The sequence below is a fragment of the Chenopodium quinoa genome, unplaced genomic scaffold (genome assembly GCF_001683475.1).
Source record: "Chenopodium quinoa cultivar QQ74 unplaced genomic scaffold, ASM168347v1, whole genome shotgun sequence".
In the NCBI taxonomy this organism is placed as follows: Eukaryota; Viridiplantae; Streptophyta; class Magnoliopsida; order Caryophyllales; family Amaranthaceae; genus Chenopodium; species Chenopodium quinoa.
Window position 1 is genome coordinate 1,066,213 of NW_018743066.1, and position 57,518 is coordinate 1,123,730.

The 57,518-nt window shown below is 37.2% G+C and overlaps 6 protein-coding genes, 1 long non-coding RNA gene and 1 pseudogene across 7 annotated transcripts; 1 reads left to right on the plus strand and 7 right to left on the minus strand.

Annotated features, from left to right (window-relative positions):
- Positions 1–11,191: 11,191 nt before the first annotated feature.
- Positions 11,192–13,816, minus strand: LOC110731142 (annotated as a pseudogene).
- A 1,431-nt stretch (positions 13,817–15,247) lies between these two features.
- Positions 15,248–18,057, minus strand: LOC110731274 (putative receptor protein kinase ZmPK1). The gene has a single exon (XM_021911117.1). It carries the CDS (start codon positions 17,945–17,947, stop codon positions 15,539–15,541), a length of 2,409 nt encoding a protein of 802 aa, XP_021766809.1. The 5' UTR covers positions 17,948–18,057; the 3' UTR covers positions 15,248–15,538.
- A 2,921-nt stretch (positions 18,058–20,978) lies between these two features.
- Positions 20,979–23,093, minus strand: LOC110731144 (zinc finger MYM-type protein 1-like). The gene has a single exon (XM_021910976.1). It carries the CDS (start codon positions 23,091–23,093, stop codon positions 20,979–20,981), a length of 2,115 nt encoding a protein of 704 aa, XP_021766668.1.
- Positions 23,094–30,292: 7,199 nt separating this feature from the next.
- LOC110731275 (G-type lectin S-receptor-like serine/threonine-protein kinase At2g19130) lies at positions 30,293–33,130 on the plus strand. Its single transcript, XM_021911118.1, has one exon. It carries the CDS (start codon positions 30,633–30,635, stop codon positions 33,027–33,029), a length of 2,397 nt encoding a protein of 798 aa, XP_021766810.1. The 5' UTR covers positions 30,293–30,632; the 3' UTR covers positions 33,030–33,130.
- A 172-nt stretch (positions 33,131–33,302) lies between these two features.
- LOC110731276 (EH domain-containing protein 1-like) lies at positions 33,303–39,210 on the minus strand. Its single transcript, XM_021911119.1, has 16 exons — positions 38,903–39,210; positions 38,695–38,774; positions 37,826–37,894; positions 37,631–37,688; positions 36,588–36,640; positions 36,461–36,506; positions 36,322–36,380; positions 35,742–35,855; positions 35,539–35,641; positions 35,391–35,440; positions 35,153–35,281; positions 34,807–35,058; positions 34,616–34,695; positions 34,112–34,238; positions 33,880–34,023; positions 33,303–33,753 (listed from the first exon to the last, which is right to left on the minus strand). The coding sequence occupies exons 1-16, from the start codon at positions 38,985–38,987 to the stop codon at positions 33,568–33,570; spliced, it is 1,635 nt and encodes a 544-aa protein (XP_021766811.1). The 5' UTR covers positions 38,988–39,210; the 3' UTR covers positions 33,303–33,567.
- Positions 39,211–39,863: 653 nt separating this feature from the next.
- On the minus strand, positions 39,864–43,052 carry LOC110731279. Its single transcript, XR_002513274.1, has 2 exons — positions 42,856–43,052; positions 39,864–40,648 (listed from the first exon to the last, which is right to left on the minus strand). It is a non-coding gene; the product is annotated as an uncharacterized LOC110731279 (long non-coding RNA).
- A 684-nt stretch (positions 43,053–43,736) lies between these two features.
- Positions 43,737–47,720, minus strand: LOC110731278 (mitochondrial pyruvate carrier 1-like). Its single transcript, XM_021911120.1, has 5 exons — positions 47,551–47,720; positions 45,483–45,585; positions 45,341–45,395; positions 45,119–45,254; positions 43,737–44,061 (listed from the first exon to the last, which is right to left on the minus strand). The coding sequence occupies exons 2-5, from the start codon at positions 45,576–45,578 to the stop codon at positions 44,019–44,021; spliced, it is 330 nt and encodes a 109-aa protein (XP_021766812.1). The 5' UTR covers positions 45,579–45,585; positions 47,551–47,720; the 3' UTR covers positions 43,737–44,018.
- Positions 47,721–50,529: 2,809 nt separating this feature from the next.
- On the minus strand, positions 50,530–54,937 carry LOC110731280. Its single transcript, XM_021911121.1, has 4 exons — positions 54,311–54,937; positions 51,887–52,339; positions 51,304–51,610; positions 50,530–51,085 (listed from the first exon to the last, which is right to left on the minus strand). The coding sequence occupies exons 1-4, from the start codon at positions 54,752–54,754 to the stop codon at positions 50,949–50,951; spliced, it is 1,341 nt and encodes a 446-aa protein (XP_021766813.1). The 5' UTR covers positions 54,755–54,937; the 3' UTR covers positions 50,530–50,948.
- Between the last annotated feature and the right edge of the window lie 2,581 nt (positions 54,938–57,518).

Below are 57,518 nucleotides of genomic sequence, written 5' to 3' on the forward strand. Positions count from 1 at the left end.
CCTCACTTATTCACCAACACAAACCCAGAATTCTTCGAGAGAGAAACCAAGAACCCGCATCAAAACTTCGCAAATTCCCCCGAGCATTGAGCTTAGAAACTGAGACTTGCCACTACGAACTCGTAAATCGGCAACTTTCGCTTCAGATTAAGGTAAATTCCTTTGATTTCAGTTTATTTTTCTTCGAATTCGAACTCCTTCCCCTTTTCTTTCGACTTTCTCTTCGAAATAATCCATGGCAAGAGGAGTTAGAGGTAGAGCCCGTGCTCCAAGAAGAGCAAGGCCGATTCCCGATCCTAGGAATAGGATTGGGACCTGGAATGGTCAAAGGCCGGAGTCTGACCCTGCTGAAGGGATTAGGGCGACTCCCCTTTCCTCGGCTCCTCCTCAAAGAACGGATGAGCCGAGTGCTTCTGGACGGGACGATGAAATTCCCGCTGTCCTTTGGGATATCCTCCCTGGGTTTTCAGAGTGGGAGAATGCCGAAGTCGCTTCGGCCATGATAAAGAACCGCCCCTACTCATGGTGGGTAGAGAACGCCGATCAATATCGATTTGCTGAGCAAATTGAGTTGCACTACGGCATTTTTGAAGCTGATGGATATTGGTGCCGAATGCCCTCAGCATCCGATAGAATCCATCGTCCACCCCCGGGGTATGTGGGGGTGTACACGAGACAGCTTCAGTATGGGCTGAGGTTCCCTTTGGACGTTTTCGTCCGAGACTTGCTGATCCATTACAACATTTCCCTATGTCAGCTAACCCCCACCAGCATCCGAAGGGTGATGACATACTTATGGGTCTGCAAGTTCTTCAAATACGTGCCGAACCTGCACTGCTTCAGAAAGCTCCATCGGCTAGTGCCAAATATTCAGAGTGGGCACGGAAGCCATGGTTCTGGGTGGTATCGGATTGAGTCCCGGCCCCAATACTTGACCATGTGGCCAAATGACTCTTCAGACAAGGACTGGAGAGGTCAATGGATTTGGGTTAGGGCACCCATAGATCCGGGCCACCCTTGCGTCTTCAGCGCTCCCCGGTACTTAGCTGAGCCTGATCCCGAAATGGGAAGTCTAGGTCCCCCCGCAGATAACGGGGCGGATCCGAACCTGGATCAGCAACATATCTTCGGCAAGCTGCCGAACCCGGGGGGGAGTGGTCGAATGCAGCATATCCCGGAGACTTGGCTCCCCGATACGCATTACGTTTTCCAAGAGAATATGCTAGCAGCTGTTGGCCTCAGCCGAAAGTTTAAGGATGGTAAGCTTCTTCGGCTGGGGCCGAGGCTTTTAACTACCTCTTTTTCTTCTCTCGCTTTGCTTTTTTATGCTGTGCCAACATATCTGAGCTAAACTTTTTCCCTTTCCCTTTTTTCAGAGCGGGACGAGACCAACGTTGGTATTAACTACGCTCGTCTTGGTGTTAACCGAGAGCGAGTTGTAACTGAACGGGCCCCGTCTATCACTGAGCCGAGGCATAGGGAAGTTCATCTGGATTCTTCCCACTTCCAAATTGAGGCTGTTGCTCTGTATCAGAGGCAGAAGCCTTGGTGGAAGAAGAGAGACCCTTGGTTTCAGCTGCTGAACGAAGAAGCTGAAGCTGCCCGCACAGCCGAAGAGGTTGCACGGGTACTTGAGGCTTGTGAAGGAGGAGAAGGGTCCTCCAGAGCTGCTGAAGCCGAAGCTGCAGCTAGAGCAGCTGAAGAAGACGAGGCTTTGCTGAAAACCTCGGTGAGTTTTCAGACAACTTTTTTTTTTTTTTTTTTTTTTTTTTTTTTTTTTTTACTCACACTCTTCTTCCCCCCTGTCTGTTACAGTCTGAAGAGAGTAACAGACACAGAGAAGGCAAAGCTCCTGTTCGTCCCGAAGATCAAATACAAGAGTCTTCAGACTCAGATATGGACGAGCAGCCCCTTCTGAAAAGGCGCCGAAGGATGGCCATCATCGGCCCTCATGATTTTCAGCAGAGGCCGATGACCATCGGCGTCGCAATAAGGGAACCTGAGGAAGGCAATGGATCGCCGAGGGTTCCCCAGCCAACACCCCAATCTCCTCAAAAGACCCCTCCGCCACCTCCTGAGATGGAGGTGGATCAGAGAACTCCCGAACCTAAGGGAGGGGTCCAAGAAGAAATCAAGGAGAGTGCTGCTGAGCACGAAAATAAAGATGCCGTGATGTCAAGTGCTGAAGGCTTCACGGCAGATATCGCAAGAGAGGTTGAGGCTTTCGTCCTCACCCCTGAAGAAGAGGAGGTCATAGTACTTGACTCCTCTGAGAAGGACGATGCTGAGACAACCAAGGCTAATCAAGCTCCATCGTCGTCCTTCCCTTCTTTCCAGACTCTGCATTCTGGAGAAATGGGTTTCTCGGCCCCCCGAATTCCAATCCCAGATCACATCTGGGACCTCATATGGGGTCAAAACCGAGAAGGAGCTGCAGCCTACTTCGGCAATTTTGCTGGCATGTCCGAAGTAGACAGGGCAAGGATCTGGTCGCTGAAGGCCACTGCTGGGATGGGCGAATCCAGTAGATCAGTTCCTGACCCAGCCAGGTCTAACCAACTGCTGATGATGCAGGTAATTTTCCTTCATTTCCTCCGAAATTCAGCTCTATTTTTTTCTTATTACTTATTTTTTTTTTTTGTCTTCCTGTTTTCAGTTCGTGCACAATCAGACTCTCACTGTAGAGCTGATTGATACCCTACAAGATAGGGTAGACGCTGCTGTGCACGAAAGGAAGGTGGCTGAAGAGGAAGTTAAGCTTGCTAAGCTGAAGCAAGCAGCAGCTGAAGAGAAGCAGCAGGAGGTTGAGGAGTACGGTAAAAAAGCTGCCGAAGCTCTGAAAACCTTCTGCGATGCTATGGAGATGGAGGTTTTTCCCCCACTGATGGAAGGGGAAAAATTCCTCCAGGAGCATATGGGAGTGGACGTCTCCAAATTCAAGGCTGCCGTTGAGAGCCGAATTCAAGAAGGAACTGCTGCACAAGCTGAAGTGCAGCAGCGTCTAGAGGCTCTTGAAGCCAGCCGAATGGCTGCTGAAGAGTTGCTCCTGGCCAAAGACGTCCAACTCTCAGAGGCTGCTGCTGCTGCTGAAGCCCAAAGAGCTAAATTCCAAGAGGCTGAGGATCAACTGCTGATCCAGAAAGTTGAAGTGGCCCAAGCTCAGACAAAGGCTTTCCAAATTCAGCAAGAGCTGAATGAGCTGAAGGGTTCCTCCTCCAAAGTCGCTGATGAGCTGAAGAAATCCAAGGAAGACTTGGAGGAGACCCAGAAGAAGCTGGCTGATGCTGAGGCTTTACTCAAGGTCCGTGTTTATACCCAAGAGGAATATGAGATGGGTTTCAGAAACGGATTCCGAGTATGCCGAAGAGTCTGCCTTCATGCTGAGCCGAAACTGGACTGGTCTAAATGTGCTGAGTGGGTCCAGAATCCCGAAGACCCTCACATGAAGTATGCAACTCCAGCCGAAGCTGAAATTCTTAAGGCTGAGGAAGCCGAAGAGGAAGCTGAAAGACTGGAGTTGGAAGCTGAGCAGAGGGAAAGGGAGGCTCGGCAAAGTGCAAAGCCCGCTTCTTCTGCTGCTGGGGCTGAGGCCACCATGGGGCTCAACGCTGATCAGTCTGATCCTCCGGCTGAAGCATAGGAACTCGGGCAGTCGTCTTCAGAATCTTGCGGTTCATCATGTGCTTAACTTTAGACTTGCCGCTTTCTGAGTTTTTTGCCTTGTTTTTTGCTTCAGCTTGCCTTGTCGTACAGCAGTTTTATTTTTTTGCTTATGTACGTATTTCGGCAGCTGTTATTTTCCGCTTGTGGGCGGCTGCCGATACTGAATTATTGAACTTGTAGCTCAATTTTTTTTCTTCAGTTGCTTTATTTTTGAATGCTTTACTGTTTCTTTTCTTCAACTCTGCCGAACATAGCTGCACTGCGTGCTTCTTGCCCCCACAGAAATTGAAGTATGACTTTAGTTGAATAAGCAATTTCTGAACTTCTTCAAAATGGATATCCGAAACACAGGGCCAACTGAAGGCAATGCTTCTGGGATACAAGTCTTACTGAAGATTGACTGTCTGAAAGTTGGATATCCGAAACACAGGGCCAACTGAAGGCAATGCTTGGGATATTAGCTTTCTGGGACTAACCTCTTTAGAACAAGTCTTACTGAAATTTGACTTCAGCTGAAAGACCAGCGTTCTTAAAGAAGACGCATATCCGAAACACAGGGCCAACTTAAGGCAATGTTTCGGATAATGGCTCTCTGGGATACAAGGCTCAGTTAAGGCAATATCCCAGAATTGTCCATGGACTCATGTCTTTGGAGAACAGGTCTTACTGATGTTTGATTTCAGCTGAAAGACCAGTGTTCTTTAAAAAGACTGAGTTTTGTAAGCCATCTGAAACCCAGTTACCCGAAGGCGAAGGTTTCAGACGAGGCTGATTTAAAAAGGCTGTTATCCTTGATTTTCTGTCTATCTTTGAAAAATGGATACCCGAAACACAGGGCCAACTTAAGGCAATGTTTCGGATAATGGCTCTCTGGGATACAAGGCTTAGTTAAGGCAATATCCCAGAATTGTCCATGGACTCATGTCTTTGGAGAACAAGTCTTACTGAAGTTTGACTTCAGCTGAAAGACCAGTGTTCTTTAAAAAGACTGAGTTTTGTAAGCCATCTGAAACCCAGTTACCCGAAGGCGAAGGTTTCAGACGAGGCTGATTTAAAAATTTTCAACTGTTGCTGTTATCCTTGATTTTCTGTCTATCTTTGAAAAATGGATACCCGAAACACAGGGCCAACTTAAGGCAATGTTTCGGATAATGGCTCTCTGGGATACAAGGCTCAGTTAAGGCAATATCCCAGAATTGTCCATGGACTCATGTCTTTGGAGAACAAGTCTTACTGAAGTTTGACTTCAGCTGAAAGACCGGTGTTCTTTAAAAAGACAGGTTTTGTCAGCAATCTGAAACCCAGTTACCCGAAGGCGAAGGCTTCAGACGAGGCTGAATAAAAAACCCTCAAAGAGTAGATAGAACAAAGAAAATTTTGAAAGGATAAAAAGTTGTAAATTTTATATAAATGGCGGCTCCAAGGCCTGTCATTAGTTCAAAATGTACTTACAAAGATTGTTCTGCCCCGAAGGGTTTACACATGGTATTTTTTCAGTACATCAGCATTCCAGTGATTCTTCAACTCAGTTCCATCCAACTGCCGAAGTCGGTATGTCCCTGGCTGAAGCTCATCATAAATTTCATAAGGTCCCTCCCATGTAGCTGAGAGCTTCCCATGGATTCGGCCTTTCTGAACTGCAGCAGCATTCCGAAGGACAAGATCCCCAATTTTGAGAGGCCTTGCATGGACCCTTCGGTTATGGGAGATGAGGTCTGAACTTATCCCGGGCATATCAGCTGCCGAGAAAGCAAACACATCTCTGTTATCCCGCAGGAGCTGAATAAGTTCACAACGGGTGTTAGGATCAAGGTCCATCCCGATTGTTACACATTTCTCAGCATCTCCTTCGGCCAACTCTGCTGTTTCAGTCTGTTGGTCCATGTCCATTGCCGATGGACTGGACTCTTCAGAATCTGGTCTGCTGCCAATGTCAGCAGGTGTCCCAGTCTTTGTGTTCTTCGGCTGGCTCTCTGAGTCTTTCGGCTCAGATGAAGAGTCAACCTTTTCCCTTTCGGGACCTTTTTCTCTGGGCACTGATCCTTGGGCCGAAGCACTTAGGCCTTTCGGCTTTTTTGTGCTTGGCTCTCTTTCTTTTTCTTTCTCCTCCTCATCCTTGTCGTTATCTGGGCGACTACTGGATGGCTTGAGGTAGTTGCACCTTCGGGCGTCCTTCTGGTTGCCCTGTATCCTTTCGGGGAAGCCGGCGTCTGAGACATAAATCATCAGCTGATGATAAGTTGAGACGACCCCTTGGATCTCGTGAATTATGGGTCTCCCCAAAATCACGTTGTACACTGAAGGAGCGTCGATGACCAAAAACTCAATCATGACGTTCCGGGCTGCCTCATCGCAACCGATGGTGACAGGAAGTGTCACCTTCCCATCTGGATAAGTTGAAGCCCCATTGAACCCGGATACCGGATAGGGTACCGGCGTAAGGTGCTTGGGCTTCAGCTTAATTTGGTTGTAGGCCTTTCGGAACAGAATGTTTGCTCCGCTGCCACCGTCAACAAGGACCTTACTGACGTCGTGGTTGGCCACCGTGGCGATGATCACCAACGGATCCTCGTGAGGAAACGTAATCCCCCGGCAGTCGGCGGCTGTGAACGTCATGTTCGGCACCGGCGACTGGGGAGATTGAATGTCAGCGTTGTTCACCTGGTGAGTCAAAGCTCTAAGGTGACGCTTGTGCTCCCTCCGAGAGTATATTCCTCCCGAGATAACATTGATCGGAGGGAATTTCCCCTCCGGTTTTTTACTGTTTTTCCGAGGGAAATCAAGGTCCTGCCGAGGGTCCTTTGCTAACCTTTCGGATTCTTTTTTCTCGCGGTGATCCGCGATGTATTTTTTCAAGTATCCCTTCCGGACCATGTCTTCTATCTGGTCCTTCAGCTGGATACACTCCTCAGTGTTGTGGCCCGAAGAATCGTGGAACTCACACCACTGATTTTTATTTTTTCGCTGATACCACTCTGGGAGTGGTCTCGGCTTTCGGTAACTCTGCTCCTCCTTCGTCACACTGTAAATTTTGGCGCGTGGAAGAGAGAGCGGAGTGTAGGACTCATATCTGCCTGTGTATGAGGCAAACCTGTCCTTCTTTAGGTCGCTGGCCGAAGATGGCTCCGAGGCCTTTGATTTTCCCTTTGCCTTATGGCCTTGGCCTTCAGACAAGGGTATTTGCCTCTGTTTCCCTCCCCCGGATTGAGGTTGGGTTTTTGCTTTATTCCATTCTTCGGCTCGGATGAACTTATCCGAAGCACTAAGAGCTTTCTCCAAGGTCTGTGGGGTATGCATGACCATAAAGTCTAGGAATTTTCCTGGCTGAAGGCCATTCTGCATTGCAAAAACAGCTAGCCCCTGGTCCAGCTGGGAGACGCTTGATGACTCGTTACTGAAACGGGTCAGGTAGTCTCGGAGGCTTTCAGTTTCCCCCTGTTGCAGACCCATGAGCTCTGCGGTAGTCTTCTCTCGGCGGTTTGCCGTGGAAAACTTGCTCCTGAACTTGGAGGACAGATCATCCCAACCTGTTATGGAGCCTTGCCTTACTCCCTTGGAGATCCACGCTTGCGCGACCCCCTTGAGAGTGGTTGGGAAATATTTGCACCAAGTCGCCTCGGATCTGGGGCAAAGATGCATATGAGTCTCATACGAGGCCACGTGGTCCTTCGGATCCGTGGTCCCGTCATATGTGATATGCGACGGTATTTTAACCGTGGGTACGCGCTCTTCCAGTATCCATTGCTCGAATGGTGAACTAGCGGGAAGCATAATGGCCTTGCCCTTGTTCCTGGCCGAAGGGACCGCGCTCCGCCCTCTTAGAGAGGTAGGAGTGGTTTTCGTCCCTGGCTGGGAAGTCTGGGCCTCGGCTGCAGGGAACGAGAGGCGACTACGCACGCTCGGTTCCTGGCCGCCGAGTCGGTCAAGGACGCTTCTGCGAGCAGTCTCGGGTTCCCGGCGAGTAGATTCTGGCCGAGAAGCTGAGCTGCCGCTCTTATGCGCTGCTGGTCTTGAGGATGAGGATCCTTTAAATAATTGAGAGTTCTTCTTCCTCTGTTTTTCATTTTTCCAAGAATCCTCCTCCCACTCTTCCAGTTCCCGGAAGGAAGGAAGCTTCCCACCGTCATGGTCTAACTTCCTCCGCTGATGCCGGGTATGCGGAGGAGTTCGATCACGAGGCGGTGGCATATTCTGTGCCCTCATTGCCTCCATGAGTACTGCCAGCACTCTTGCCACCTCTTCCGAACTGGGCCCCGTCAAAGGGGTCCCCGGCCGAGTGTGGTAATGAGGCCGCGCAGCCGATGGTTGGCTTTGGGACACTGAATATGTCCTATGATCAGACTGACCCCTGCTAGACCGAGAGTGGTCCGGCCTATATTGAGAGTCATGCATTATAGGAGATAGGGAATCCTCCTTGTGTGATCCTCCCCCCGAGCCGGCACCCTTGGGAGAGTTCCGGTCCGGCGTGGGCGATGGTGTAGGGGTTTTAGGCTTTTCGCCCGCTCCTTGACGGAGGCTTTTGCTCTTGCGGTTCTTAGCCATGGCTGCTAAGATAATTGCAAGATGATCTTGGTTAGGAATTTGGCTTAAAGATTTTTGAAAGTCTTCCCCACAGACGGCGCCAAATTGTTTCGGTTGAAAACAATGGGACCTTGCCGAAGGTCCGTTGAAATGGAGAAGACTGGATTCGATCCAAGTTGTGTTGGGCCGAAGGTTTCCTGCACAGTGAACACACGTAAACTAGCCTCGGGGGTGTTTCCGAGGAAGGCCCCTCCGATGCTAAAGTCAGTATAATGTGTAAAAGGAAGACACTATGCAAGAGAGTTTGTAGCTTGAGGCTTTTGTGGAATATTTCTGAATGCAAGAATGAGCATATGAATTGGAATATGACTCTCCCCTTGAATGTGTTAATATGAGGGCTTTTATACCTCATCATACTTGGAGAGGTTGGGCTTTAGCCCAATTGGCTTACTTTGTGGGCTGACTTTTGACTTTTGAGCAATTGGAGAGTTGAACCTTGACCTTGGGCTTTTAATTGGATCATTTAGTGCTCAGGCCCAATTTTGACTAAATTGGACCCAAACATTAATTAAAACAAAGAATAGGTAGATTATGGTTTGGGTTTGCATTGAGATAGTTTATTGGATTACCGAGGATTATGTTTAAGGTATAAATATTGGGAAAAATTGCCCGTAATAATCCCACATTTTGGCCGTCCGCCCAAAATAATCCCACCTTTGGATTATTTTTAAATTATCCGACCTTTATAGCTAGTCCACTCTCAATGGTCCCAACCGGTTAAAATACCTGTTATAACAAGTCACTTGACACGCGTTGGCCTGCGATTGGTCTAAAAATAAAATATAAAATTAAGAAAAGTTTTTTTTTTCAGAAAAAAATAGAAAAAATTAATTAATTATTTTGAAAAAGCCCAAACGAGCCAGAACCACCCTCCCCGCAACCCGTTTCCACCGGCCAAGCTACCGGACTCCCCTGTCCCGCTGCGTCATGGCCGTTGACCGCCCAGAAACTCTCCCGCAGAGCCGACGATCTCCTTCCCCCTCCCCCGAACCACCAACCCTCCTCCTACCACCACGAAAATCCTAAACTAAAAGCGGTCGGAAACACCTTGCAAACCCTCGATTCCAGCCCCTTTCCCCTTCTCCGGTCCATTTTCCGTCTACCTGCCTTCCCCACGCCCGATCTCATCCCTTATCTTCTTCCCACGTCTTGATCTTGGCCCTTCTCCTCTTCGCATACGTTGATGTCGGTAATGGTTGTGGACTTATGGTGAATTGGTGGCGACGCAAGGGTAGGAAGGGTCAGAGAACAGCGCACGGGGTCTGCGGTGTGGTCGCGGTGGGGCCGGCTTCTGTGGGCCTGGTCTGGGCCGGTGGTAGGGGCGGCGAGATGGCTGTGGTGGCTGGGGTCGCTGTGGGGCGATGTGGTGGTTGGTTTATATATATTTTTATGTTTTTTTTAAATAGTTAATTAATGTTTATTATTCATAATCAATTCTTAAAAACAAAGTTAAAATTTAAATTTATTTTTTGACCAATCACGTTGTGACACGTGTAAATAAAAGTTTTTTAAAAAAAAATTTACCCACTCAACCAGTTATAAGTCACTTGGGACCATTGAATTGAGAGCGGACTAGATATAAAGGTCGGATTATTTCAAAATAATCCAAAGGTGGGATTATGTTGGGCGGACGGCTAAAAGGTGGGATTATTGCTGGCAATTTTTCCTAAATATTGTTATATCGAGTGGTTTAATTTATACGAGTAGACAAAGTTAGGAAACCTTATAAATTTGACTTTATTTTTTTGTGACAATCACGGTCCACTATTTAGAATATTTATTGGTTTCAATGACTTGTATTATTTTCCAAATTTTATTTCACATGCGGGGAAAGTATGTGGTAATAGGGTTGTTCGAGTCTATTTTTAGCCGAGGTTAAAAAATGACTAATGAAATATCGAGTGTAATATGTGCTCGGGTTATTGGGTGTTGATCACTTTTTAGGAAGTGGTATTCACACGAATCACACCTACAGATCATCTAAGTTTCAAATATTGATCATCTTTGCAAATATATAATCAATTACCGAAATCAATCACTTTTTAATTATTATTTCATTATACAGGTTGGATAGTTAGCTCGCAATAAATATTACTCCCTCCGTCCCTAAATTACATTCCTCTTTCTCTTTATTATGTGAGGGATAAATGCTAGAAAGAGGAATGTAATTTAGGGACGGAGGGAGTATCTTGTTTATGTCAACATGTAAATATAAATATGAATAACATATCAAGTCTAACCTAACTAACTATCCCAACGATTTCATACATTGTTGTACAAACATGCCTTTTTCTTGGCCGGATGATCTCTCGTATTTGAATATTCTTTTACTTTTGTGTATGGATCGATCGACCAATATGGTCTCTTAAGATGACTTACTGTTTACACACCTTAAAAACAAAAGAAAGAGTGTCATACTCATACTCCAAAAGTTTGAAAAAGAAATGAAGTGTTTGGGTTTTATTTCGTAGTTTCTATGTATGGAAGAATTCCACAGGCCACAATGCCCACAAACAACAACAACAACAAAAAAAAAAATGGACTTCAAAGACTTAAAAAATATTAGGAGTCATACATTAATACATGTTTATATAGTTGACCTTTTATTTTTCTTTCTTAGACTTTGCCTTTCCTTTCCTAAGAAAAGAAAAGTCCTATCATGTACTAATTTACGTAGTACTCTGTATTCATTAGTATAAAGCTTCAAATTTCTGCTTTAAATTAAAAATTAACTCCTATAATACAATATATCTGAGTATGTATAGGTAGGCTGGTATGATATCTTATGTATGTAATAATAAAAAGTTGTGTAAGATGAACATAAAATTAAACTATAGTTCACTTATAGCATGATAAATATTATAATTTTAGTAATTTTGTGTACTACTGAAAATGCAAGTACATTATTAGAAGTTGCATATAAATTAGATGAGTACTACAAATATAGTCACACATAACTTGGAGTATCTACTGTTGCAGTTTCATCTCGACAGTCTGCAAGAACTTGTGTAACTGCTTCCATTGTTGGTCTCTTATTCCTGTCGTCGTCCACACACGAAAGTCCTATCTCGATCAACTTAGCAGCTTGATTCTTGCTGAATTTTCCTTCCAATCTTGGATCGATCATGTCTTCCATCCATGAGTCCTCTCCGTCTTGCAATTTTGTTTTCGCCAAACTTACAAAGGTTGAAAATTCTGTAACCTCTTCTTCACCAAGGCTATCATCAACTGCACAACTCGTTAGACGAGTTCCTTTCACAAGCTCTAGTAACACAACCCCATAACTGTATACATCAATCTTTGCAGTGAGTGGGAGGTTCGTTGTCCATTCAGGAGCCATATAGCCTTTTGTGCCTCGGATTTGTGACAAATTTGATAGTCCATGACCACCTCGTTGACACAATTTTACAAGGCCAAAGTCTGAGATTTTAGGCTCAAAATCGGAGTCTAAAAGTATGTTTCCGGGCTTAACATCACAATGGATAACCCATTCGAGGCACTCATGATGAAGGTAAGCCAAACCTTTTGCCGTGCCTAATGCAATTTTAAACCTCTTTTCCCATTCAAGAACAACAGAGTTGTTAGAGGACGAGAACAAGTGGTTGTCCAAAGATCCATTCGCCACGTACTCATAAACCAAGAGCCTGTGTTTCCCTTCGGAACAAAAGCCCCAAATTCTTGCCAAGTTCATGTGGTTGATCCTACCAAAAAGGCTCACTTCTGCCCAAAATTCTTCCTCTCCTTGAACAATGTTTTCCAATTTCTTTACTGCAACCACTCTAGCATCAGCCAAAACACCCTTGTAAACGGCTCCAAATCCTCCTTTTCCTAGAACTTGATTAAATTTTCCGGTTGCCCTCTTGAGCTCGTCGTAGCTAAAATTCCTAAACTGAGTAGTAAGTATATGATACCCCTCCTCCAAAGAAGCCGAAATTACATGTTTTCTAAAAAAGAAACACCAACTTGCAACCAAAATTATGACTTCGATGGTCCCAATAGCTCCACCAAATGAGTATACATACACCCACTTAAAGCTTCGAGTTGAGGCATCATTATACGAATTAGGCAAGAGTACTACCTTCGAATCCCCACAAGCCAAACGTGACACATTAAGGATGATTCGATTAACCTCTAATACTTTTACCCTTGTTGGAATTCTAAGGTACAAACTATCATCTGCCATATTATACCCATTAAAAAGATCGCCTTTCGTGTAACAAGACCATGAATCACCTCTTATTACATGTTTAAATGCTCGACAATGACAATCCCCTAAGCATAATTGTTGACAATCATTAAATGTAACATTTCTTGTATAATTGAGATCAAATCCATAGTAATCGACATGGGGTAACTTAAGAAATTGAGAATCGTTACACCCCCTTTCGAAATTAGGCTTGCATCCCCTGCTCCAATCACTCGAATTTACGGGTTCATAGTATGGAGGGCACGCACATTTTGGGTCCGGTGTATAAATACAAATCCCATTCCTACCACATAAGCCATGAACATTACATTGTTTGGCAATAGCTTGCCATGTTACAACCCATAATCCCGACGAATTATTCAAGCTATATAACCTCAAATTACCATCATAATCCATTGTTAACCTTCTTTTAACCCCCAAACTCGAATCCAAACAACGAAATTCTAGCGAATCACTAGAAACAAAGGTTCCTATATCATTAAAACTTGCAACCCTACTACTATAGTAACTAGTCCTACCATTACCCCATATAGTATCATCAGGATTAGGCCAATATATACTCGTAAATTCGGGGCCATCATAAACCATTTTAAGCACATTATCATTATCAAAAAAGAAACTATAATATCCAGGATCAAAAACAAAGGGTGATATTCGAGAAATCAATTTATTGTTCTTAGTAAAAGCTTGATTAGGGAGCAAAGTATCAGTAGGAAAATCAAAGCTTTGCCAAAGAATATTACCAATTTTGCTCTTAAGGACAAGGTTCCCGGAGTCTAGTAGCTAGACTCGGTCAACACTTGTTGAGGAAGTGTTTGTTTGCCAAACATTTGAGCCATCGAGGTCAGTTAAGACTAATGCACCATCTTTTCTTAGGGTGAACCTCGAGCCTCGGCCATTGACGGGTTTAAAGGGATTAGCCGTCCAAATGACGGTTTTATCCTTGGTGTTGGTGTACCAAATTGAGAGATAGTAAACATGGGTGGTTTCATTGAAAGTGTAGAAGCCACAAGTGAAGGTTTTATCAGGGGAGAAGAGAAGGTTTGAAACCGATCGCGAATTTTCCACTAATAAGGAAGATCCTCTTGAGATATAGCTTGAAGATGTTGCTAAAATGAAGAAAAAAGTGGTGTTAATTGTGAAGATGAAGATAGTTAGGAGGCCCATGTAAGAGATTTCTTTTTTTTCCCAAAAAAGGAAATAAGCTAGCTAGTGTTTATAATGCCCAAAATAGCAAGTACTTCATATTTATTTATTTATTTGGTGTTTCAAGTACTTCATATTTATAAGTTATTTCATTTCAACGGTTCACATTTGGTCATTTTCCAACGTAAAATCAACTTAAACTTCGTAAATTAAATCTTAATATTGTACTCCCTCCGTCCCTTAATATAAAGCTTCTTTTTAGTATTTATTACTCACATAATAAAGAGAAAGAGACTTTTAATTTAATTTAGGGATGAAGTGAATAGTTAATTTTCAACTCGTATGAGCAAAAATTATAAAGAATTAATACAATGAAACATTAAAACTAATGAAATTAATGTAATAAAATCTAATGCAATTGTGTTTATTATTATTGTATTTGTACTCCCTCCGTCCCAAAAAGAACGACCCATTTGGGTTGATTACACGGGTATTAAGGAAGTTAAGTAAAAAGAAGTAAAAGTATATTGGAAAAATAAATTTACATGGGGTTTGTAAAAAAATAGAGAGAGAAAGTAATAAAATAACATGGAAAATGAAATTTTTATATGGGGAAGCCAATTTTGCACAAATATTGTTGTAAATTGGTGGTGTTTTAATGCAAATGGGTCATTCTTTTTGGGACAAAGTTTTGACCAAATGGGTAATTCTTTTTGGGACGGAGAGAGTATATATAAATAACGTGGAATATGCGAGTAATGTTACGAATAAATAAATAAATTCACATAAAAAATACGAAGGAAGTATGTATATTATGTATGTGGTTGCTAATGAGTGGTATATGAAAAGTCTTGTATGTAACTGCTGACACGTTAGTGAAGTTAAACTCATCGAAAGTCATGGTAAGAAATCGAAGTCGGTCTATTCAACAATTGCAAGCACTATAGCACTAATAGTAGCACACCAAATACGAAACTTCAAACTTCATTTGTTGGGTTGATTTTGTATATTTATTCAATTATTTGTCTCATTTTAAAAATATTCTATTCACATATACTCATATAGAGTAAATGAAATTTTGATCATGAAATTATTCATCAATTTTAACAAAAAAAAAAGGACAAAACATGTTAAATTCCCTAAATTCAAAATGTTTAATTTAACACTATTTTGTTAGCCTATATGTACAGAAATTACGTCAATAAATCTAATACAGTACGGAGTAGTGTATTTGTGTATATTACTTGAAATGAATACTAATGCTTCTCTCTTCAAAATAAAAATATAAAAAAAATTAAATAATAAAAAAAAGTACTAATATTTCTAGATTCAGAGGACCAATGATGACGTTGAAAAGGCCACGCACGATTGCACGAATATGCTGTTGTCATTTATAAACCAAATATTTTTGGTCCATAAAAAGTTGATAGTTATCCCAAAATTTCATATAGAAATCCTTTTTAATAAGATTTTTTTTTTTAAATTGGAAAAATCATATTTAAGGGTCTGTTTTCATACGTTTATTTTCAGTTTAGTCCAGTTCAGTTCCTAATTTCCTTCTCTTATAAAATATTTATTTCAGTTCAGTTCTGTAATAAGAAATCGATCAATAATTTAAATTCAACAAATTTTAATTTGAAAATAAGGTGAAGCAAATAAGGCCTTAATTACAAATTATTTTACATTATGAAGGTAAAAATATCATATCCTAGTTTGGGAGTACATATTATTGTCAAACAATTTATAATTTTAAACAACTTTTTACAAAAATTACTTCTTCGATTTATGTTTTTAATTTATATGCATACAATAACACATTAACATACATACAAGCATTCTCTTCAAAAAAAAAAAAAAAAAAAAAAAAAAAACTTACATCCAAGCATTTTGCTCAAAAATAACTAGAATAAATATCCAAGCATTATTTTTAAGGAGTATTAGTCACATAGTTACAACTTCATCTTCACACTCGGCAAGAGCTTGGGCAACTGATTCCATTGTTGGACGCTTGTTCCTGTCATCCTCGACACACAAAAGACCTATCTCGATCATTTTTACTGCTTGGTTTCGACAAAATTTTCCTTCCAATCTCGAATCGACTAAGTCATCGATCCATGAATCCCCTCCATCTTGCATCTTACCTTGTGCAAATCTCACAAAACTTTTCAATTTAAGCATCTCCTCTTCTTTAACATTATCATCGACTACCCAACTCGATAGTCGAAGCCCTCTCACTAGCTCTAGTATCACTACTCCGTAGCTGTAAACATCAACCTTCGATGTAAGAGGAAGGTTTGTTGTCCACTCGGGAGCCATATACCCTTTCGTGCCTCTCATCATGGACAACTGGGATAACCCTTGGCTATCGCGTTGGCATAACTTTGCTAACCCAAAGTCTGATATTTTAGGCTCGAAATCACTGTCCAAAAGTATGTTTTCAGGCTTTACATCACAATGGATAACCCATTCTAGGCACTCGTGATGAAGGTATTGTAAGCCTTTTGCGGTACCTAGTGCAATCTTGTACCTCTTTTCCCACTCGAGAAGGGTGCTTGTAGTGGAGGAAGAGAACAAGTGTTTGTCTAAGGATCCATTCTCGACGTACTCATAAACCAAGAGCCTTTGTATCCCTTCCGAACAAAAACCCCACATTCGAGCTAAGTTCATATGATTGATCCTACCAAATGTGCTCACTTCTGCCCAAAATTCTTCCTCCCCTTGGACTACCTTTTCGAGTTTCTTCACTGCTACCACCCTTTCATCTGATAAAACACCCTTGTAAACGGATCCAAACCCTCCTTCTCCTAGAACTTGCTTGAATTTCTCCGTTGCCCTCTTGAGTTCGCCGTAGCTAAAGCTTCTAAATTGACTCGAAATAGTCCGATACCCTTCTTCCAAAGAACCCAAAGTCCCATGTTTCCTGAAAAAGATACACCAACTTGATACGAAAAGAACGACTTCAATGGCTCCAATAGCCACACCAAATGAGTACAAATACGCCCACTTAAAGCTTCGAGTTGAGGCATCATTATACAACATGGGTAGGAGTTCTATCTTCGGATCACCACCTCCACAAGCCAACCGCGATACACTAAGGATATTATTGGACTCCGATGATTTCACTCTTTTAGGAATTCTTAGGTACAAACTCTCATCATTCATGTGCCCATTGAAAAGGTCACCTTTCGTGTAACAAGTCCATAACCCTTCTCTTATGGCATGTTTAAATGCTTCGCAATGACAATCCCCTAAGCAAATTTGTCGACAATCATTAAAAGAAATGTTTCGAGTAAAATTGAGATCGAAACCATCGTAATCGACATGAGGAATCTCAATAAATTGAGTATCATTACACCCCCTTTTAAATCTAGGCTTGCATCCCTTGCTCCAATCATTCGAATTCACGGGTTCATGGTGCGGAAGGCATGAACATTTAGGGTCCGGTGTATAAATACAAATCCCATTCCTACCACATAAACCATGTACATCACATTGTTGAATAACAGCTTGCCATGTTACGGTCCATAAACCGGACGTATCATTCAAACTAAAAAGCCTCAAATTCCCATCATAATCCATTGTTAACCTTCTTTTAACCCCTAAACCAACGTCGGAAGCACTGAAATGTAGTCCATCACTCGATACAAGAGCACCCGTATCATCAAGGATCGCGACCGTGGTACCATTGTAACTTGTTCTACCATTTTGAAATATATTAATATCAGGATTAGGCCAATATACGCTTGAAAATTCAGGGCCGTCGTAAACCATTTTAAGCACATTTTCAATATCAAAGTAAAAACTAAAATAGCCAGGACTAAAAACTTGCGGAGATATTCGAGAAATTAATTTTTGGTTCTCTGTAAAAAATTGATTAGGTAACAAAGTATCAGTTGGAAAATCAAAACTTTTCCATAGAATTTTACCACTTTTGTTCTTAAGAACAAGGTTCCCGGAGTTAAGAAGCTCGACTCTATCAACCGCGACTGAGGAAGTATTTGTTGCCCACACAATTGAGCCACCACGGTCGGTTAAGACTAGTGAACCATGTTTCGTTAGGGTCAACCTCGAGCCATGGCCGTTTACGGGTTTATCTCGATTAGCCGTCCAAACAACGGTTTTTTCCTTAGAGTTGGTGTACCAAATTGAGAAGTAATAGGCATGGGTGGTGTCATTGAATGTGTAGAAGCCACAAGTGAAGGTTTTGTCCGGCGAAACGAGATGTTTCGATGAAGCATCTTCGACAGTCAATGAAGAGCCTCTAGGTAGATAATTTGAAGGTTTGGAAGATGTTACAAAGAGGTTGAAATTGCAAATAATTAAGAGGAAGAAGATTATTTGAGCTCTCATGATGATAGTTTAGTGGGTGTATTAGGCAATATTATTTCATTAGTGAATAGAAATCGTAATATTTACAATGGTACTCTATATTCCTTCCATCCCTCTAAATTTGTCTAAGTTTTGGTGTCGTGTTGAGTTTGCCTCATACCTCTTTTATAGGGAAAGCGAATGAGGATAAAGATAAGAAATGACAATAAATAAATAGATAAATAAATAAATAAAACCCACATGCAAAGGTTTCAATCAAGTTTTTAAACATTTGAAAATTATTCTTTGGAGGGAATAGATCGAGAAAGAAGGATTGGAGGGAATAGTTGCTTTCCGATTGGCAAGAGTTTCGTTTGTTGAATAGTTGTGACTTGTGACTAGTTAGTAAATGGAAAAATATATGTTATAATTTTGTAAAATATCACGATTGTGTGATTAATACGGTCCGAATAGTAATAACAAATCAAAGATAGTACAATTTGTGACATTGAACATGATTTATACGTAGTATGTACGTACAATCATCCACAAAAAATAAATAAAAAAAATTCTTCGTGAAAATAATGTTTGGCTCTAATAGTGTCGTAGGCTATACGGTGAGTTAAAGCCTTAATTAAAAATAAAAAACAAAAACAAACAAAAAATAAAAAATAAAAAAAATCCCACTTGATTTCATTATTAGCCTTACCTTGATGTCTTGAACTTTTCAGAGATATTTGGGTCTTAATATTTTGCACTATTTTGCACTAGAGAAGACATAGAGCACATTATTCTATATGATAGAATTATATAAGAATGTATTTCTTTTGGAATATTTGTCAATTACTACCGCAAGTTAATACCACTTCGTAATAAATTATTATTGCAAATTAAAAAAGTTGTGAATTATTGTCGCAAAAAAATTTAAGATGTTGCGATTACTACCAAACCCTCATTAAACCCAACTATGACGTCATTATATCACTTTAAGCCATGGTTAAAGCTCTTAACCATGATCAAACATGGGTTAAAGTCCTTAACCATAACGTCATTATATCCTTAACCCATTTTTTTTTTTTTGGGGGGTGGTTAAAGCCCTTAACCATGGTCAAACATGGGTTAAAGAGATATAATGACGTCATAATTGAGTTTAATGGGGGTTTGGTAGTAATCGCAACATCTTAAAAAATTTTGCGGTAGTAATTCACAACTTTTTTAATTTACGGTAGTAATTTACAAAGTGGTATTAACTTGCGGTAATAATTGGCAAATTATCCATTTCTTTTTAAAATATTTATTTTTACTTAAAAGTTTTGCTCTAGATTGAATTACATTGATCCGTATAATTCAAAATAATCCTTTGTCAAAAAAAAAAAAAAATCAAAATAATGTCGAAATAGTTGTCTGATTGATTATATCTTGAGTAAATTTTTGTTTTGTGTTTAAATGACACAACATCCAACTCATCTATATAACAACATGCTTAATAGCAATAGTGTAGCATTCTCACTATAATTTACAGTGGAGTTTGATTTTACACTTTTATTCCCAAATTCTACTTTTGACTAGCTTTTGTAATTCATTGTTATGATATAACTTTAAATTAATTTCTATCGTTTTATTTGTTTATAATTTGGCTTATTAAGTGTTAAGCGTTGGAAGTTTGTTGTGTGTTCATTCGAAAATATGATTAAAGAAACATGTCAACAAAAAAAGAATGAAGGAAGCTACTACGTAGTATAACTATAAAGTATACTCCCTCCGCTCCTTATTATTTTCATGCGTGTATTCATTCTTTGGTGTCCCAAAATGTATTGCATGTTTCTAAAATATCACGTTTTTAAAAACCTTCTAAAACATCACATAATTTTATCATAAATTCATAATCCATACAACTTTTTACCTTTTACGTATACAAAATACACATATACCAAAAAAATCATTACTTATTTTTTTAGTATTCTCTTACAATATTATCTACTCTCTTCAAACTCCTTATTTCCCATGTTTTTTCAAAGATAAGCACGAAAATGTGGGATGGATGGAGTATATATTTTTTTACCAATTAGGTGTATATTAGTTAAAGAAGGCCTGGGCATGGGCTGCTGAGCCATGTAGACTCATGTGTCGTGCACTCGTGTTAGCATAACTCATATTTGAGTGGATCAGGCCAAGAGTGGGCAAAGAAAAAGTCGTGTTGTGCTATCATTCAAAACAAATTGAATCCATGCATGTCCCGGTCCACGTGTCGTACTTGTGGTCCATAACATGTCTGGCTTGTGCTAACTTTTAAAAATGATTTTCATGAATGGGCCTCTAGCCCATAGAATGTCTCTAGTGTTGTGTCAGGCTTGTGACAAACTCGTGTCGAATTGGTTTGTGACCGACTTGTACGTGTCAAGTCAGACCATTTTTGAAATTTGTGTTGGTTTTGTGACGGACTCATGTCGAGTCCAACTATTTCGTGCCGGAGGGGTTCATGCACTTTTACTACCAATTCCTAATTTCCTATTATGTTACTAGATCCACCTAGTTTTGACTATTAAAAGTCTTACTGGCATGCTCTTTGAATCTCTTTTGAGTCTAATTTGGGCAAGACAAAGGGTCAAACCGAGGAAGACTTTTTGAACGTTTCATTCCTACTTTTCATACCGAAGGACCAAAAACATAGAGAATCGAGTAATGATAATACTAACGTTTGTGTATAGATCAACCTTCTTTGAATTGATAATTAAATACTTCAATCCTGAGTAACTCATACGTTTAAATTATTGTATGTTCACTTGTGCAGCTTCCTTTTAAATTGATTACTGTAAAATCATTTTCCAAAACTTTTTTGAAGTGTTTTGTGTAACCTTTAAAAATGTATTTAAAAAGTAAATATGTGCCACTAAAAGTAGCAATATTAATAAAACATATCCAGCACGACCAGTGGCGTATCCAGGAATTCCGAACCGTGGGTTCGAAATCTTAAAAAAAAACGATGATCATATATTGATTAAAAATTCAATACATAAATTCAAATTTTTATTACAAATGGATGGATTACACACTAAAAAAAAAAAAAAAAAAACTACAAAAGCATTCTTCGAGTTTTCATACTTTGAAAGCGTGCTAATACATCATCATCACTAACTCTTGCAAATAAGGCTCTCTCAAGATAAGTAACTAAACTATCATTCAATAGTTGATCACCCATACTATTCCGCAACTTATTTTTTACATAAGTCATTGATGAAAACACTCGTTCCACGCTTGCAGTCGCCACCGGAAGGATCAATGCTAGTCTTATCAACAAGTAAACTAATTTGTAAGAAGTATGCTTATTTGTTTCAACAAGCATCATAGAAAGCTCATTAATACCCTTCAAGTCTCCAAACCTTGCATCTGTACGCATGTCATTAATATAGAAACCAAGTTCATGACGAAGAGCAGTCATTGTCATATCATTAGTTGGAAACTCTTCGGGATATAACTCGGCAAGTCTCATCAACTTTTGCTTATCAAATGCCGCAAATGAATTTACCGGATTTAAGCATGACATACAAATAAGCAACTCCATATTTTTCTCATCAAATCTATTATTGAGCTCTTGGAGTTGTAAATCAATGACACTTAAATACATTTCTACCCAAAAACGATGAAGATTTGTCACTTTGGCAAAGAAGCGTTTTGATCTTCCACGAGGAACATACATATCATCCATATTAGGAGCTTCCACATTATGTTTAGCACAAAAAGAAAGCACAAGATGCAAAAATTCTTCCCACCCATGGTCCCTCATTTGTTGCAATTGTTCCTTAGTCAACGTAACAAATGACATGGCATTAACAATATCTTGGTCTCCTCTTTGCAAAGCTTGACACAATTTATCAGTTTGCCCAAATATTTCAGACATCAAATGTATCATGAAAACAAACTCAAAGGATTCAAATGTAGACATAACAGTGATAGCCTTTACACGATCATCCTTATAAAGCTTATTTGATCCAACCTTCTTGAGAACTTTGACAATAGTAGCATATAATGAGGTAACATTTGAAACAGTTTTGTAGTGTGACCCCCACCTAGTATCACCAGGCCTACCTAAACCAAGTTCTTGGTTTAAACCTTGTCCGCTTTCAATTTCCCCTAGATCTAATGCTTCTAGAACATGTTGAGATTGTATTTCTCTTATCATTTCCCTTCTCTTACAAGAAACACCAATAATATTCAATAAAATAGCAAGTTGGTCAAACAACCAAATACAATCATCATTATCCTTAGCAACAGCAACAAGGGTTAGTTGAAGTTGGTGAGCAAAACAATGAATATAATAAGCTTGTTTTGTTTCATTCATGATCAAAGTCTTCAAACCGTTTATCTCACCCCTCATATTACTAGCACCATCGTAACCTTGTCCACGAACTCTAGACAAACTCAATGAATACTCCATAAGCAAAGACTCAATTGCACTTTTTAGTGACAAAGCAGTGGTATCCTTAACATGTACAATTCCAAGAAACCTCTCAGTTATCTTCCCTTTATTATTCACATAACGCAAACAAAGGGCCAATTGTTCCTTTTGAGATACATCACTAGATTCATCTGCTAGTATTCCAAAGTAGTCATCCCCAATATCATCAATGAGAAGTCTAGTGGTTTCTTTGGCACAACAATTAATGAGGTCCTTTTGAATTAAAGGAGAAGTCATTTGATTATTTCCCGGGGCATTACTTAGAACAACCTTTGCAACATCACTATTATTCTCTGAAAGCCATGTTAAGAGTGCAAGAAAATTACCCCTATTCCAAGAGTCTTCACTTTCATCATGCCCACGACAAGCTAAGCCTTGACTTAGAAGAAACTTAATACATTTTATTGAATAAGTCAATCGATATTTGTATTGAAGTTTAGCTTCTGTGGTGTAAGTGGAAAAAGATTCGGCAACTGATGTTTTTGGGTTAATGAAAAAATTGTATTTTTCATAAGCTAGATTATGCAAACTACCAAGACCTCCCACATGAATATTAAATCTACCAATCTTATTCCATCCTCTAAACCCCCCTTTAATAAAGCAATCATTAGCAGCCATAGAATCAACTTTATCTTTGAACAAGTAGCACACAAAACAAAAAGCCGCATCTTTCTCCACACTATATTCAAGCCAATCATATTTATCAAACCAAGCAACATTAAATCGACGCATACCTCCTATTTTTTTCGAGGGAAATTATGAGTGCGTGGATCACAACGTTTCATTGTAATATAACCTCTTCTCACAGCATCCCTGTCAGTAGCAGGATATTCCAAAATTGGAATTCTTTTTCCAGGATCATGTGGAAGAAGATGAACATCATAAATGCGAGTATCATCAGACTCAACACTAGCATTTGGATTACTTTGAGTTGTGTTTTCAGGGATTGGAATTGAAGCAGCCACTGGAACCGCATCATTATTAGGAGACACGACATCCGCATCATCATTAGGAGACTCAATATCCACATCATCAATAGGAGTTACAACATCTTCTTCTATTGGAAGATTCCTTGAACTAGGTGAAGAACAAGTAGAGGACTTTTTTGACTTCCCGGCACGTTTCCAAAAGACTCTAAACTCATGGTAACAAAAGCTCTACAATCTACAATAATACACAAAATACACAATTAATTATCAATTAAAATCACAAGTCCCCAATAAACAAGGCCTTGCTGCCTTGGCTGCTGTTGATTTCAGCTGATTAATTCTAATTGTGCTCGCTGAGCACTTCCCTTTCAAAAAAAAAAAAATCACAAGTCCCCAATAAACACAAATTTGACAATATAAACTTCTTCTAATTATCAAATTTTAATTAACAGAACAAGTAAAAATTTATAATTTTAAGTTTCTAACTTCTAACTTTCTACAATTCAATTTCTCAACAATTCAAGAATTCAACAATATATCAAAACCATAAACCAATTTAAAAAATAAAACAAGCAATGAAGCAAACCAAGATTAAGATTTAATAGGAGTAGAGGAAATGAGGAATAAGAGATTAAGAGGACTCACAAAGTCACAATTGTAGAAGAGAAGAACTCGAAATCTAAACTCGTCCATGAGTCGTCCACTCATCCCTAGTCCAGTCGTCCACAGTCCAGTCGTCCGTATCTCCGTGAGGTGGTCGCCGCCTCGCCGGTCGCCCGGTCGGCCGTCGGTGTCTCAGTGTGCGGTGCCGGCGTGCCGCGGCGGCAGGGGCGGATCTTTATGTAAGGAGTTTTTTAAAGTTAGGGTTTTGGTGTTTGGGAATTTGGGGAAAAATAAAACAAGCAATGAAGCAAACCAAGATTAAGATTTAATAGGAGTAGAGGAAATGAGGAATAAGAGATTAAGAGGACTCGCAAAGTCACAATTGTAGAAGAGAAGAACTCGAAATCTAAACTCGTCCGTGAGTCGTCCACTCGTCCCTAGTCCAGTCGTCCACAGTCCAGTCGTCCGTATCTCCGTGAGGTGGTCGCCGCCTCGCCGGTCGCCCGGTCGGCCGTCGGTGTCTCAGTGTGCGGTGCCGGCGTGCCGCGGCGGCAGGGGCGGATCTTTATGTAAGGAGTTTTTTAAAGTTAGGGTTTTGGTGTTTGGGAATTTGGGGAAAAATGTCTGATGTTTGATTTTTGAAATATGACTTATTGAAATCTGAATGTAAGGAGTTTTTTTTTAAAAGAAAAAAAAAGTACAAAAAAGGGGGGCAGTTGGAGTCGAACCCAAGACCTAAGGTACTAAAGGAGCGCGCTGCTCTATTCTCCATAGAATTACCAATGCGCCAAACTTACTCATGTGATAATTATTCTCACCAAAAAATTTTTTAAACCTTTTTTTTTTAAAAAAAAAAAATTAAAACTTATATTTTTTTTCCAAAAAATCTGTGGGTTCAATGAACCCCCTTGAACCCCCCTAGATCCGCCCCTGAGCACGACTACTATAAATTAAATTATGTACCCCTGGCCTTATACTGTGTGCGTTCATATAACATAAATACTCGGGTCCATAGCAAATGGATTACATTAATTGATACGTATTTATAAAAGTAAACAATGTAACCCTTGAAAGTTATGGGAATGAAGTTATAAGTCATCATAGAAATTGATAATTAAGGACCCGAAGGTTTGAATTTAAAAATTGGCAAAATGATATTTTTGTTAGTACTATATTATATACCGTCAAAGAATTTTGTAATAGAGCTATCAATTCGGCTAAATGGGTCGGGTCACCTCGGGTCAGGTCAATTCATATTAATTTTATAACCTATGCGGGTCGGGTTTGGGTTGGGTCATGCTTAAGTCGGGTCACGTCGGGTCATACTTCTTATCGGGTTTAGGTCGGGTTAATAACAAGTCGGGTTACATTCGGGTCAGGTGAACAATAGGTCGGATTTAATTCGGGTTTTCATAGGTTAAAACGGGTTAGGGTAATTCTCAGGTTCAAATCGGGTTCGGTTGAAGTCAATAATTTTCGAGTTAGAATGAGGTCGGGTCATTCTCGGGTTTGAGTCGGGTTCGGTTCAAGTCAATAATTTGCAGATTATAATTAGCTCATCGGGTCATTTTCAAGTCGGGTCATTCTCGGGTTCAAGTCGGGTTCGGTTCAAGTCAATAATTTGCGGGTTATAATCAGGTTAGGTCATTTCCAAGTCGGGTCATTCTCGGATTCAAGTCGGCTTATGTTCAAGTCAATAATTTGAGGTTACAACAGTTGGGGCCATTTTCAAGTTAGGTTATATTCGGGTTCAACTAACTATAAATAGATACTCCCTCCGTGTTTTTTTAAGTGTTACAGTTTGACCGTCACATAGTTTTAGGCAATTTAATTAACTTAAATAAAATTAGAGGTAAGTAGGGTAGTTGAAAAATTAAAAAATTGTAAAAAAAATAGTGGAGTTGATAGTTTATTGAAAAGTAATGAATGTAAAAGGAGAGATTAAAAAAAAAAATAGTGGTGGGTTTGGGTGGAGACCATGAGAGGAGAAATATATAATATTTTAATGTAGCTTTTTGCCAAAAAAAGAAGTGTAATACTTATTACAACACGGCCGGATTTGGTAAGTGTAACACTTCAAAAAAAAACGAAGGGAGTAATTATCATTATTATCAAGATAATTATTTCCTTTGACTATAATATATATGACAATATACTAGAGAACTATAGTCTATAATTTAGGAAGATAATTATCTCCTTTAACCATACAACAAATATATATTATATTTAACTCTTAAATTTGAGGATGAAGCTCCTTTTTTTTGCCGGCCTGGACCGACTAGGTCTCCTAAGACAAAGTGCTTTGATCAACAATAACAAGGTGGTCTAAATTGCATTTAAGGTGATTTGAAATCGAATCAGGAAAAATTTGTGAGTTGAATTTAGGTCGGGTCAATAACAAGTCGTGTTAATTTCGAGTCGGGTTACTAATAGATAGATTAGAATATTTTGGTTGGGTAAGTAATAGGTGCGATAAAATTCGGATCGGGTCAATAACAAGTCGTGTTGAATTTGGGTCAGGTCAGTAACAAGTCGGGTTGATTTCGGGTTAGGTTTGTAGTAGGTTGGACTAAATTCGGGTCAGGTTAGGAATAGGTCGGGTTGAATTCAGGTCAGGTTAGTAATAGGTCGGGTTAAATTCGTTTTTGACGGGTTAAATAGGTTTGGGTAAATTTCGGTTCAAGTCGAATTCGGTGCAAGTTAATTGAATTGGCCGTTATAAACAGGTAAATCGGTGCAAGATGTAAACAGGTAAATTGGGCGTTTAAAAGCAAACTGAATGGTTCCACACACCCAATTGGACACCCGGAGGGTATTAGGGACCATGGTAAAATTTTTGATAATTTTTATTTCAGGGCGAAAATAAGTCAATAAATTCCAAATTTGAAGGCAAATATCCACGCTTTTTGAGAAATTTTGGAGGTTTCGAGGCCCGCTGTTGAAAAGTCTTGACATTCTATGGGATACATCTCGGGTTCATATAATGTCGTTTGGAACCATATATGATCATTATTTGTTGTCATAAATGTTCGTGGTTAGCTTGAATTAATGAAATCAGTGCAAGTTGTAAACCGGTAAATTGGTCGTTTAAAGACAAATTGGATGGTTTCACCCACCCAATTGGACTCCCGGAGGTTATTAGAGACCATGGTAAATACTTTGGCAATTTTTATTTCCGGGCGAAAAAAAAGTCAAAAAATACCAAAATTGAAGACTAATATCCATGCATTTTGAAAAATTTTGGAGGTTTCGGGGCCCATTGTCGAAAAGTCTTGAAATTTTAGGGGATACATCTCGGGGTCATATAATGTTGTTTGGAACCATATATGATTATTATTTATTGTCATAAATGTTCATGGTAGGCTTGAGTTAATGAAATCGGTGCAAGTTGTAAACCGGTAAATTGATCGTTTAAAGGCAAATTGGATGGTTCCACCCACTCCATTGGATTCTCGGAGGGTATTAAGGACCATGGTAAAAATTTCGGAAATTTTTATTTCCGGGCGAAAAAATAGTCAAAAATTACAAAACTGAAGACTAATATCCACGCTTTTTTAGAAATTTTGGAGGTTTCGAGGCCCGATTTCAAAAAGTCTTGAAATTTTAGGGGATACATCTCGGGGTCATATAATGCTGTTTAAAACCATATATGGTCATTATTTGTTGTCATAAATGTTCGTGGTAGGCTTGAGTTAATGAAATCGTAGCAAGTTGTAAACCGGTATATTGGTCATTTAAAGCCAAATTGGATGATTCCACCCACCCAATGGGACTCCCAGATGGTATTAGGGACCATGGTTAACATTTCAACAATTTTTATTTCTGAGCAAAAAAAAAGTCAAGAATTTAAAAATTGAAGGCTTAATATCACACTTTTTGAGAAATATCGGAGAATTCAGGCCTTGGTGTCGAAATGTATTTAAATTCTATAGGATACATCTCGGGGTCATTTAATGTCGTTAGGAACCATATATGATCATTATTTGTTGTCATAAATGTTCGTGGTAGGTTTGAGATAATGAAATCGGTGCAAGTTGTAAACCGATAAATTGGTCGTTTAAAGGCAAATTGGATGGTTCTACCCAGCCAATGGGGACTCCCGGACAGTATAAGGGAACATGGTACACATTTCGACAACTTTTATTTTCGGGTGAAAAAAGTCAAAAAATTCCAAAATTGAATACTAATATCCACGCTTTTTAAAATTTTTTAGAGATTTCAGGGACCGGTGTCGAAAAGTCTTGAAATTTTAGTGGATACATATCGGGGTCGTATAATACTATTTGGAACCATAAATGATCATTATTTGTTGTCATAAATTTTCGTGGTATGCTTGAGTTAATGAAATCAGTGCAAGTTGTAAACCGGTAAATTGGTCATTTAAAGGCAAATTGGATGGTTTCACCCACCCAATAGGACTCCCAGAGGGTATTTGAGCTAGACCATGGGATCCGGTGTCAAAAAGTATTGAAATTTTATAGGATACATCTCGGGGTCATATGATGCCGTTTGGAACCATAAATGATCATTATATGTTGTCATAAATGTTCGTGGTAAGCTTGAGTTAATGAAATCTGTGCAAATTGTAAACCGGTAAATTGGCCGTTTAAAAGCAAATTGAATGATTCCACACACCCAATTGGACTCCCGGAAGGTATTAAGGACCATGGTAAACATTTCGGTAATTTTTATTTTCCGTCAAAAAAGTCAAAAAAATTCCAAAATTGAAAGCTAATTATCCACGATTTTTGAGAAATTTTGGAGGTTTCGGGGCACGGTGTCGAAAGGTTTTGAAATTCTATAGGATACATCTCGGGGTCATATAATGCCGTTTGTAACCATATATGATAATTATTTGTTGTCATAAATGTTCGTGGTAGGCTTGAGTTAATGAAATCGGTGCAAGTTGTAAACCAGTAAATTGGTCGTTTAAAGGCAAATTGGATTGTTCCACCCACCCAATTAGACTCTCAGAGGGTATTAGGGACCACGGTAAACATTTCGACAATTTTTATTTACGGGCGAAAAAAGTTAAACAATTCCAAAATTGAAGACTAATATCCACGCTTTTTGAGAAATTTTGGAGATTTCGGGTAGAGCTGTAAGTTCGGGTAAACGGGTCAGGTTTAGGTCGGTAAGAGTGGTTCGGGTTAATTCAGATTAATTCCATAACCTATGCGGGTCAAGTTTGGGTTAGGTCATGCTTGAGTCGGGTCACGTGGGGTCATACTTTTTATCGTGTTTAGGTCGGGTTAATAACAAGTCTGGTTACATTCGGGTGGGGTGAACAATAGGTTGGGTTTAATTCAGGTTAAAACGGGTTAGGATAATTCTTGGGTTCGAGTCGGGTTCGGTTCTAGTTAATAATTTGCGGGTTAGAATCAGGTCGGGTCATTCTCGGGTCTGAGTCGGGTTCGGTTCAAGTTAATAATTTGCGGGTTATAATCAGGTCGAGTCATTTTCAAGTCGAGTCATTCTCGGGTTCAAATCGGGTTCGGTTCAAGTCAATAATTCGCGGGTTATAATCAAGTCGGGTCATTCTCGGAGTCAAGTCGGTTTAGTTTCAATTCAATAATATGCAGGTTACAATCTGGTCGGGTCATTTCTAAGTCGGGTCATATTCGGGTTCAACTAAATATAAATAGATAATTATCATTTTTATCATTGTAATTATTTCCTTTGACTATAATATATATGACAATATACTAGGGAACTACAGTTTATAATTTAGGAAGATAATTATCTCCTTTGACCATACAACAAATATATACTATTATTTAACTCTTGAATTTGAGGATGATGCTCCTTTCTTTTGCTGGCCTGGACCGACTTGGTCTCCCTTGACAAAATGCTTTGATCAACAATAATAAGGTAGTCTTAATTGCATTTAAGGTGATTTGAAATCGGGTCGGGAACAATTTGGGTTTAATTTAGGTTGGGCCAATAACAAGTCGTGTTGATTTCGAGTCGGGTTAGTAACAGATCGGGTTGAATTTTTTGGTCGGGTTAGTAATAGGTCTGGTAAAATTCGGGTCGAGTCAATAACAAGTCGGGTTGAATTAGGGTCAGGTTAATGACAAGTCAGGTTGATTTCGGGCCGGGTTTGTAACAGGTTGGGTTAAATTCGGATCGGGTTAGGAATGAGTTGGGTTAAATTTAGGTCAGGTTAGTAACAATTCAGGTTAAATTCGGGTTTTGACGAGTTAAAACGGGTTTGGGTCACCATTTTTTCGGATTCAGATTAATCGGTTAATAATCGGGTTTGAGTCGATATTTCAGATCAGGTCAACTTTTAACAACTCTATTTTGTACCCATAAAAATTCAAAAATATTAATCATCTCGAGCATACATGCATTAAAAGTAAAACAATTCTTCCTAAAATGTTACTCGTGTCATTGGTAGATGATGTTTCGTAATTAAATTAAAGCACATATAAATTTTTAAAGGATGAAAGAAATACAAAACTTAATATCACTCTAATAAGTCTAAACTTATTAATTCTCCAAGATTATTAAACCCAATATCAAATTAATAAATACTCTGTAGTACCAAGTTGTCAATAAAAATTTAAATATTTAATTTATGCCATTATTGAAAAAAGTCAATGGTCCACTGTCAAATGTCAAATAAATACCAATAATTCAAATGATAGCAGCCATAAAAACACCCTCCACCACTCACACCTCAAACACCTCCAAAATCCCAAACAATTCCTCCCAAAAATAAAAACAAAAAACAATGAAATTCCATTTAATTCTCTTTAATTTCCTAATAATCAACCTTCTAACATCTTCACCATCTTCCTCTGCTCAATCTCTCTCCACTTTCACCTCCTCAAACTCCCCATGGCAACCATCTCAGAACAAAACCCTTGTCTCCCCTCGCTCGGCTTTCGCAGCCGGTTTTCGACATTTCCCGGGTTCTTCAAACCTGTACACATTCTCGATATGGTATAACAACATATCTGATCAAACCATAGTTTGGTCTGCCAACTGGGCTATCCCTGTTCAAGCTTCGGCTTCCTTGAACATCACTTCTAATGGTCAGCTTCGGCTAACCAACGGCTCTTCTGGGCCCACAATATGGTCAACCCCAACTTCAGTGAGCTCCAACTCCACCGGATTGATTCTCACGGATGATGGGAATTTGATGCTTGGTTCTTGGCAGAGTTTTGATCATCCAACTGATACTTTTCTTCCTAATCAAACTTTTGGAAACGACACCGTTTTGGTTTCTAGAAATGGGAAATTTAGCTTTAACGGGTCAAGTTTGGTTTTTAACGGGTCGGATTCGTATTGGACTGCAGCTAATTCGTTTGTGAGTTTTGGTGTTGATGGGTTAGTCCAACATAATGGTGGGAATCCGATTATTTTGGCGGATTTCGGGCAGAATCGAACCCGAAGACTTACCTTGGGTGATGATGGGAACCTTCGTTTCTTTAGTTTTGACCCGGATAAGCACTCATGGGCTATTGTTTGGGTGGCTGTACTTGAGATTTGTCGAATACATGGTTTATGTGGGCCGGGTTATATTTGTTTTAGTAATGGATTAACGTTATCGGGTTATGAATGCGTGTGCCCGCCGGGTTTTAGGCGGAGCACCGGGTCGGACTCGTGTGTGAGAAAGAATCCGATTATTGATATGGGTAAAAGCAAGTTTTTAAGGCTTGATTATGTTAATTACTCGGGCGGGTCGAATCAAACTAGCATAAATACACTTAACTTGGCTAATTGTAGGTCCAAGTGTAGGTTAAATCAAAGATGCCTCGGGTTCGGGTTTAAGTATGATATGTTTGGCTATTGTGTGCTCCAACTTGATAGACTCTTAAACGGGTATTGGTCTCCGGGTACGGAGATGACCTTTTATCTTAGAGTGGACTACTCAGAAACTGACCCAAGTAATTTTACGGGTATGTCGGAGGTACTAAATACTACGTGCCCGATCCAATTTAGTTTGCCGGATCCTTCTGCAGAGTCCGATAGGACGACCCGAAACATAATAATCATAACCATCTTATTTACCACTGAAATTGCTGGTGCAGGACTCTTGTTTTGGGCCTTCTTAAAGAGATATGTGAAGTATCGAGATATGGCCCAAACACTTGGGCTTGGGCTATTGCCCACATCTGGGCCCAAAAGGTTTAGTTATGCTGAAATAAAATTAGCAACAAAAGATTTCTCTGAGGAAAACATCATAGGAAAAGGTGGCTTTAGTGATGTATACATAGGAAAGTTGCAAGATAGTCGTCCGGTGGCTGTTAAGTGCTTGAAAAATGTCACTGGTGGTGACGCCGAGTTTTGGGGTGAGGTGACTATCATAGCGCGTATGCACCACCTTAATTTGGTTCGTTTATGGGGCTTTTGTAACGAGAAGGGTCGTAGGATTTTGGTCTATGAACATGTTCCTAATGGATCACTCGATAAGTATCTCTTTAGATCAAGTCACAATGTGTCTGATGGTATAGACACTACAAATGAGACAGAAGCAATGATCGGTCTCAAACAAAAGCCGATACTAGATTGGAATATAAGGTATAGGATTGCTCTTGGAGTGGCAAGAGCAATTGCTTACCTACATGAAGAGTGTCTAGAATGGGTCTTACATTGCGATATCAAGCCAGAGAATATACTTTTAGGGGATGATTTTTGCCCCAAGGTTGCGGATTTTGGGCTGTCTAAACTGAAGAAGAAGGAGCAGATTGTAACCAAGTCAAGGATTCGTGGCACACGAGGCTACCTAGCGCCTGAATGGGTGAAGAATGACTCAATCACATCTAAAGTTGATGTGTTTAGTTTTGGCATGGTACTTTTGGAAATTGTGACTGGGGCAAGGAATCTAATTCAAGGACCTTCCGCTGTTGCAAGTGAAGAATGGTATTTGCCACATTGGGCATTTGAAATGGCAATCGAAGAAAGGAGGATGGAGGAAATTTTGGATTGTCAAATTAAACATGCTTATGATGATAAGGTGCACTTCAAATTGATCGACCGAATGGTGAAGACAGCAATGTGGTGTGTTCAAGAGAGGGCGGAGATGAGACCATCCATGGGAAAGGTTGCTAAAATGCTCGAAGGCACTGTGGAAATCATGGAACCACCAAAACCAACAATTTTCTTCATAGCAGGGGATAATTGAGCAATGAAAATATGTAAATAGTTAAATACTCTTTCCAAAGATATTGTAAAATCATTATTTTGTTGAAGCACAGCTTAAATTGTTTGTTTGTATTATCTTAATGTATGAATCAAATGGCACAATTTGCAAATAGTATTTCCTGAAAAATGGATCAATTTCACCAACTAGCAAAATGACTTCAACAGAAAAAATAGTTTCAGATGTTGAACACTCAATTTCTCCGGCAGATTAACTCTAAAACAAAGACATTTATCAATATACTACGTATAAGCATTAAGGTTCAAAATCAAGTATTTATATGAATACCAAAAATATATTCATCAAAATTACCAAGCAGTTTGTTCATTTATCCTAGTTGCAATGGATTTTCACCTGACAGGCACCGGAGATGGCAACATGACTTGCCTCTAAACAAGAGAAAAATGATAAAATTCATTGAATTACAGTTAAATTTAAGCATACCACAAAACTATCTACAAAAGCTACGTGTTGTAGCCCTGTCGTTCATTTCTCGGATATTCCGGGGTTTCATTCACATTCACTCATATGGATTTCTAAAATTCTTGAGTAACTCTGGAATATCATAGCCAAGCATGTCATCAACAGCTTGAATCATCTTAGGTTTCAACTTTTCAAATTTGTCAATACTATAGCCACCTAGAACTTCCCTGAAATGCTCCACATATGGAAAATCGCCTGCTGGCAAATGGAATTCCCTCTGAACCTGTTTCGGAAAATTTCAACATACATAGCATGTGAGAGGACAGAAATGGAGAATTGAGAAAAGACAGGAAAGAGAGAGACACAGAAATGAATATGAACTTGTTTCAAAAAAGAAATGAATATGAACCTTAAGAAATTCATCTTCAAGATTATCAATTAATCGTTGTTGTGTTTTAGCTTTCCCCATCATTGAAGGCATCTCTTTCTTCAGGTGACTGATAATGTAAGCGTGAATCTTAGCTGCTCGGGCACGTTTCACAAATTCATTTATCTGTATGATAAGACAGTAAAATTAGTCACCAGTCAAGAAAGGGGAAAAAGGTATGAGCAAATATTTTTTTTAAAAACTAGTGGCATACTCTTCTATCACAAGCTTTCTTTGGAATGTCCTTCAGATCAGTAAGAAGGTCATTCTGCGCTCTCTCAAAAAGATCCTTTCCCATGGGACCAACTGCTTCAGAGTCAATAGGCTTGTCATTGAATGAACTGAAAAAGATGAATCATGGCTTGATGATATTGATTTAGCAAATATTAACATTTCCAATGTTTAATTGCAGCAAATTATAATTTAAAACTTAGCTCACAAAACCTCAAACCACCAAAAGAAAGAGAATAAACAAATATAGAGGACTCAACTCTGAGGAAAATATAATTTAAGGCTTTAAGCACTATGAGGGAGTAAAAGGCATGAGCTGAAGCCTAAAAAGTCAGTTAAATAAACGAAGAAACCTAGTCTAAGCAACAATGATTAACACTAAACAGTAATAGTATACAAAGGATCACCATAGACGATTAGATTCAGACGTAATATAAATATGCAAATCTGATTAGCCAACAAGTTAGAACCAAAAGGCAATACTTACCCAATATAAACACGAGAGACCTCAGGGGTATTTAGAACCTTTCCAAGCGACCACATCAATGCGCCATATACTCTCATCAACTGCAATATATAATATACATTAGGCCACAATCATAAAATGCTTTTCTGAAAAATCTTCAAGACCAAGTATAAACCATAGCCTCTAAAGGTATTTGTAAATCAAGATCTTACCTGCTGGGTATCGACTTGGTCAGCTTTATTCAGAACAACACGGATTTTGTCATCATGACCGCGCAGAGATGAAATTACCCGCTTGAATTCATCACTTATGTCAAGCTTGTGAGGATCAAACAACAAAAGGATAAGGTCGCACTTTGCAGCAAACCATGAGATCACTCCAGTAAAGTCATAGCTTCTCTGAGTTCTCTGCTTCTCTCCAGACAGAACTCCAGGCGTGTCAACAAAAGTTATGTGCTCCAACAGCTGAAAAAAAGCCAGAAATTTTTTAAATTAGCAAAATGCAAATTAACAGCTTGAGTACATGACAGTAAAGATGAATTATAGATTAATCCCTTACAGGATGTGGCATTTGCGAACACTGGAATTTTGATAAGAATGCCCCGCCAAAGTTTGTGAGACCACTGAATGGCATATCTGCTTGGACAGCAATCGTGTTCCCAGGAATGCTCCTCTCATCAGGTCCAGACTGAACATATAACAAGACTTAGAAAACTAAAAGGAAGATGAAAGAAACAGACTTTGATTTTGATCAGCAGGATGACGCAACAAAACATATAATGCAAACTGGAGAATACCATGACGACAACAAAACGATCTGTAGTAGGCTCTGGTCCAATATGAGCTCCTGTTGGAAGTCAGACAGCAAAGAGAACATCAAATAACCAAAATAATAGGTCTGAACACGACTGGATAGTGGATACACGTGCAAGCAATGCAAATCACCTGGATATTCACATTTCAGCAAATGTTTTATGAAGGTAGTTTTCCCAGTAGAATATTGTCCCAACAGCATAACCATAGGTTTGGCATCAAAATCACTGTTTGTCTGTAAAGAAAAAAAATACTTCACTAACTTAAATGACACAAGCAAACATAGTATTTATATAACAACACCGCGCTTACAAAAACTTTGACTTCTAACTCACCAGTGGAGGTGAAACAAAGTCATGAAAGCGGTAGGTAGTCTCCAGTGGCTTCAGCTTTTCAATGTATAATCTCTTCAAACCATCAACTATAGAAGTTACTGCACTGAGTGGTATCTGGCACAAAATATATTGGGGTAAAAAACATCAACAAAACAATCAAAATCAATAATTCTTATATGGAGTACGTAGATAATTTTAAAAAATTCCCACAAGTATATTACCTAAGAAAACAAGAAATGCCTACCAAGAAAAAAAAAAATCAAGAAAGAAGCTTATTAGTTATTACTCTATTTCAAAGATTCATTTCTTATGATTCTGCTGAATATTCATAACAGACGGTCCTGGAAACACAATTTTAAAAAATAACACACTCACGTTGCAAAACAAAACTTGTGGGTAATTTCAAGAAAATAAGATGCTCAAGTATAACAAGAAAACAAATGGTCGCAAATGCATTGTTGCAAGCCTTCTCTTAAAACACAAATGCAGACATGCTCCAAGTTCCTCAGACAGACAAAACTGAAACCAGAAAATATAGAGGAAAAAGTGAAATTTCTGCTATAACTAAGCAAGTCATTACCTTCTTTGAGGGCTTTGAACTAAACCAATTTGATGTAGGTGGTGACTGTTGAGGAGATCCTTCAGCATTAACAATAAAATGATTAGTAATAATATAGATAGAGCCTATTTACAACTTGTGCCAAATGAGCAGTCCTAACCATTTAATTCAGGTTCAACATATGTTGTCGTGGTCTTCTTCTTTTTCTAATCACAGAACAAGTATATTAGCTATAAATTGATAATAGATAGAGTTAAATCAGTATAATTCCAAGAGCTAATACTCACAGCAAGTAACGCATCCAGCCCTTCCATTATAGGGAGTTGAATGTCCTCCATAGCTAAAAATCACCGCCAATAAAATATAGTAAATTAATAATATAATAGGAATAAAAGTATGACACAAGAGCATACAAATTTGCAGTTTATCAGGCAAATATTGCTACAATAGAAGTATGAAGGTTGTCCTACTCATAATGTTTCCTTTTAGCGCGAGAGCAATGGATAACAAACCATGCCAAAAAAAAAAAAAAAAAACACACACACACACACACAAGTTCCAACTGCAGGAAACATGCCCATGAAATCACTACCATTAATGACTTGTCAACAGGACAATCCATATCTTTAATAACTGCACATTTTTTCACGCACCCAAATTGTTAAACCCTTTTCAAGAGCAGCTGCCTCAGCCAGGTCTGGGAGTCTAGAACTCTAGATCATGGGTTTGAAGATGGTTTCTTAGGCATGTAAAGGGGAAGACAGAAGAATTCAGGATGCTATTGCAGTAGAACATTTATATTAATTCTATACATTTAAGGTTTCTTTTTCTGCCTGCATGAAGATTTTTGAACAGTGGACTTTCGCAGCAATTCTATGCACTGCCCCACAAAAGTATATTCATAACCCCCCCCCCCCCTCTCCTTCCATCCCCCAAAGTAAGTAAAAAAACAATTGAAACTTCTATCTTAAGCTTGTATTTCTATGGATTAGAATCATCCATAACCCATTAAATAAATTAAAATTAAAATATAAAAAAGAAATTATTGGAGCAAACCAAACAGTACATTCATGGTCTGATATGTAACATGATGCAACAAAATCAGGCTTGTAATGGTATGTATAATGCAATCACTTATTAAAGCCAATTACATTCTTACCAAAATAGGTCAATATTTAAAACAACTTGATGTATCAAAAATGGGGGGAGGGTGGCTGAGCATAGAAAACAAGTAGGAAAGAATGGTAAAACTTTTTTGCAATGACATATTACTTGTAGTCTAAATCTGCAATTTAATGAGTGAAAACAAAATATTCACATAGACACTTACCTGCATTACTCAGAAGATCAGAAGTCAGCTCCTTTCCCGCTTGAGCCAAAGATATAAGCTGCAAATATATAATCAAACGCATTCATCTAAAAATATAGAATCACCATAACACTAATAATCTACATAGCATCTTCCATATATGACTTAAACTACGCTACACAAAATAACTATTGAATTCAACCAATATATACCAACCTGCATCGCAGCAACAAACTCTTTAAAGCCCAAGTAACCTTGTCTCTTGGTATCTGCTAGTGCCCATACCTTAAAAACGATATATGTTAGAACCATGTAAAAAAGCAATCACTTACCAATTATGATAGTAATAAATGTGTTGATCACCAAAATTATAAAAATTGAGCTGATTAACATCTACTCCATAGACAATAAATTGACTAACAAACATACAAAATAACAATTCTTGTATATTTGTAACTTGTAGGTAACTTGAGGAATCCCCATCTATGTCATGTTGTCACCATAGGTGAGCACATCATTACAGCATTTGGAATACAACGAATGGAATAACTGAATGATGTTCCGAGATAATTTTATGGAGAAGACACAAAATCCAACCCCCCACCCCCACCAGATTCCGCACTAAGAAGCCATAACATCAGAGCTCATGGCACAAGAAAATCAGGAGATTACATAATCATATCACGTGAACCGTGTCAAGCTTCATTGAGCTCAAATCCTATCAAAATACTCAATGATCACTAAAACACTCATCAGTCAAGTTAAGTAAGTGAATGAATGTTAAGTACATACACAACAAAACACCACCACCGTCACTAATTTGCGTACGTCGAATTCGGAACAATCCCATTATCAACAATTTAATATTCCAAACCATTAGAGATTGTTACCAAATTCCTAGTAATATGCTCAAAATAAAACAGGCAATAAACTTCTACCATTCTTAAAATTAAAGAATTGAGCAAATATCAAAATACCCCTTTCACCAAAAATAAAACATAAATTTTCATCTGAAAACTTCAGCTGAAATAAGAACCCTAGAAATGTTTTATTTAATAAAAAATCGATAAATTGTGAAAAAGTACCTGCTTAAGGTCAGATCGAGACAAATTAGACATGGAAAAAAACTTGGTTGCATCATTTCCAGTAATTCGACCATCTCCATCTACCCAGGAAAAAAAAAAGAAAAAAAAAAAGTAAATTCATAGCAATAATTCAAAAAAAAAAAAAAAAAAACCCCAAATTCAAAAAATAAAAAAATAAAAATGGGGAAATTGATTTAAAAAAAAGTACCTGAATCAGCAACTGGAAACCATTGCTGATAAATTTTCTGGTGTTCTTTAGAACATGTAGAAATTGGGCCAGTAGATATCTCCATATTTTTGGGTTTTTTTTTTTTTTTTGTTGTCGAATTTTTTAAAAAAAAAATCAGTGAAATTGATTGTTTTACTTGAATATATAATGCAAAAATTCAACGAGAATATTTAAATAAATTTGAAAAAAAAAATACAAGAAAATTGGGGAAGCTCCACTAATAGTGTGATTTGGAAGAAGAGCTAACTTCAAAATTTTGAAATGGAGGAAGAGACAAACAGGAGAGGCGGAAATTTTCAGAGGCTTTATAATTTTTAAATATTAATTAATGGAAAAAGTGCCACTGTTTACTTCATTTTTACTGTATTTTTTCATGACTTATTTTTTTCACATTTTGTAATTTTTAAAACTATTTAATGTTTTGGGTTGCATTTGTTGTTTTAAGTTATTGGGTAATTGTCCCTCAAAAAAAAAAAAAAAAAAGTTACTGGGTAATTATGAATTAAATCTAATTATTATGTAAACTAGTATGTGGTGGGTTTGTGATAGGCATGGCGTTTATTCCGTTTAAATCACATGTATTTTATTGTTACCTTTATCGGCATGTATCATACATGTTTGATACAGGAATATTGGATTATGATATGAATTTTGTAAAAGATGTTTAACCATGTCAATCATTTTGTGACGGAGAGAGTTATATTTAAGTACTCGGAGTCTTGAAGAGTGGAAGTAAATATAATTACTCCTGCTCAAGTTCTAGCATACATAATCTAAAGAGTAAACAAATACTTCGTACCATACTACCATGCTAGTAAAATTACATTGCAAGTCTTGCTAACAGAAAACTGCATAATCCAATCCAACTAATTTTCCCATCTGCATACAGTTGATTTCTGCTTAGATTCAGTAAATTGATGAACTGAAGAAAATACAAGTATTAAAGCAAAGAGACTTCATTACATGATCTGATCATCATTGACCCAAAGAACAGCAGAAGGGGTAGCAAAACCCGGCAGTTTTCCAAAACATAGACAAACTTGCTCTCTAGTAACAAACCTGTAAATTTTTCTCATGGTTAAAGATTGATCAACCAGTACATCCATGAGAGATTTCATAGCCAGAATTTGGCAAAAATTTAGCTTCAACTTATAGGTAAACTCCACTGATGTACAGAATTCTAATAACCATTCATAAGACTTTAACGACACAAGCGTCTGACAAGTGCAAGAATTATTTGCTGAAGTATAACAAGAAACCAAAAAAAGAAGCTTCCTTAAACAGGTAATTGGAGCAATCTGGTCTCAACAAAAGCTACAAAGAGATCTGAAATCAAGAATTTAACCAACAAATTTGAGCGCTCCATAAGATGGCAGCAGAAAAGATACTAAGGCTTTCTTTGTGGGAGAGGCAAAAGCTTAGGGTCTAAACGAGTCTTAGAAAACACTTGGACTTCCATTTGACCTCCAAACATACGATGACGTGCTAACCAAAACAGCTTGTGGCGCAATTCATGCCTCTCAGCTTTTATGTCCAGTACACATTTCTGGACCCTTGTCTCAAATTGTTCTCGGGACTTTTTGTCAATGTGAGGTGACCGTAGAACTGTATATAATACTCTAGTTTCAGGCAGTGAAATCTTCCGTGTATGAGGTGGAAGGCTTTCCAAAAATGGACGGCCAAAAGAGCTAACCACTACACGGATCTTTGTACTCATGGCTTAGCCTGCTTTACAAATTACAGAACAATTGATACAGTTAATATAAGCACACCATATAGCTATAAAGATATATCATTTCCACATATGACTATCAACAAAAAAAACATGAAGCATTGCTTTCAAATTAGTGAACTTTGAACAGAGCCTAGTTTTCTTCCTTCTTTAATTTTTGTGATGGGATCACTTTTCAAAAACTCCACAACTTCCCCCAAACACCAAAAGCATATTTATTGTAGAAACACTTTCCCCAAAATAGCTACATCGAGATTTTCTAGCTTGGATATCATTACAGGAGAAAAATTAATAGCATAAATAATGCCAAGATAAGCAAACAAATTATCTAGAGTGCAAAATTTTCAACCACAGGCCATTGATGTAGTCTAGGAAGGTAGCTTGAATAAATAGGTTGGTTCTTCTTAACAAGGATGAATCTGTATACAACCCAAAATTTAAGATAACTCTGTACTTTCCAGAAATGAACCTCAGGAAATTCTGATCATTTAGGCTTTCCAAACAAATAGCTGCCTTCACAGCAATCCTTAAAGGACTTCCTAATTAATTCTCTAGACCTTTGGCATTATGAAAGCTTGATAGGCCTTTAAAGCATATCTGTGATATTTATATAAACTGCAAAGGAATCACTTAAGGTTCACTCATACCATAAACCCAAAAATATTTTCCAGCTCACTATATTTCCATATTAAATTTCATAGTTCTACAAGAGCCTTTCAGGAGCTTCTAGGAAATAATAGTGTAAAGAACTAAAGATCACAAAAAATAAGTTAAGGCCCTACCAAATTTGATCGCAGCGAAATAAAGGGTAGCATATCAAAAGTCAGCCTAAAAAAGGGAAACTAAACTTGACAATCTTGGCACTCAGAAGGTCCAACCACTCTTACGTTACCCAGCATGTGAGCAATGAAATCGCTTTCACACAATAAAGATCCAAACTCCAAAAGACCAAAAGCAAGGCAAATCACTAAAGACTGGAGTAAATTTATCACATCCCTCCCTTAACATTACAAAAAACTTTCATTCCACAAGGACCGCAGCTCAGTATCCTTAATGTTACAACAAAAAAAAAAAAAAAAAAAGGAAGTCGAAATCCTCAATGTACATATCCAAGAGTTAAGGAGTGAGGATATAAGTTTCCTAATCCAAGTAACACGACCTTATTCTCAATCTCGTCACAAAGCTAGTATAAGACAAAGCATACAGTACAAAAGAGCGGAAATGATAAGTATGGAGAACCAATGACACAAAACTCTTTGCCAACCCTGAATAAATACATCCGATTCACCATCATCTCTACCCCTTTATCAATCCTAAACAAATACATCTTGAACAAAACAGTTTCTTTACTTGCACACTTAGACTTGTAAGAATTTGAAAAAACAGAAAAAGAAATTTGTTTGATTTGATATGATGTGAGGAGAGATTGAAGAAAGATTATAATGCAATTTGCTCAAACTTTGAAATACCCTCTTCCTTCCTTCTTTTCTGGCTAAAAATCATACAAACATAGAGTAATCAAATGTAAGTGCTCAGTTTTCTTACCATTCCAAGAATGATCATCATAGAAATATTTGAAAATGACAATCATTCTGCTTCACCTAAGCTCTACTGGGGTAACGATAAAAAAGATGTTCAAGGTGATTGTATGAATAATAAAAGCTATTGGTTTATGCTTGTTCATCAACTTAGGAAAATTTTCAAAATATTCATCTTTTCAATGCATACAAATAGTCATTGGTTCGTCGTTATTATGAATTTCCTTGCTTACTTAGAGAGAAATCAGCATCATAAGAGTATTAATTTATTTTTATTTTTTCACTACATTTCAAAAAACAAACAAATCCTCATTAAAAAGATACAAACTTGAATCAACAAATCAATCCTTACATCATACTTACAATCTCAAACTTAGTATAAACCAGAAATAAGCTAATGGGCTCAAGAAATAATCTTAACAAACTCCATTTTCATAGTTCTGTCCTAAAATTATAGGGTTCTGCAACACATTAGCAACCAAATTGGATTCAATTGTTAAATTAAATTACTTCTCTTTAGCATTGTAATAATCTTTCAGTAATTGAATAATAAAGCAATAGTTTAATAATCCACCTTAGAAGAACCCTAAATTGAAGTAAATTAACGATAAACCCTAGATCACGAAATCGATATTCAATGATTGAAAGATAAAACATCTTACCTCAGAAGCTGCTTCAATGGAGGAAAGAAAGCTCACAAGCCGCGTCAATGGAGAATTCAGTGGAGGAGAGAGTGAGGAGTGGGGGCGGCTCCTTGTGAACAGTCCGATTGAAGAGGAGTACAGGCACAGCGGCTCCCAACGTAGGAGGAAATTTTTTTACCTCTCAAAGCGTTATGTTTGCAAAGCCAAGGTCTTGTTCAATTTATCTTAGAAAAATAATACGAGTATTCCCAAGTATTTATTAGAAATACGTAGTAATTTTATTTCAGTAAAAATAAATTCAGTTTCCGTAAATAAATAAATAAATAAAAATTACTTCTGTTAAATTTGATAATTTTAAAGAAGAATTCATAATAGAAAAATAGTATAAATAATTTCACTTCAGCAAAAGTAGTATGAAGTGAATCGGACCTAATTAAATGTACTCACTACTCATGACTTGTGTCTACTACATTCCTCCTACGTTTAAATCAAATGAGGCAAATAATTCATTCTTTTTTAATGGATGAGCTCTGGATTTTAAATTTTAACGTTTGTGATTAATCTGCTCCGTATTTATATTTGATTCACTTTTATAATCTTATTGATATTTAGATCTATCAACAATTAAATTTATATTTCAACACATTTAACAAATGTATGTGATAAAAAATGTCAACCAAACATGAACGGATAATGGTTGTATAGAAGACAAGGATGGTTCATTGGTTCCATAAAATGTACGCATAACTTTTATGATAAGATCAAAATCATTAGGTAACCATTATTATTTTCTTATTAATCAAAGTGACATTTTTCGGATCTAAGTGGCTATTATGTACTTCATAATAAGTATGATAGCAAAGGCACTCTCATAATTCTAGTAGCCAGCAGGAAGGTAATTGCCATCAACCAATTTAGACCGAAAATATAACACAGTTAAAAAGAAAAAAAGAGCAGGGTATGACCAAAACATTCTGAACATTTCAACTATATAAAACATGTTAGAAAAGCTGCACGGTTCAAGAGTAAACAGCAAATATGTGTTGCCAAAGTTGAAGGTTTGTGAATTGTGAGCATAATCTTTCTTCAATGTGTGATAAGGTGGCGTACAAGCGTATGATTCAGTCACTTATACATAATTGCAACAAAAGCGCCAAATGATGATCAGCAAATCCGATAAATCACTGTGATGGTGTATCTTCGTCTTTCTTTTGCGACAAGTACCTAGCACAATAGATCAATAGATCAAAAATATATAAGATTGAAGTATTGAACCAAGAAAAAAGAGAAAGATAAGAAATTAACATGTAACCAATGTCCACTGCTGGAGGCCCTAGAGCTGGCACATTCAGTATAAATGTAAGTCAAAAATAATAACGACCAGTTATTTTTCTAAAATTTTCCTAAAATTTTCCCACTCATAAGACAAATGTTAGTTCTTAAAATATCCCAGTCAAGGATATCTTTATATTTGGAGATAGTTTCAGCTTATAAATTATCTAGCAATAAGACCGTATACAAAAACCCCCACTATAATACATCCACTCTTTATGCGATCCCTCTTCATGATCAAGAGGTTACTAAAAACAAGTACTCTGTCCTTTATTGCAGTTTGGTCAACCGGTCAAGACCCAAGTAGATACTCCCCGATCTGAATGAATTGGGAATACTTTATTAGTTAACTACTTGTACTTTTGATGTGGTTTGCATTTCCTAAAATTGAGCTAAAACAATGAGCAATCCACACCTTTGATTAGAGCTTCCAACACCAAGGGGATGAACTTTCAAGATCAACAATCTAGGTCCAAAATCATAGCCATTGAAATGTTGCTACTAACAAATTCAATGACTCCCTAGACTGATAGGAAATAATATGAGACTGAATCTGTTTTTCAACTGAACTTTTCATATAGACCATACCACAATTTTCAACCGGACTTCTAACTTCTAAAGTTCTGAGCTATCGGGGAAAGCAGGAGATTGGTTGGACTCCCCAACCCACCTCAGGTACATTGAATTTTATCAAAAACTGTGCAATAATGTGTTTTTGAGCCTACTAATGTTTCACATAGAAACAATCCACTAAATCAGTCTAATTCCCACAACGTATTCCCTCTTCTTAAAAATGGGAAAGCACCAACTTCATAGAAGATTAAAAGAGGGCAACTGAGAAGGCAAGTTGGAAAACACACAGCCAAAATAAAAAAGCAAGCATTTACAATCAAAGTCGAACATGGTAAACATAGAGTTATAAAACAACGAAATTCTTCAAAACCCTTACCCATTAGCCCTTGCCCACCGGGAAAATTGGTATAGTTGAACAGTCTCATTTGAAGCATGACAAGCTAGAAGTAGGTAGTTACGAGGCTGAACCATCCATGCAAACCTCATGAATAATCCTGAATAAACGCACATTGCTGAAACACCAACAAACAGTGTTGATCAGTTGACTATCAAAGCATGCTTAAAAGCGTAGACTTGCTTTGCAACAACATATATGAACCTGCACTCATGTTGCCAGATATCATTTCAGGAGGTTTATTCATGTCCACAAGCCCCTGTCAGCTCCATCAGAAACACAGACGATAAGTTGCAAAATCTAGTCAACAAAAGTAATTTATATGTTTTCAAGTAAAGAAGCATACAGCAACAACAAATCCCCAGTTGGCAACAGGTCCCCAAAAATGAGTTGTTTTAGGACCAACAGGACTGTTCAAAAAAGCACGGAAAGTAGAAGCCATTTATCTCCTGTAAAGAGTAATACAAAGTTAGATGCTGGAAAATAATCCGTAAATAAAATCATTTCCAATGCAAGCAAGCAATTGGCAGATTCTCAGAAACAAATTTATAAGAATATGAGAAACAAAAATTATGCCACGTACACTCAATAAGAATGAAAAAAATCAAACCAAGAGGATCGTTTATGCACTTAGCCCCAGGCCCCAGGTAAACACCTATACCTTAGACATAATACTAAAAATTACAATCCCAACCAGTAAAGCAATAGTTTATACGAAGTATGAAAGATTGATCCTTCAGCAAAACATCTTAATGTCAACATACATTGCTTTTGCAAATTGTCATCCTTGCAACCAAGTTGGTGCTTCAAAGAATTGACCTATAGATGACCTATAAGCCTATAACAATCTCCCAGAAAAAGTAATGTTCATACACTTCAAGACTAAAAAAATGCCCTCTTTATGTTATGTATCATCAAAAAATTACAAGCTAATCTACACTCTTGAGAGAAGATTGTCCTAATTTCTTGGGTACTTTTCCTTTGGAAAAAAGAAAAAGAGCACTTACAATTGATCGATGGAAAGATGACATCAGGACCCATATATCAATTAAGCCAGCTCAAAAACCAATCATAATGACTCTCAAAAGGAAACATGTTGAACAAGTGTGTTACAAATGAGGATAGTGAGGAAAGAAAACATGCATATCTATCCCACATAGAAGAGGGTCAACAAAATGAAATAAAGTTAAAAGGACCATAAGACGTGACTTCGAATATCTGAACCTGGAGGCCAAAATGATAAAATGTGTATGTAGCATATTTAATAACAACACATAAAGAACCTTTTTCGACTCTTAGGCCTTCTTAGCATACTTTATCTTCCCCATTTACTTCCCCTATTTTTACATATGTTATTGCATCTAATAAAAAATACTTCTTTTTATGCATTTCCTTCTTTTGGCCTATGTTTTCTCACATTAAAGATCATCTTTCCTTCCCTGACATCTCAAACAACTCATCATAGTTCATCTATACAGCACTGGCTGTCAATACTTCAGCTTAGAAAGTAAAAAAACACAAGTACAACATAGACAATCCTTAGCGAGCCAATACAAACACATCATGTGCAAGGGGTGTGTAATTGTGTAAATTGAGTAAGATGATCCAACCTCTGAAAATGTATAAAGTCACCCACTCACATAAGGAATCCTCCCCGGAATCTAAACATATCTTTCATGAAGAACATCTATCATTCCTTGTATAATTCATTATCCACAGAGGAATACAATAAACACTAGGAAAATTACAGGTCAAAGTATTCCAAAACCGGAACAATCACGCACAATAAGGATTAGCTTGATTAAGTTGATGCTCGCTTCCTTAGATAAGTTGGACTTTAATTAAGCGATTGGTTCACTTTTGAGCTATGGGAAAGTGAATAATTGATGAAATATACTAGGCTAACAAATATTTCGATAAAATAAAACAATTTTAATTTCACTAAATTTACTCGATTATAAATTTCTATTGCATAAAAATATAAATTCAACCATAAACCAAACTCATCCAATATACTCCTAACATCTTTCTTCCAGATAAGACCTTGACAAGTTTTGATACTTTGAGACGAATTAAATACGATAAATTAGCATCAAATTAAAGAATCAAATACAAATGTTCGCCCAGTAATCGACATTGTTCAATTGCAATCCCTAAAAAATAAATACTTAGAAAAAACTAAAACGAAATCGAGGATAATGGAGCTATGGATGTTATTCTAATCAAAATTATACAAGAAATTGAAAGAAAATACAAAAATCCCAAAAAAAAATTATCAATAATCAATATCAACTCTGATGAAATTATACAAGGTTGCGTAATTTGAGAGTATTTTGACAAAATAATCACAATAACTTGTGAAAATTGAAGGATTCTAATTTGCAAAAAAAATGAAGAATTTAAGAGAATAATACCTTTAAATATTGATTGAAATCTGGAATTGATCCGGAGTTGTTGACCCCCTAATCGCCGGTGAAGGGTGGAAATGTTTATTTATCTCAGGCGGGGCGGGACTCGCCTTTCTTAAAAATAATTTGACAACCGATCCCCAAACCTCACCTTTTGACTTTCAAGAGTTTCAACTACCAAATCTTCTACTACGGACTAATTGACACACTCGATTTTTAAGACGGTCAAACTTAAGGAAAAAAAAAAAAAAGTTAATCATAGTCTTCTGTAATATGAAATCGGTGTTTTTTCTGTTTGACTGACTATATCGTGTGGTCAGGGCTATTTATTCAAAGGTTACTCGGTCGGACATGGGTTACTTATTCGAGAGTTACACAGTAGGACAGGGGTTACTTATAGAGGTTACTTAGTCGGTCAGAGGTCACTTATAGGAATTACTTAGTCAGTCAGAGGTCACTTATATGAATTACTTAGTCGGATATGGATCACTTATAAAGTTTACTCAGACGATCAGGGGTTACTTACAAAGTTTACTCAGTTGATTAGGGATTTCTTATAGGGTTTACTCAGTCGGCCAGGGGTTACTAAGTCGGTTAGGGATTATTTAGGGTTTACTCAATCGATTAGGGGTTACTTATAGAGGTTATTTATTCTAAAGTTACTTATAAGTGTGGCCTGCTACGTATAAAAATTTGTGTTATGGACAGTGGCGGACTGGCCCTTGTGCCTGGTGGGTCAAATGACTCACCAGGGCCCAAAAAAATTCTAAGTTTTTTTTAAAAAAAAAAAAAATTCTAACTTCAGGTACTGAGGTGAGCCCGATTTGGCGAATTCCTCAAGCAGTCAAGCCCTAGCCCACTTCGCCTCTTCCTCTTCGCATCTTCCTCTTCGCCTCTTCCTCTTCACCACTTCACCAAATCACCAGACTACCTCCACCCTCCAGTGCTGGCGTGCTGCTGCTAGCCTAGTCGCCTGCTCTGCTGCAGTGCTGCTCAGTGCGAGTGTGTCGTGTGCGACAGACCGACAGTGCTCACTGCTAGTGCTCTTCGCTAGTTCGCTTCGAGTCTTCAACGCTTCTTCTAATCTGCTATTCTCATTTTGCTAGTAAGTTGATTTCTATTTTAGTTTAAAATTCTAATCTTCAATTCAGTCTAATTAGTTAATTTTATTAAACTTGGTTTAAACTTAGGTTGATTTTTAGTTAACGCTTCCTCTTCGCTAGTTCGCTCACGCCTCCAGACTCTGACTCAGCATGTATCAATTCTACCTTTTTGAGTGCTGAGATGGCTAAAAGTTCATTCAAATTCGAGCACCCTCTTGGTTTGTTACAATTTCTTGATTTGGGATTTTTTTTTTGCCCCCTGAAAATTTTGGTTTTGTTCCGCGTTATTTGGATGTTTGATGATCAAATTTTGTGAAATATTTATCTGGGTTTGTTTTTAAGTATGAATCTTCGAAGCATTTTTGGATTTTCTTGGTGTAATTTGAATATTTGGTGATCAAATTATGTGAATTATGCATCTGGGTAGTTTTTATAAGACTATATATGAATGTCGGAACAATTATGCTTAATTATGTTAATTATTGCAGTAATTTGTATCTTATAACTTGTAATTTGATAAAGGTTTTGCTTGCAAAGTTTAAAGTCTTGTGTTTTTTCTAATAATGAAATATAATTAAGGATGTTGATTTGATTGATGAATTGTTGTGGTGTCTGAGGTCAGTTGAATATTCTCTCTTTTCATCTCCTTGTTTCATATACTATTATGTTCAAATGATTTTACTTGTATTTGGAATTCTAAATTTTGATTAGTTCTCACTTCAATATATGAGTAGCTCGGAAAAGTTGATTTTTTTTGCTGCAATTTCATGTTATGTTGACAAACTGGTTAAAATTTCTAAAGGGTATTTTTAAAATTGTAAGTGTGTTACAATTTTATGGTGGGATGATGTTATATTTTGTTTAAATATGTGGGTTGCAGTACTATTATTTGGTTGTTTGGTAAAAAAATTTTTTTACATATTTGATTATTGATTGTGACTCACCAGTCGAAAATTTCTGGGTCCGCCACTGGTTATGGAATAGATGAAGTAAACGGATTACTTACATCACTTTGGTATAGCCTAATAGACATGCGTACTTTTGTAAATACTACTTTTTTTTTTTGGTTATTAATATATGTAATTATGGATTAGTAATTACGGAGTAAAATTTTATAGAAAAAAAAAAAAGTACTCTGTAGAATACTTTATACGAAGTATACATTTAGGTGAAACTAATAACATTCTGCTTGTCTTTGGTAAGTTAATGAAAATAAAAGGTAATTTTGGAATTTGCTTGAGGAAGAATAGATATTGGTTTTAAATTTAATGGCTCTCGATATAGGTATGATTAAATTGATCACCTAGACACCTAATGGAATCATTTTATAATATAAGGAAAACCTTAATAAAACCTCCCATATACTCGGTCTGACCGGACAACCTTTCTCAATCGGGTGCACCAACAAGCAAATTTGAAACGACGGGATTATGAAGCTTCCCCTTGTTGGCTTTGTAGGGCGATCACGAACAAAATATATATACATCATATTGAATGCCTCGATTCAAAACATATTTAACAATTAGTTAGTCACATTTTTTTTAATTAACACATAATTAATAAAAACTTATTTTAGTTTGTCATTTTGTTGTCTTTTCCTTTTCTTTTGATACATCATTATAACTAATGAAAAATTAATTATATCCCATACCAAGTTGTCCAAGTACAAGTATTAGTATTATAGGGTAGTACCGTGGTAGTTGAGCTTTCATTTTTCAAACAACCATGATGTCATAATATATATGTATGTTCCAAATATTCCCAAATGCTGGATTTAAAATGCGATTGTCGTGACTGAGATGCTATGTATACAAGATTTGAAGCATCACCTTAAACTATTCAAGTTATGATCTAAACCAACAAAAATAAAAATTTGGAGATATAGTACAAATAGATATTTTATATCTATGTTACATGTTGCATCTAATAATTTTGCCGTGCCTTACAAAATTAGTACTCGCGTACATATGTTTTTTCTCCTTCCGAGTTTATCATATTGAAACAACGCAATATACTCCGTAATTCTGATCTATTCTAATACAAATTACATTAAACTTACAATTTTCTATAACAGCTAATATCGTACCAAATAAAATAAAAAAAAATAAAAAATCAAACATACAAAATTCTCCCCCTAATAGTACATCAATGTAAAAAATAAACCATATTATGTAGATATGTACCTTTTCAATAAAGCCATTGGACATAAAATTCTATACAAGGAATAGAAATCTAATCTGAGTGACCAATCAAGAGGAAATCTGTGTTTATTTCTCTTTAATTTCTCTTCATACTTCTTAATTATGAAATGCCCACTGTCTTGCTTAGCAACCAAAGTACCAAGGATAATTCAACTCCAAAAATAGTATGGAGGTATGATCTATCCAACATGAATCCATACACTGTAATCCCAGCTCTATTATTCTCTAAATAAGTCACTGCAAAATACAAAAAAAAATAACTAACATTTCTAGCTAAAATCCGATGTTACCAAAAAAAAAATTAACAACTATATCTATACGTAGGGAGGTGAGGGAATTCCTCTACTCCCAAGTATATGTAGATGGTAGGGCTTAAACTCGTGACCTCAAAGTCACAACCCCACCAACTCTACCAAACTATGTGTAACAATACAAGGAGTTAAAAGTATTCATACCTAAGGCTTGCCTCTTTTGGTAGGAAATAGTGTTTGCAAAAACAGGAACCATCTTAGTGTTATCAAGGTCGTCATCGCCGTCTCCCTCCTCCTCATCGGACTCAGTATGTGTACAGTAGGGGAACGTAAGAGGTGAAAATGATCGAGTGATTGGAGTTGTTTGACCTTCGACAGCATCAAAAGAGTCTATCGTAGCACAAATATGCCATTTAGCAGCCAATGAGGTAATGGCCTGCGCCTTATGTGTGATCTTTGCTGCACTTCTTAGGCATATGCACACTCCAGTTACTAGGGTTACCGAGCAGAGCTACACATTTAGAAGCCGTAGTAATAATAAGTAACATAACATTTCCCTAACAGAAAATGGTTGCAAATAAGTAAATTATAAATCATATTCCTGGACTTTAATTATCAGCTTAAGTTTTTGGTTAAGATGGTCCACTAACATGGTAATAGAGCCAGCGTGACCTAAATATTACGACCACCAACTTAAGCTTTTGATTGAGATGGTCCACTACCATAAATAAACAAATAAAAAAACAGAGAAAGTATGTACGTAGCAAATTAAAGAATAGATAATTACCGCGACTTCTCCAGCAGTGTAGAGATCAACTTTACCACCATCAGACTTAGTAATGACTAGCAAAGAAGCAAACTGGCTAGCAGTGACAAGTAACAACGTAAACAAAATGAATGTTCGAAATCGATGGCTAATAATCCTCAGAGTCTTTCTGATCCTTAAATGCTCTAGTAAAACCATTGCAACATCCGTTTCGAGTTGAAAAACCTGAGCAAAGTCCTCGAACCTAAGGATCTGAAGGTAGCAGCTAACGCGGTAGAGCACACAAGCTAGGAAGAAGATCGAGGTTCGATATAGCCAAGAGCATTGCTCCAAGAAGCAGGCAATAGTGTGGCTCAATATTAGGTTGCCAAAGTGAGGGATTTTAGGTCCTCCTGTGGCGTACCACCAGATTTTGTAGGCTGTATCAGCAATGAAACAGGGTACCACGAACATACAGAGGATTTTGACTGATCTCTGCAAAAAATAACAAAGGATTCAATAATGTTTATTAAATTAATTTCTGATCATTATTAACATGCAATATGTTAGTTAATCAATGGTTTATATGAAGGAAATTAGGCCATAATTAACATTGTTATAAATTATGATGGATGATAGCCGAATTTTTATTCAAAATGATATTATTTAAAGTCGATAGTTCAAAACTATAAAGACTTTTAACTTTTCATTATGATTTTCACGTATCAATGAAATTTACTTTTTTTTGTAAGAAGTTGACATATAGAAATTGAACAAAACAACAATGTTTGAGATGAAATAAATTTACTATTGACTCAACTAGACTCATTAAGATTTTGTAGTACATTCGAATAGTTCGAGCCAAATTAAGTCGATTGGTCGATTCGATTATAACTGTGTCAAGTTTGAATATTAATTTTGAACGGATTACTCGACTTATTATCATCGTACCACTAGAAACTACAATTTGTAATATAAAACTGGTGCATTAGGTAGTATAAAAAGCAAATTAAAAGGACAAAAAAAAAAAAAAAACCAACATTAAACCTAAGAGAAGAAGAAGAAATATCTACCTAGCTAATCAAAATAGTAGTTCGTTTTGGATGGATATGACAATGACCTTGATTAAAAAGTTGCATTCTTTAATTTCTATATTTCCTGCTATCAATTGAAACAATGAGGTTGATGGAATGATGATAAGCATAAACGACAAAGGCACGATTTAATTAAGATGCTTTGTTCTCAACTCTTTTGCATATTGCTTTTGCTAGAAAAAACCTTACTTTTTTGCGCTAAAGTTGCCGAAAACTACTATATACCCATGATCCTTCTACTACCACCTTAAGAAGGCAATATCTTACATGATCTCGAATCAGGCGAATGTATACGTTCTAATAATGTGACACAACCTTTTTTTTTTTTTTTTACATTATGCCGACATGATCATGTATGTAACTTATGTTCAATCGTATAGAAATCTGGGAAGCATAAATGGATTGAATGTACCAAATTACTAATCTTAGATCACCCTTTTTCTCTCTAATAAAATATCTCTTACTTTTAAGGTGTGCTGAAAGTGATTTTTTATGTCGCCATGAATTAAAATAAATAAATAAAGAGTGACAAAACTTGTGCGCATTAGATCAACTTCAAGCAAAATACTCCATAATATGATAATTGAATGCATTATTTTATTACGAACGAAGTATTACTCAAATTTGAAGACTCTAATTTAAAAACTCTAATTAATATGGATTTGTTCATTATTAATAATGTCCATCTTTATCGCTTGTTATTCTCCTTACCTTAAAAACCATCTTATGTGGTTGAAATACAATCCAAATTAGTCACTATGTTATCAATCTCGATCAAAATCCCAGTCTAAATTTTCAACGGCAAAATATGACTCAATTCCTTCAAATGCACACTAACAACTTTGATTTCCAACTTAAGACCCAGAGTTTTCGGAGGAATACCACCGACCACCAGCTAGAAAATTAACAATAATCACGTATCAAATTAAAATAAACTTCGATCATATAATCTTAATCAAAAGCAAAATCATAATATCATAAAATCAAACAGGTGCAGTATCTTATTCATCAATCATAAGACTATATCGCATTAATCAATAACCATGACAATCTTTAAGAACATAAAAATAATTAACTTTCTTAAAAATCAAATACTTGTTTAAATCACAATCTCTCATCATTCATATTATGATAAACAAAAATTAAATTTGATCAAGAATATGATCATATCCCCAATTTTAATATATCAATATAAAATCTGTGTAATAAAGAATAAATACCTTACTTCATATTATTTTGCATGTATTATTAAAAAAAAAAAAAAAAAAAAAAAAAAAGTATATTTTATATCATATCAAATATTCTGAAATCCCCTGTTCAAAAAAACAGGGGATTAAACAGAATTAATAAGACTAGATGATTGAGAACGTACCTGAAGTTGTATGGAGTACCCGAACCGAACCCGATCACTCTCTTCATAGAGTTTATCAAGGAAAAGGAACCTCCTAAGACCAAGTTTTCTAGCAAATTTGGTAAGGTTAAGGAAAGAAAGAATGGAAATAGCCGAAAGCGAAAGCTCAACAATGGAATCAAAGGGTTGAAGATGATCTTCATCTTTACAAGTTGAACAATATAATACAAAATGAGACAAAATTGGAACACCAATACAAAACAAGAAGAAAACGGACCAAGAAAGGCTTGTTTTCCAAGGGTTTGATTGATCAACACAAGCCCATGTTAGAAATAGTCTTAGACTTTTTAATTCATCATCTTCATATTGTAAGGTTTGTTTATGTGATTTTGGTAATAGTAGATTTTGATGAAGAATATGTTGATTTTGATGAAGGTTATGATTTTCTCTCTCTTCGTTTTCCATTTTTGTATGGGATTTTGGAAAGTTACTAGAATACCATTGTTTGATATTTGAATTGATTGATAATTTTGCTATCAACCTACCTTATACTAGACATTTATACGGTATTTATATACTCATATGAAGTATATATATGTGGAGTTTATGTAATTTTTTTATTAAGGTGAAAACATGTGTCGTTTTCACTTTTTATATTTGGCTTCTTCTAATGAAGTAGGAACTTAGGTGATGTTTGATTTAACTTTTTTTTTTTGAATAGATGTTTGATTTAACTTAGTATATTATCTGAATTTTTTATACTAATTGAACTTATTTTGTATGAAAAATAAGTCAAAATAAGTTGATTAATCAACAATCAATCAAAATAAGTCAAAATAAGTTGATTAATCAACAATCAATCAATTAACATGAGGCATTGAATAATAATTTATTTTAAAAATTAGGCCTCTAAACTCCTCCCTCAGGACACTGTTGCGGTGTCCATGGGGACGGGGTAGCCCCGACTTCCATAGGTCCTTGTTTCGATCTCGTTCATATTATTATGCTTATTAATCGATGTTGTAAATAGCTTTGGGAGGATGTATTGCTAACAAAGTTTTTATGCTAGGTATGTATATTACTCTTAACTAATAATTTAAGTAGGAAAAAAAAAACCCTAATCTTAGTTGAAATTAATATTCATTTTTCAACAATATAACAACTCATATAACTATATATTATAAGCCACCCATCAATATAACAATTCAATTCAAGTAATCTCTCAATAATATAACAACTGACGTTAAAACTATTATTATTTGATTATATTAAAATCTTTTAAATAACTAAAATTAATTAAACCAAGCTAGTTAACATTCAAGTCAAAATATTACTACATCCGTTTCATATTATTTGCAACGATTAGATTTTTTTCTCTATATTTTATGTCAAATCGTTGCAAATAATATAAAATAGAGGTAATAGAGGTTACGAACCAATATGATATTAGATTTTGCAATGTTTTAGTACATGGACTACAAAGTTGTTGACCTTGTTGTTGTCTTTCTCGTGAGCTGGACGACCATGGGACCTATTAGCTCGCTTGATACGTGGTAGAGCTAAGAGGGCAAATATTACTGCAAATCTATGATTAGTAAATGAGAGAATATTTGCCGTGCCTTTCTCATTGATCATGAAACAGTATATAATACAAGCGTAAGCTAGGTTAGGGTTAAGGCTAAACTAGTAATTTACAAACTAATTACATACTAGATTATTTACATAATCTAACACTCCCCCGCAGTCAAAGCGGGAGGACCATTGATAGGCCGTCGTCGAGCCTACCAAAGATAATGATTCCTATCTTGGTCTCACTAACAATAGTAAGGGTAAGAAAGGGTCGAACCCAAGAGAGGCGTTGAATCAACCACCGAGTACTACCGTTTAAATAAGCTAAATGAATTCTAAATTGGGTTTGTTTTGAGTAACTTCTTCTAATTCAACTCAACTAAAGCTAAGAGGAGATTAACAATATTAAGAGGAATCTAGGGCTCGGGTTATACCACTCAACTTCATCACAAATCACAATTAGCATGCTACAATCAAGGTAAATTAATGGGACAAATTAGGGGAAGTCATCTAAAGCACCCAACTACTCTCTCAAGCTAGAGGGATTACTTGAATCGTGAATACAACCTATTCTCGTGGTTACATAGCATAAAACAAGTGTTAAAGCATAATCACGATGACATAAACATTCCCTTGACCGGTAATCTCTATTCTCATGGCATTTCGGGTCAATTAAGCATAAGGGAGCTAACTCAAGTTCATCTCTCGATCCTTCGTTGAGAAAGCTTGGATAAATAGTTCTAGCAATGGCCATATACAAGAACTAAGCAATTAAACCACTTAAGCTCAACTAATCATCATCCCACAACAACCAAATTAGCACATGCAACAAGTAATTAGTGACTACATTGAGGGTTTTACCCAAACCCTAGAATTTAGACTACTCACAATCCATGGAGGTTAAAGCAATTAGAGGTTTCAAGCAATTCATGAACAAGTTCAAACTAAGGATTAAGCTAATTAACAATCTAAGCATGCAAGAATTAAGCAAGTAATCAACAACAAAGTAAAGAGAAGTAGAAAAGATGAGTAAGAAATGGTTACTATGAAGCTTCAAAGTGAGCAACAATGGTGGATTTTGTCTTCTACAATGATTGAATTTGAATGCTTCCAAGCTAAAAATTAAGAACTAACTAATGATTTGAGAATTTAATGTTCTAAGACTACAAACTAAGAGGAAAGCTCTAAAAAAAACTGCCTCCCCGTACAAATGAGCTCTAAAGGGGTATTTATATGACCCCCAAATAAAAAGGACGGAGAAAACAAGGAAGGAGTTCGACTGCAGGTCTGCACGGATGTGCCAGATTTGGCACGGACGTGCAAGGCTAAGCACGGCCGTGCCAAGTTTGGCACGGACGTGCAGGAGGGCCAAAATGGAGGCAGAAGCTTCTGCCAAGGTCTGCACGGACGTGCAACTTTTGGCACGGACGTGCAGACTTGCACGGACGTGCTATCATCTTGCACGTCCGTGCAGGATGCCTTGCCTAGACTGCTTAACTTTGGGAAGCTGTAACTTCTACGTTTCTTGTCGGAAATGGACTTGTGACCAGTCGTTGGAAATCTCTTGTGACGAACTTTAATCTCCAATTTGAATCGCTTCAAAAGGTTGATAAGATCAAAAGTTATGGTTGGTTGAAATTGACGCTTACGCAAACGACCT

Coding starts and splice junctions, on each gene's coding strand:
- LOC110731275 (XM_021911118.1), top strand. CDS start 30,633: ATGAAATTCCATTTAATTCTCTTTAATTTCCTAATAATCAACCTTCTA.
- LOC110731278 (XM_021911120.1), bottom strand. CDS start 45,578: ATGGCTTCTACTTTCCGTGCTTTTTTGAACAGTCCTGTTGGTCCTAAA. Junction 45,396..45,482: donor ACTGGGGATTTGTTGTTGCT/GTATGCTTCTTT, acceptor TGGAGCTGACAG/GGGCTTGTGGACATGAATAA. Junction 44,062..45,118: donor CGGTGGGCAAGGGCTAATGG/GTAAGGGTTTTG, acceptor CTATTGTGCTAG/GTACTTGTCGCAAAAGAAAG.
- LOC110731274 (XM_021911117.1), bottom strand. CDS start 17,947: ATGAGAGCTCAAATAATCTTCTTCCTCTTAATTATTTGCAATTTCAAC.
- LOC110731276 (XM_021911119.1), bottom strand. CDS start 38,987: ATGGAGATATCTACTGGCCCAATTTCTACATGTTCTAAAGAACACCAG. Junction 35,282..35,390: donor ATCGTTTTGTTGTCGTCATG/GTATTCTCCAGT, acceptor TTATATGTTCAG/TCTGGACCTGATGAGAGGAG. Junction 34,024..34,111: donor AGAAAGCTTGTGATAGAAGA/GTATGCCACTAG, acceptor CTTATCATACAG/ATAAATGAATTTGTGAAACG.
- LOC110731144 (XM_021910976.1), bottom strand. CDS start 23,093: ATGCGTCGATTTAATGTTGCTTGGTTTGATAAATATGATTGGCTTGAA.
- LOC110731280 (XM_021911121.1), bottom strand. CDS start 54,754: ATGGAAAACGAAGAGAGAGAAAATCATAACCTTCATCAAAATCAACAT. Junction 51,611..51,886: donor ACACTGCTGGAGAAGTCGCG/GTAATTATCTAT, acceptor CTAAATGTGTAG/CTCTGCTCGGTAACCCTAGT. Junction 51,086..51,303: donor CCAAAAGAGGCAAGCCTTAG/GTATGAATACTT, acceptor TGTATTTTGCAG/TGACTTATTTAGAGAATAAT.